Here is a 72089-nt window from a genome sequence, read left to right as displayed (position 1 = left end):
GCTGCTAAAGTTATTGGGTCTGACTTTTACGTCGACGACATGTTAATGGGTGCTGGTTGCGTGGAGGAGCTAAGTCTGAAGTAACTCAGGTTCTTCAAAACGCTGGATTTGAATTGAGTAAGTGCTTTTCAAACACGCCTGAAGTTACTGCATCCGAGAGCACGGTTAAGCCAATAACACTTTCGGACTCAGAGCTGACAAAAACATTAGGAATCGTTTGGGTTCCTAAAGATGACGTGTTTAAGCGGAATATTCTTTCGGTGACATCAAAGCTTTTCGACCCTCTTGGCTTATTAAGCCCGATCCTTATTAAAGGAAAGATCCTGTTACAGGAACTTTGGCTTAATAAGCTAGATTGGGATGAGTCCATTCCACTGCACTTGGAAATCGCATGGAACAAAATTCAGCTTGCCTTGTCACAATTAGAAAATATCTCAATACCGAGATTTGTGATGAGTGAGCCAATGTCACCAATTGAAATTCATGCCTTTTCTGACGCATCGATGAGAGCCTATGGAGCCTGCGTCTATATCCGTTGCAAATCTGCAGAAGGTAGTAAAGTCTCATTGTTGACAGCAAAGTCGAAAGTAGCGCCGCTCAAGACAAAGACGCTCCCCCGTCTTGAGTTATGTGCCGCTCACCTTCTCGCGGACCTCTGTCGCAAAATAAAACCTCTTATCAAAGCACCGATCGAACGAAGTGTATATTGGTCAGATTCGGAAGTTTGTCTTCATTGGATTCGTTCCCATCCATCGTCGTTGTCAACGTTCGTATCAAATAGAGTTGCTGATATTCAAGAGTGGTCAGAGGATAGCACGTGGCGTCATGTACCAACTAAACAGAACCCGGCAGATAATGTGTCAAGAGGTGGAGACGTAAAGGAAACGATAGAATCAATCTGGTTCACAGGTCCATCGTTTTTAAAGGAGCCGGAAGATAAGTGGCCAACGAGCCCCCGGTTTGATCCGTCACCAAAGATTTTGCAGCTGGAAACAACGAAGAATGCGGTCGAACTGACTGCAATGGTCTCTACCTCATATTTGTTGGAAGTGATAGAAGGATTTTCCTCACACTTAAAACTGCTGCGAGTGTTCGTTTACGTGGTCCGCTTTATAAAGAACTGTAAAAAATTAGTAGTTACTTCTGATAATGTACCTTCACCTGTCGAATATCAAGAAGCTTTTAATAAAATTGTCCAGATAGTCCAAGAGCACGAGTATCAAGAGGAAATTAAAAATATTCGAAAAAATCTTTTTGTTAGCCCAAGCCTACAGAAGCTATGTCCGTTTGTCCATGAAACTTCTCAGGCTGGGCTTACCTTTACGTTGTTGCGGGTCGGGGGGCGACTAGCTAATGCTCCTATTTCGTACGATGCCAAGTTCCTAGTATTGTTGACGAAGCGCTCTCAATTTGTTCAGAGCTGCGTCCGATACTTGCACGAGTCGAATTTTCGAATTGTGGGTTCACGAGCACTGGTGAGTCTCTTGCGACAGCGCGTTGGGATAGTAAACGCGCAGGAAGTCTGCAGTCAGATAGTGCGGTCATGCATACGCTGTTTTAAATGCAAGCCTCATCTGATGACTCAAATCATGGGAGATTTACCCTTAGATCGAGTTCGTGCTCGCCGCCCATTCTCCATATGTGGCGTGGATTTCTGTGGCCCTATTGAAACGACGTTGAAAATTCGTGGTAGACCACCCTGCAAGTCTTACATCGCCCTTTTTGTTTTTTTTGCGTCCAAAAGAGTTAATTTAGAAGTAGTATCTGACTTATCAACTGATTCCTTTTTATTGGCATTTCAAAGGTTCGTTGGGCGCCGAGGATGTCCGCAGACCGTGCACTTCGCGGACGAACTGCGACAATACGCATAAAAAAAAAAGGTGGTTATTTGCGTACATACCGCCGCGGGCTCCGCACATGGGCGGACTATGGGAGGCAGGTGTGAAGTCTGCAAAGCGCCTACTCCTACGAGCGGTGGGAGCGCGAAGTTGGCCGCAGAGGAGCTGCAGACCGTCCTCGTTGGAGTCGAGGCCGTCCCGAGCTCGAGGCCCTTGGGCGCCCTCAGTCAGGACCCAAGCGACGGCGAGGCGTTGACTTCCGGGCACCTGTTGACAGCTAGAGATGCACAATCTCGGGCACCAACTAAACTATTGGCCATCCTTTGATTTGTTAGATCTTTTTATACCCAGCTGGATCCATTTAAAACAACTTAAATAATCTTTATAATAAATAATAATCATCTTTAAAATGGTCATAAATCATCTTTACGGTTGGGGAAATTTTCATATAAATAAATGATAAATAAATGTAAATAAATGATAAATAAATACATGATGTATAATACATAATATACAATACATAATACAAATGCTATTTAATAGAGTTTATATGCAAGCAAAATACATAATATTAAATGAGAATGAGAAAAAACGTTCGAATAGTAAAAATGGTCAAATTGGGTGATTATTATTGGGTGATTAAATTGGGTACTCGAAAATTCATAAAATCCACAATTTTCCATAGATTTTCATCATCAATAGCTTATTTTAGCCGTTAAAGTGTAAGCTTTGATTGAAAAAATTCAAACATAACTGTAGAATTAAAGTAGAAGATTAAGTAAGTACGGAAGATGGATCACTTCCTCTAAACAAAACCGAACTAGAGTGGAGGCTTCAGGTTTTAGATGAGGCAATTTCTAAAGCAAATGAGTTGCAAGACCAGATCGAGCAAATAGATGAATTAGATGATTTCGGAGCCGAGTTGGAAGAATTAGGAATAACTACCAAGGCAAGGATTATGTCCTTATGTAATGCCTTTAATTCAGCTGAAGTCTCCCGTCCAGCTACTGCAATTTCTGCAGCCCCAACTCGAGCTCGACTTCCCAGTTTCACATTGCCAAAATTCAGTGAAAATTATTCGGATTTCAAAAATTTCATAAGTCTTTTCGAGACATTATTTGACATTCCAGTTATCGAGAAATTTAATCATTTAATTTCTTGCCTCTCTGGTGAAGCCTTAGGAACTGTCAAGGCATTCCAGGTCACCGAGAGTAATTACGACAAAGCTATCGCTAGTCTAAAGAGAGTTTATGATAACGAATGTCTCATCTTTGCGAACCAAATACGTCAACTGTTCAGCCTTCCGAAAATTTCCCAGCCGTCTGCGTCGTCGTTGAGGGGTCTAATCGACACTGTATCATCCATTTATGGATCACTATTATCCATAGGAGATGATACTAAAATTGCAAACTCAATGATTATTCATTTAGTTTTGAGTAGAGTGGATCCAGTGACCAAGCAAAAATGGGAAGAGTCACGGGATTATGAGGAATTGCCGCTGTGGTCCGATTTCGAAAAAATACTAAATCGTAGATACCAGCATCTGTCCGCTGAAGAGACTGGCAAACCAAAACAAGAAAGAACTGGGTTCGGCAAGCAACTAAATAGAACTTCGTTGGCTTGTTCTTCTACCAACGCCAAACCAGCTTGCAGTTATTGTAACGCGAACAACCATTTTTTGGCCCAGTGTAGTCCGTTCGCTCGCCTTGCTGTAATGCAAAGGTTTGAGTTTGTTAAGTCAGCCTCCCTATGTTTGAATTGTCTGCGAAAAGGTCACACGGTAGCGAATTGTAAATCGACCAGGTGCCAAATCTGTTCAAGATCGCACCATAAACTTCTGCACCGATTTACAGTGACCGAAAATAGCTTAGCATTACCACCACCCACACAAAATCCTCCTCCAGAGTTAACGAATGATGGCCCTTCTACTTCACATGCTTTGCATGCGTCGTCTGTAGAAAGGGTTTTGTTAGCAACGTCGATCGTAAGCGTTCGAACAAAAAATGGTGAGCACATATTGGACCTAGCATTACTTGACTCAGGGTCACAAATGAATTTTATTACAGAAGATCTTGCTCAACGCTGCTCTGTAAGATCCGTAGGGAGGAATCGTTCATCAACTTGCTTGGAATTGGTCAAACTAATTTACAAGTAAAGAAAAAGACACCACGGTGTGTAGGTGAAGTCGAGAGTTAATGGTAGCGAGTTTCCGTTCGACTTTTGGGTTTTGAAAACATTTTCAGGCTATCACCCTGACCAGTCAGTGAACGTGAAAGATTGGACCCTACCAAAGAACTTGCCAGTAGCAGACCCACATTGCTATGCTAATTGGAGCTGAGTCATTTTTTGAACTGTTGTCCGTTGGCCAAATAAAGTAAGGTCCGAACCATCCCATCCTTCAAAAAACTCTCCTTGGGTGGATAGTATCGGGAAAATATCTGGCAAATTCCTCAACTCCTTAACAGCCGGTCTCTAGCCTGAATTGCCAAGAAGAAATATTAGAGTCAATAGACAAAAACTTGAAAAAATTCCGGTCGTTGGAAGAAGTTCCATCTTCTAAAAAGATATTGTCGCCAAAACAAGAGCTATGTGAGGAACATTATCGGAAGACTACTAGAATACTGCCTTCAGGTCGATTTGAAGTTAAACTTCCATTTAAGTCGGATCCAAGCGTTTTGGGCAACTCATTCCAGATAGCCAAACGCCGATTTCTGTCGCTCGAGAGAAGATTATCTCGAGATCTGAACTTAAAGAAAATGTATTTGGATGTCCCCTGCATATGTCCCCTGCAAGCACTGACGTTCTTGCTTCTCCACACTACGTTATACCCCACCAGTGTGTTTTACGGCCTCAAAGTACAACGACCAAACTACGAGTCGTTTTTGATGCGTCCTGCAAGACATCCACACAGAAGTGTTTAAATGAGTTGTTGATGATGGGTCCAACAATTCAGGAAGAGCTTTACTCAACTCTTCTTAGATTTCGGCTAAACAAATTCGCTCTAGTAGCCGACATAAAAAAGATGTATCGTCAAATGATGGTAAATGAAGCAGATCGACGATACCAGTTAATAGTGTGGAGAATAGACCCGTCTGAGTCCTTGAAATTGTGCAAGCTCTACACCGTTACTTATGGCACTGCACCAGCCCCATTCCTGGCCATAAGGTGTTTGAAGAGGTTGAGTGAATCCGCGAAAAAGACATTCCCTCGAGCTGCTAAAGTTATTGGGTCTGACTTTTACGTCGACAACATGTTAATGGGTGCTGGTTGCGTGGAGGAGCTAAGTCTGAAGTAACTCAGGTTCTTCAAAACGCTGGATTTGAATTAAGTAAGTGCTTTTCAAACACGCCTGAAGTTACTGCATCCGAGAGCACGGTTAAGCCAATAACACTTTCGGACTCAGAGCTGACAAAAACATTAGGAATCGTTTGGGTTCCTAAAGATGACGTGTTTAAGCGGAATATTCTTTCGGTGACATCAAAGCTTTTCGATCCTCTTGGCTTATTAAGCCCGATCCTTATTAAAGGAAAGATCCTGTTACAGGAACTTTGGCTTAATAAGCTAGATTGGGATGAGTCCATTCCACTGCACTTGGAAATCGCATGGAACAAAATTCAGCTTGCCTTGTCACAATTAGAAAATATCTCAATACCGAGATTTGTGATGAGTGAGCCAATGTCACCAATTGAAATTCATGCCTTTTCTGACGCATCGATGAGAGCCTATGGAGCCTGCGTCTATATCCGTTGCAAATCTGCAGAAGGTAGTAAAGTCTCATTGTTGACAGCAAAGTCGAAAGTAGCGCCGCTCAAGACAAAGACGCTCCCCCGTCTTGAGTTATGTGCCGCTCACCTTCTCGCGGACCTCTGTCGCAAAATAAAACCTCTTATCAAAGCACCGATCGAACGAAGTGTATATTGGTCAGATTCGGAAGTTTGTCTTCATTGGATTCGTTCCCATCCATCGTCGTTGTCAACGTTCGTATCAAATAGAGTTGCTGATATTCAAGAGTGGTCAGAGGATAGCACGTGGCGTCATGTACCAACTAAACAGAACCCGGCAGATAATGTGTCAAGAGGTGGAGACGTAAAGGAAACGATAGAATCAATCTGGTTCACAGGTCCATCGTTTTTAAAGGAGCCGGAAGATAAGTGGCCAACGAGCCCCCGGTTTGATCCGTCACCAGAGATTTTGCAGCTGGAAACAACGAAGAATGCGGTCGAACTGACTGCAATGGTCTCTACCTCATATTTGTTGGAAGTGATAGAAGGATTTTCCTCACACTTAAAACTGCTGCGAGTGTTCGTTTACGTGGTCCGCTTTATAAAGAACTGTAAAAAATTAGTAGTTACTTCTGATAATGTACCTTCACCTGTCGAATATCAAGAAGCTTTTAATAAAATTGTCCAGATAGTCCAAGAGCACGAGTATCAAGAGGAAATTAAAAATATTCGAAAAAATCTTTTTGTTAGCCCAAGCCTACAGAAGCTATGTCCGTTTGTCCATGAAACTTCTCAGGCTGGGCTTACCTTTACGTTGTTGCGGGTCGGGGGGCGACTAGCTAATGCTCCTATTTCGTACGATGCCAAGTTCCTAGTATTGTTGACGAAGCGCTCTCAATTTGTTCAGAGCTGCGTCCGATACTTGCACGAGTCGAATTTTCGAATTGTGGGTTCACGAGCACTGGTGAGTCTCTTGCGACAGCGCGTTGGGATAGTAAACGCGCAGGAAGTCTGCAGTCAGATAGTGCGGTCATGCATACGCTGTTTTAAATGCAAGCCTCATCTGATGACTCAAATCATGGGAGATTTACCCTTAGATCGAGTTCGTGCTCGCCGCCCATTCTCCATATGTGGCGTGGATTTCTGTGGCCCTATTGAAACGACGTTGAAAATTCGTGGTAGACCACCCTGCAAGTCTTACATCGCCCTTTTTGTTTTTTTTGCGTCCAAAAGAGTTAATTTAGAAGTAGTATCTGACTTATCAACTGATTCCTTTTTATTGGCATTTCAAAGGTTCGTTGGGCGCCGAGGATGTCCGCAGACCGTGCATTGCGACAACGCGACGAGCTTCGTCGGAGCGAGTCGCCACTTCGCGGACGAACTGCGACAATACGCATAAAAAAAAAGGTGGTTATGGAGTGGAGAGCAGTCCACAAGCTGGCGAGGTTTGCCAGTGGTTGAAGCCAGATGAAGGCCTTCAACGGGGCCGGTGTAGAATTAAAGTAGAAGATTAAGTTTTGAATTTTATTGAAGTTTAGTATAAGTTAGCAAAGGGCGGAGCGGGAACGCAAGAAAAGCTCACTTTCGCTCTCCCGTGAATTCGCCTCGCTTCGCAGCAATAGAAAAGCTAGGTTTAAATTCTTTTGGTAAAAATATACCGAATTTTAACGATAAGACGAACGCTTGTGTATTGTTTTTCGTCTTTTTTAAAAATTATAGTGAACAGCCACCTTTAGTTTTTTCGAAAGTGTGAGGTAAACTAATATTTAAAAATATTATTGACAGTTTTTGTCCTGAAGTTTCAGTAACAAACGAAATAATGCCTCCCAAAAAATCGAATTTGGGTCATCGCACTCGCAAGGCAGTAATAATGAGAAAGGAAGTTTCTAAAAGGAATGATCAACAGCAGGAATTGGTGCGTGAAACGGATCGGTTGAGACCAAGGCAGAGGAATATCATGGAACCAGCAGAAAGGCGTACTGAACTATTCAAACTGAAATTTTGACATACTGTAATTTCTCGATCGACACCAGCGGACGAGATAAATGCTTGCCTGAATATGCGTGTCCAGTTTCAGAACGATGAATCAGCCGAGGTATTCTCACGACAGTTACTGGACACTGGGAACGGAAATCTGCCAGTTAATGAGACGCCAAGAAAAATATCACTACCAGAAAATTTTTGTAATTTAGTAACATCGAAAGGAGAACTAATCGAAAATGTATTTCCTTGCATTCGAATCAATTATAGGTATCACGAGCTATCCTAGCCGCTAAGAACAAAATTGTCTATCAACGTAATAATGTTATCCAATCCAGCATAGAAACTGAAAGATGTAGTTTCCGATATAAAGAATCATTTTCAATTTAAAATATTACATTTCTGATTTGGGTTGACATACATTATCCAAATTGACAAAAATTCAGTCAAATTGTAAGACGAAATGAAATTACACGATTTTTCTAAATGTTTCGGCTAAACAAACACCTACGACTAAAACGTTAATTTGGTATTTATATAAGAATATGTACTTATGGAAGGATATGTACTAGAAAGACCTAATTTGCTTAAAATGCATGATAAAAGAAATAGAAAAATTCAACAAAAAAACTGCTTTTATTGCCTATTCATTTTATTCAAGCCATGGCGTAAAATAGAAAATGATTTAATGAATTGGTCAGAGAAATATTTGTTGGAGTCTATGCAAGAACTGAAAATATAATGTTTTATAAGGTTGTAACGAACTGTTTTGCTATGTTTTGCTCGCAACAAACGCCGCGGCTAGCTCACAGAGGTTGAGGGTACGTTCCACCGAATTTATAGATTCGACGTGATTGCCCGAGCCCAGAAATAACACGTTATTGCTTCTTTTCAAATAAATCCCCTTTATTGTTATTAATTTACAAAGGAATAAAGTTTTAAAAAGAATTATTGTTATTAATTACAAAGGAACAATCTCACCGGCAGTCTGGCTCAGCCGACCGACCGCTCGCCCTCCCGTCGATCCCCGATCCCCGCTCCGGGTTGGTGCCAATACGCACGCCCTCCCAAAGCTTGCGCCCGGCAGGTCGTGCGGTCTTGGTGCCTGGCGCCGAAACGGCTCTCGGTTCCCTCCGTTCGGACTCACGGACTCTGGTTGCTGGGCCTGTGTTGCTGCTTGTCGTCTTCTGCTGCCACTGCCTGTCCGTCGCTGCTGCTCCCTCGTCGTCGCTGCTGCTCCCTCGTCGTCGCTGCTGCTCCCTCGTCGTCGCTGCTCTACCGTTGCCGCTGCTCCCTCGTCGTCGCTGCTATACTGCTGCCGCCGCTCCCTCGTCGTTGCTGCTATACTGCTGCCGCCCTCGTCGTCGCGGCTGTCGTCGCAGTTTCTCCGTTTGGGGTGCCGTGGACTCGGAACCTTTGGCTCGCCTGGATTTGCCCTTTCGCCGTGGCCGGCACCTGATCCGTGTTAACAGACCGAGTGGCTCACCTCCCAGGCCTACGCCGGGCAGGATATGCTCCTCGCTGCTTAACGGCCGGATCAGGGCACGAAGGGCCTTCCTACCGTGCAGGACACGCGTTCGCCACTCGCCTCCAAACACCTGCGTGCCTACGCCCCGCAGGATCTATGGTAGGCCAGAGGTTTGGGCGTCGCGTCTCCTTTGACTCCAGGTGATACGCTGTGCATACGCTCCAGCGCCTGGTTCAGGATTCTCTTGACTTCCCGGGGTGTCCCTGCCTGGTTTCACTGTTGGGCTTGAGTTCCCGGGTTGGCTATCCCTCGCGTTACAGGATCACACCTGGATCGAACGGTCAGGAGCAGGGGAATAACTCCACCCGACTCTTTTACCCTTGGGCCTTAGCTTTGCCGCGGATCCTTTTTCCCTTGCTCCTTGCTCGATTCGCGTACCGCCGCCGGACTTACCCACAGGGGGTCCTTAAGCTATTTTTCGTATATCCTTGCTCACTCGCTTTAATAGCCCGCACTTAGGACTGTCGGACTTACCCACGGGGGGTCCTTCAGCCTGTACTCGTAACTCTTCCAAGGAAACTTTCCAACTTGAATGGCAGACTTACCCACGGGGGGTCTTTCACTGGGAGAGTGCCGGCTTCCCTAGAATACTCGGCCTCGATTCGCTCCAGGGGCCCTCGTTATATAGTGCCAGAGGCGCCCGTTAATCCTTGCAAATCTACTTCCTGCCGTTAATCCTCCGCTCATTCACTTTCTCCGTTAGCTTTCTCCAATCTCGCCGTCTTTCTACCGGCGGGCTTTCTTTATTGTCCCTCCCCCGATTGCCCCGGTTGGGCCTCCGATCCGCATTATTTTTGTGCCGGTCATCGGACTTCGTCCCGATACCTCGCGATCCCCCCCTGGACATTCAAAATGCATTTCTGTGTTTTTGTGCATTTTGTGCATAAACACAGCTGCGCAGTCGCCGGCTGCTTCGTTCCCCGCCGTCCCCGCTGTTTCCTATGACCTTCGAGCGCGGCCGCGGAGGCCCGGCCGGGACCGTTACGTTCCACGGTGATTCCTCCTCCTCCCTCTTTCGGGCGCGACGCCGTGCTGGTTCCTCTTGCCCCCGCTGCTGCCCCCGCATGCCGTCTGCCCTTGATACCTTTCTCTTCTTCCGTATTTCTAAACACAGCAGCGCTGGCCCATCCGACGCTGCAGTGCTGACTTGCTTGTTCCCCACCAGAAACTCCCCACGAAAAATTCAAAGTCAATAAAAGAATGTTTTTTCTCACGCATTTTTATAGGGATATTAAATTTAACTAATTTAATAATATTTTACATATTATTTATAACTCAAATGTGCGAAAGTTAAGTTTTCAGCATTTCAGTGGCTGGATTTCTTTTAAATAATTTTCGTAAAGATAGTTAAAATTCATTGATATTCACTATTTTCAATATCGGCTTATAACCAAAGATTACAAAAATAATGTAAAAGAAACGATGCGATTGCTAATTACTGTGAATTCCTTAATAGATTATCAGTTTATTTCATTGTCGCGTGCGACATTGAAAAAGAACATTTGTTATCAGTGCTTCGAAGAAATTTGTCGAATAAACAATATCACTTAAGTCTTAAAAAAAAATTATTGAAAGCACTACTGCACTACTTTTAGCATTTAGTTATAAAATTTTTTAAGTTAGTCGCGTGCGACATGGTAAGATAATTTTTATTTTTTTTTTTATTTACTTTTTATTAATGCAGATGAATGAAGGAAATAATAATAAAGATGGATTACCTTATGCTCACATTTTAATTTGTTTAGTTTATAAAATACGTCCTGAAGACATCGATAGTTTAATTTCTGCAGAGATTCCAGATCCGTCTGTTGATCAATTATTTTTTGATATTATCACTACATGCAAAAATTTGAATCGTTCATCACCTTGCATGGTAGATGGAACATGTACAAAACGTTTTCGTTTTCATATTGACGGATATAAAATATATCGTCGAAGAAGTATCGAAAAAGGCGGACAATCGTTCTTTACAACTATTAAAAACTCAGAGATCGACATTCACAATCGGTGGGTTGTACCATATTCACCTCTACTGAGCAAAAAATTCAACGCTCAGATTAAATTTAGTTCGGTGAAGAGTATCAAATATATTAATATGATATGGCTATGTTTAGAATTGATAATACTAATGTAAATGCTCCTCAGCTGAACCCAAATGATGAAATTACTAATTATCAAATTGGCCGGTATATCAGCTCCAATGAAGCTGTCTGGCGTATTTTCGGTTTTCATTAACGAGATTTCTAGAAAATTTTTCTAGAAAAAATATATATGGCAAAAAAACGTTTGCCGGGTTACCTAGTATAATTATATTATTATTATTATTATTATAAAGAAATTGCCAACAATTATAAAGTGCAGGCAATTTTGCTATGTGTTAAGCAATAGCTACAATGGCCTTCTGCTTAAAATCTATTTTATAATATATAATAGGTGTTATGTAACAATGTACCATAATATGATATTTCTGGCGATAGTGGTTTTTTTTACTTAAATGTATTTACATGTAAGCTATCGAGTTTATATATGTACATATATTATATATGTGTGAATTTATTATAGTTATGTACAGTAAAGTTGCGCCTATATGTAGTTGTAGAGGTTTGTGGATTTTAGGAATTGGATAGTTGTGGTAATATTTGTGGGATCTACTATTTCTTCTAAAGTTTTTTGGAGGAATTTACGTCTGGTTACGTAAGGTTAATGTTACATTGTTGGCATATGGGTGGAGGAGTTTTATCAAAAAGGTGGCTATGTGTCAGTTTCGTGTGTCCTATTCGAAGTCTCATAAATTTAATGGTATCTATTCGAGATATAGTTGGTTTTAAAAGTGTGATATTTTTTTGTTTTTTTGTATTGATGTGTTTTTAGTGTGTAGATGTGTTGTTCCATATAAGGTCATGTTGGGCTTTTATGTGATTGCTGATGTATTTAAGGATATCTGGTAGGTTGTAGTTAATTTCTGATATTAATGGCATTGTGAGTGCTTCTTTGGCATAATGCCGGAGTGGCCTGGGACCCATATTAGGACGAGTTTGTATTTGTATCTATAGATAATTTTTCTAATTTCTAATATATAGTAGGTAGAGTTATTTGGGTTTTCTAGTGCTGTAAGAGCTGAGAGAGAGTCGGTGCATATAGCGAATTTTCCTACTTGTTTTTCGGCATATTTACATGCGTGGAGAATGGCTGCTATTTCAGCAGTGAAAATTGATGAGTAAGGTGGCAGGATTTGCTGTGTTATGATGTGATGTGTAGAGGTTACGCTGTAGGTAACTCCACTGACGGTCTTGGAGCCGTCCGTGTATAAGAATGTGTGCTGTTTGAGGGTATCTTTCATTTCTTGAAACTTTTGCTGGTATACTAATGGTGGTGTGTTTGGTTTTGTTGAAGTATGTAACGATTTGTTTATTTTAGTAACGCTATAGGTCCACGCTGGTGTGGTTTCTTTTCTAATTGTTATAGGGATAGGGTATAGTTGTATTTCGTTGCATTGGTCGATCGTGTCTTTTAGTGTCGATGATAATTTTGGAATTCGTTTTTTTTTTTGAGATTTTTTTAATTATCTGTTCTAGAGGGGTTTTCTTAGAGGTGGAAATCATTTTAAAGTTTTTTAATATGGCATGTTTAGTTCTTTGTTCTATAGTGCTTATGTTAGCTTCGTAAAGCAGGTTGTTTATTGGCGAGGAGCGAAATGCCCCAAGGGCTATTCTAATAGCTGAGTGGTATATGGTTTTTATTTTGTTAAGTTTTGATTTGGGTGCTTTTCCGTATAGAAATAACCCATAATCAATTTTTGACATAATAACAGAGTTGATTACATAGATAATGGTTTTAATGTGGCAGTTGAAACTTGTGCTAGAGAGACATTTTATAATGTTTAGTCTTTTAGATATTTGCATTACTAGCTGATCTATGTGTGCGTCCCATTTATAATTATTGGTTATAGTTAAACCTAGTATTTTTAGTGATTTTTCGTTTTTTAAGTTGATAGTGCTAGTTACTTTGAAGTTGCATTTTTTTTTTGCGACAAATGTGTAGGTATTTAGACTTCGGAATAGAAAGACAGGCTCCAGAGTAATTGCACCATTCTTGAATGTCTGTGAGCAGTGGGTTTATGTTTATTGAGGAATCTCTTCTATTATGAATTTTTATAATTGTATAGTCATCAGCGTATGCTGTAAATTTGAACGATTTGTGGAGACCTATGATTCTATTGATCTTGTTATAGGCAATTGCAAAAATGATTACAGATAATGGTGATCCTTGTGGGATTCCATTTTCCAGTGGTAAGGGTTGGGATTGTATATTTTGAGTTTGAACGCAGATTTTTCGGTTGGTTAGGAAGTTTATTATATATTTGATCATTTTTGGTCCTAATTTCCATTCAACGAGTTCATCTATGATTGTGTGAATTCCTATTTTGTCAAATGCTTTTGAAAAGTCTAGTGAAATTATTGAAAGGTGACTTTTTCTGGATAGGGTGGTGGTAGTCAGATAATCTAGCGTTGCTAGAGAGTCTGATACTGATTTACCCTTTCTGAAACCCATTTGATGACTATCGAGTAGTTGGCTGTTGTTAACTAACCACCATAGTCTTTTAGATATTATTTTATCCATTACTTTGGATAGGCAGCTATTTAGGGATATAGGACGGTATGAAGGTATTTCTGTTTTGTTTGAGTCCGGTTTTAGTATTGGTATAATGTTGCTTGGCTTTTGAGATGTCATATTTGTTTGTATGGGTATCGGTTGTATTATTAGGGTTAATTAGACAATGGATTTGAGTGTTAGTTTTGAGTCCACAGAATCGATTGATTTTTTTCCATATTGTTGGGATTGGAGTTTGTGGATTTATGTCTGAGGTAAATTCGTGCAGGGCTTTGCGTTTTTTTTGTTTTATTTCTCGTTTGAGTATTGCGTTGGCCTTTTTGTAAGCTATTATATTGGCTGTATTAATATTGCGACACATATTTCGCCAGGCTAATTTTTTTTTTGTTTTTAGTGTTTGTAGATCGGTGTCCCACCAGGGGACTTGTTTGGGTGAGTTTGGGTGATATTGTGGTATGGATAAATGAGCACTGTGTCTTATAATGGCACAAAGGTGGGCAGTTTCTTGGTTTATTTGTTGGCTGAGTGGTCTGTCGTCGGAAAATTGTTTACTAAATTTTTGATAGAGGGGCCAGTTGGCTTTTTCAATGTTGAATTTAGGTTTAATGACGGAGGAGTCCGTTGATATATTTTCAAAGAGTTGGATTGTGATTGGGAAGTGGTCACTACCTGAGAGGTGGTTTTCAATTGTCCATTTAGAGTGTAAGTATAGTTCAGGGGAACTCTCTCAGCTAGAGAGAGGTCGATATGTGTAAAGGTGTGGTGTGTGGTGAAGAGGGTGGGGGAGCCATTATTAAGAGTGGTTTTATTACCACTACCACATTTGAATAATACGTTTCCTCGCGGGTTATTATATTGTGATCCCCAACTTTTAAAATTAAAAAAAATTAATACAGGCAAACTAATGGTATGATCCTTTCAAGTTTTTTTCTACATGTATTTATAGTTGCGAACGCTAGCACTCTTTGACAAATCATTTTATTCGACAAAAGTTTTCTACATGATCCTGTCAAGTTTCATTATTAACCGATCTTTTTACATGTCAATATTTACATGTAAATGGCGCTAGTAAATTCACCACAGTTTACATTTGACATGTAGATGGCGCTAGTAAATTCACCACATTTTTACATTTGACACATAGGTGGCGCTAGTAAATCGGCTGCATACGCCGTTTGCCTGTGTTCAAACATTAAGTTGAACATGGGAGCTAATAAAATAACTTAAACAATGTTTAAATATTTAACATTCTAAAATATAATTATATAATTAACGACATATTGTCATCGAACAATTATAATAATAATAGTTTTCTAATATTGAAGAAAACAAATTTAAAAATATCCAAAATGTACACCTTTTTTGTGGCCCTTTGCAGAATGTTCAAGCATTGAACACGATAAAAATTCCAAACATAGAATGTAGGAGATCGGACCCATGTGAATAAGTGATTAACAGCATGGTTTGAAAGACGATCTCCTGCAGTCTATCCAAATATTTATGTGGTGCACTTGAAGCACTTAAGAAAGGGTCACATAGCATGTCAGCGAGCAGTCCGTTGATAAGTAGTTTTAAATAGATTTAAGATTTTCATGTATGTTTCTTGTAAGAGAATTGTAAGAAATAAAAACAGTTTTAAAAAGGAACTCATTGGAGTATCACGAGTATTTACGGGGCTCCTCTTAACATTTGGTCCTTCGAGCCGGATCACTTGATAAGAGGAGCCCCTATACTAATAAGGTTTCATTTGAAAACTCATTGGAGTACACCTTTATATAAGGGGCTCCTCTTATCATGTGGTCCTTCGGGACACCCTGACGTTTTCCCCCCTGTGGTAAGAGACTCAGGTTAGGCTGCGATCTGGGCAAAAAAGAGCCCAGTTTAAAATCGCGTAGTCAAACAAAAAACAAAAAACTGTTGTTTCCCCCCAAGAGGTAAGGAACACAGAAAATTAAATTATAAATAAAAATGCCAATGAGCATTAAATAAGGCTTCGATCTGGCCCAAAAAGAGACCAGTTTAAAATCGTAGTCAGAAAAAAAAAAAAAACTGTTGTTTCCCCCCAAGAGGTAAGGAACACAGAAAATTAAATTATAAAAATGCCAATAGCAGTATCCGAAGGCCGATCGGCGAAAACATGTATGAGGTCGATAATCTGGACGGAAAGACCGGAGTTTTCCACGTAAAGGATCTGAGACAGTGACACGAATAAGAAATGGAGGAGATAACGACCAACGGGAAGGTGACGGGAAGAGAAAGGAAAGCATAAATCAGGCATCTAGTGAATATGGAGGTACTTGCGGATCAGTAAGACGCCGGCAGATAGAAGAAGCCAAGTGCCATGGTGACATCGAGAGTTCGAGGGGTCGTCTCCCACGTTGGGCGCTGAAGATAGGGTCCAGAGCCGCCTCCTGAGCATGGGTCTGATCCAAGAAGTAGAGCTGAATCGTCCATATTTCCATTATCATTTGACGCTAATAAGCGTTAAATGCTAATGTGGCTGTTGTGGCCGATGTAAACAATCGGGGACAGGGCTGCCACCTAGGGGAGGTAAAAGGGCGCAGGGCTGCCATCTAGTGAAGGTAAAGGGGCGCAGGGCTGCCACCTAGTCCCAAGCAGGGAAATTTTGGATAGGAGGGTTGATGACCCGGGACGGATCGGGTCTGGAACAACGGTCCGATCCGAATGACCATGCCAGGCGAAAATTGAAGGGAAGGTTATTTAAAAGACAGTGGTCGAGCAGTGCGAGTGTGAAAAAAAAGAAAAGTAAAGGAATTATTATTGTACACCTCAAGAAATAAGAAGGAATAAAATATCGAAGGAAATCAAAGAATACGGAGGCTGGAAGCAGGATCGGCAGGAATCTAAGGTAAGAGGTCGGTCCAGGAAGGAGAGCCGTAATTAATGGGCTTCTTCATTCCAGGACCGACCAGACTCGCATCTCCGGGAGAAGAAGCCAGGCCATTGAAATTAAGCTAGGCCTGGCGTATTTTTTTTTCTTTTTGGGAATAAAAATCTCTCAAATATTTGATTCGCGCGCCCCCACCAATTTTGGCGCCGCAGTTTTTTTGGCGCCTTACTTGGATTAAAGCCGGACCTGGAATGTCTGTGAAAGCCGGCCAAAAGTGTTGATATGGCCCACCAAAGAAGGAAGACAGGCTAGGAGAGAGGCCTTTTTATTTTATATATCTGTTTGGAATCCACCCGGGAAGAAATAAAGGAAGAAAGCAGATCGCGATTTGAAATCCGATATATATATATATTAAGAGAGAACAGTTTTGTGGGATAGATGTATTGATCATTTATTTCTAGTTTTAATACCTATTTATTTGTGTGTTGGTATATATGTCATAATTAATTAATTATTCTGTGTTTTTTTTTATTCTGTTTATTTTTATTTTATATATATTTATTCTTATTCTTTATTTATACTTCTAAATATGCTGTGAGTTCCGATAGCGGCCTTAGAAGCTAACGGTTTGCTATTTCCCGAAACAATTAAATAACACATGCTGTTTGGTATGTGTTGGATGTTTGTTATTGTTAGCGGTCTGAATGGGAAGGGTCAGGGAAACGACGGCCCTGGATGAGCTAGCCGGAGCCAGACCCATGCCGATTGGCGGACCGTAGGACCAGAAGCTGGTCATAACAAAATAATTCGGCGTTGTACCTGGAATAACATGTAAAATCTGAAAGTGTCTAGGCGTTCTCCCTCATAGGCATCTGACATGACTGTGTTTACAAACGCAAACTTACCCTAACATCAATTCATCTAGCAAGGATTTTAAATAGATCTTTATTATATATATATATATATTTTTTAATTTGTAAAATAGGTACAAGTTTACAAGAAGATGATAAGTTGTTGTTTCATCGCAAATATCAGTAACATGTTTACGTTAAGTTTGATTTTTGCGTTTCAAACGCACTGCCAACGGTTCTGTAGCCAAAAAATAGTACTACTTTATAAAACACAATTCAATCCGTCACGTCCTTTTCGATTTTATTTAAATTTTTAATTTAACAAACGTTGCAGGTTAAATGTATACAGCCATCGCTTTTATTACATTCACGATATAAATTTTACTGTATTATTGAGACCTTCACTTGCCAAAAGTGTTTAAGTGGTACGATTAAATTACATCTGACCTTAAAGTTCCCGTGTCCACTGTTTCACAAAGTTCTCTAACTATGCATTGTTATATTGACAGTCATCATTTTGTGTTTTTGTGTTCCTAGTATGGTCACACTAGAAAAACATTATGGAAGATAAACAGAAAATATATTTTTATAGATAGAACTACCAAAAAACTTTGACTAAGAGGTGGTTAAATTTTTCACAGTTTTAGTATGTAAAAAACGAATTTGAAAAATCTAAAAAGCACTATACTGAAATATATGTGCCCACTCATTAAATTTGTTCGCAAATATGAAATTTTAAACGTAATAAATATTCTATGCATTTTGCCTTACTCAAAAACATTCATACATACATATGTTCACAACTTTTTTTTTTGGATTGATGTTATATTTAACAATTTTTTCAATTATCCAGGTGTAACACTAAGTAACTAAAATTCCATAAAACACGTGCCTGCGTGCATGCGCGCATACGACAAATCTTATGCTTATGATCTGCATAGTACAAAAGTTAATGTCCAAAAACACGGATAATATGGCCTGCGAACGATATGGAATACTTGCTCAAAATGAATACTACGAGGATGATATGAATTTTGAAGACCTAAAAAAAAAAAATTGTTTGGGAATACCAAATGGTGAGTTTAGCATCCGTTTGCTGATTTTATTTGTACTTATGTCAATATGCATATATGAGTATATGATATGAACATACAAAAAACTTAATAGGATATTTTATATTATATTTATTGTATTATAGTCGTAGTATAGTATTATATGTAGTATTATAGAAGTAATATTTATTTTTACTTTCTATGTATATTGAACTACAATAGTACCACAAAACCGACAAGGCATTTGATACCCTCGCAAAAAGTAGTCAAATTTTGGTGAAAAGTTTACAACTCAATAAAGGAGATATCTGTGACTTTAAAAAGTACATATGTATGTACATACATGTACTCTTGATTAGGATTACCTCCTGAGTCTGGAGCAAGTTCGTCTCTCAGGTTCTAAACGAACATTTATCTCAGTTTAAAAGCTCTCGAACTTTGAACACATCCCTCTTTTCTTCTTATGTACATATGTATGTTTATATGAAAGTATATAAATACATATATGTATGTATGTATGTATATTCAAACAGCAGGGATCGGCACCCACAAATAGCATGGTTCTGTAGCGACATTCTGGGTAATTTAATTTTGGAAAACAAAATTCAGCCCAATCACTGAGCCCAATATTCTGATTTATATACTGGCACAGATAGGATAGCCAGTCATCCGAGATATAGCGACGAAGGTTTCCATATCAAATGGACCACCAGACAACCATTTCTTACACAGCGTTTGACGAGCGTTGAATCATCATACGGATGTGTTAAGTATAGCAACAAATTATCTTTATGGACCCCAAAGCTTGAAGGTACCAAAAGAGACACATCTTCAAAGTCTATCTCAATTTATTTCTAAAAATGCTAACAGTTTTACTATCGATAGCTTATAATTTGAGAATTGAGCTTTTATCGACTCAGGATATGAGCCTGATCAAAAACATATGTATATACTTTATAGAGTCTGAGGTCAAACCGGATGGTCAAAGAATAAAATCAATTGGTAGAAGACGGTAAAAGATGGATATCTTCTATTGTCAAGGACTGCCGCTATTCTACAGCTTTATCGGGAACCGGTTCAAAACTAACTTTTAAAAAGTGTTCATAAAAATAGGACAGACTCACAACGTTAAAACGTTTTTTATTTTTTTCTCGATGCGAGGGCTCCGAGCCAAAATACAGCGAAATAAGCAGCGAAAAACAATAAATAGCAAAAGGTATTGAAAATAATTTGCATAACAACCTTGCCTTGGTAGCTGTTCATTACACTCATAGCTTTAGACGAAATTTTACAGGCACTCGGCTCGTGAGATTGTAATATCTTCTGCTCGCTCTGAAGAAGGGGATAAACGACTTACGACACTTTTACACTATCGCGTACACTTATTAACGAATTCCGTAGAAGACTGGCTCCAATCGTGCGCAGACATAACACAGGAAAACACAACTTCGTCTGTTGCCTCGTGAGATCAGTATATTTTTAATAATATTCCGATGGAGACGGGACTCCTGGACTACGAAAATGCACCCAAAAAATATTTTGCTCGAGTATACGATTAGTTTTTATAACCTCCGTTGTTCCGTGTTTTCTTTGAAAGTCGTTTCCAACGCTATTGCTGGGTAGTTATGGTACTATCTTACACCCTAACTTTACTAATTTAATGTTGATGAATAGAATTTCTTACTAAATGGAGTATAATAGTTTATAAATATAGTTTTGAATTTATTTTTTATATGGTATGATCGGAAATGCCATAACTTTGGTGTTTTTTAAGTTAGAGGGTTGGGACTTTCCACACATGTTATATTTGACCAAAATGTCTTATGTACAAAATTTACAATTATGTACAAAAAAAAAAAATAGGGATCAAGAATATATATACTTTATAGGGTCGGAGATGTCTCCTTCACTGCGTTGCACACTTTTGACCAAAATTATAATACCCTCTGCAAGGGTATAAAAACAAGAAAGGAAAGCTAACTTCGGGCGGAGCCAAAGTTGATATCGGTCGGTTAACAACAGCTGCAGCTTAGCATATTATAATTATTTTATATGCATTCTTTGGTGGCTGCTTGGCCCAACACATGTTATTCAATAAACTTTACCAAAACAATACTAACATATATTTATTTTTTTTACGAAAAATTCCCGAACAAAATAAGTAAATGGGACAAATATGACAAAAGTAATTATTTGCAAAACTTAATAACCTATTTTTTTTTTAAATATGAAATCAAATTAAATCGAGCATCCCTTATTATTAAGGACTTTGACTTTATGTATTCGTACCTGGCATTGATAAAATTAAGGAATGAAGGATGGAATCATCCAATTTAGCCCATTCGGAGACAATGGCCCATTTTAATCCTAATAGGATGTTGAACTGTCTTCCATTGGCATAAACCTTTTGGGTAAGGATTCCCCAAACATTCTCAATTGAATTAAAGTCAAGACTGTTAGCAGGCCATTTCAACAATAGTATATTTATACCAGGGATGCCCAGTCCCATTGCTCTCGTTCCTCCTTTGTTGTTGGATTGCTCTGTCATATGGGTAGAGCAAAATCATATACGTGTGCTGCTCCCAGTATAGGCAAGGCAAATTACAATAACAATTTTTCGTAGTTTAATAACACTTAAACAGTTTCAACACTTTTCTGGCATTTTGTTGTTGGATTGCCGAAAACTTTTCACTGCAAGAAATCACTTCTTGTTGAGGTTTTGGACAGAATGGTTGACTGTGGAACGATGCATTTTTTCTTTGTCGAAAATTTTCTTTGCGAGCAGCAATGTATTATATGTAATATAATAATAAGCGGAAACAAAAAAATTAATTTGGAAAGGCATTTTATTAAATGCTATGCTAAAGTATCTGCGTCACAAGCCGATATGGAAGCGCAGTAAAAAAAATTCGAAAAATAATTTAGCATATTGAAAATAATTATAATCCTAAAATTAATTCTCAATTATCCGAAAAAATTTTTTTTTTTTTTTCTGTTGAAAATGTTACAAAAATTTTTTTCAGTGATACGATAGAAAAAAAAAAAAAAACCGACTCAGGAGGTGATCCTGATCAAGAATATATATACTTTATAGGGTCGGAGATGTCTCCTTCACTGCGTTGCACACTTTTGACCAAAATTATAATACCCTATGCAAGGGTATAAAAATAAAATAAAACTTTTTCTTTGTAATGTAATTAAATGTTTTCCAATGATTTGAATCAACATTTTTTTTAAACATGTGGGGTTCTCCATCGAATTGTAAAAATATTTTAATTTGTCTCATTTAATTATTTCGTTCGCAAGTCTCGCCTTAGCATAAAATATAAAAATCTAACGATGCCTTACCAAGACTTTTGTTTTTTTGAGCTAAGATATCATGAACGAAGTAAAGCATAATGAAAAAATGAACAACAAGAAAGGAAAGCTAACTTCGAGCGGAGCCGAAGTTTATATACCCTTGCAGTTGAGTCGCAGTCCGCTAGGTGGCGCCACGCATCTTATATTATTAGATATATAGCGGATCGTATATAGTTGACTGATCCTTATGAAATTTGGCAAATCGAATTATTTTGCCAAAAGAGGATTCCATTGAAACTCCCATCCTTCTAACTTGAAAAAAAACCGAAGTTATAGCATTTCCGATCAATCAGTTATATGACAGCTATAGGATAGACGGCCTTATCCTTATGAAGTTTGGCAGATCATATAAGTTGGCCAAATTTCATAAGGATAAGGCCGTCTATATCCTATAGCTGTCAAATTAAAATGCACAGAAAGTCCCATCCTTCTAACTTGAAAAACAACGAAGTTATAGGATTTCCGATCAATCAGTTATATGGCAGCTATAGGATATAGTCGGCTGATCCTTATGAAATTCGACAAATCAGATTGTTTTTCCCAAAATAGAATCTGTACCAAATCCCATCTTTCTTTCTGCCAATTTCGATCTTTCTATGACAGCTATAGGATATAGTCGGCCGATCCTTATGAAATTTTTTAAATAAGATATTTTGGTCGAATATAACATGTGTGTGTCCCAACCCTCTAACTTAAAAAACATCAAAGTTATGGCATTTCCGATCAATCAGTTATATGGCAGCTATAGGATATAGTCGACCGATCCCGGCCGTTCCGACTTATATACTGCCTGCAAACAAAAGAAGGATGTGTGCATAGTTTTAACTCGATAGCTCTAAAACTGAGAGACTAGTTTGCGTAGAAACAGACAGACGGACATGCTTATATCGACTCAGGAGGTGATCCTGATCAAGAATATATATACTTTATAGGGTCGGAGATGTCTCCTTCACTGCGTTGCATACTTTTGACCAAAATTATAATACCCTCTGCAAGGGTATAAAAACTGTCCGATTTACTTTTTTCGCATACCATATAAAAAATAAATTCAAAACTATATTTATAAACTATTATACTCCATTTAGTAAGAAATTCTATTCATCAACATTAAATTAGTAAAGTTATGGTACTATCTTACACCCTAACTTTACTAATTTAATGTTGATGAATAGAATTTCTTACTAAATGGAGTATAATAGTTTATAAATATAGTTTTGAATTTATTTTTTATATGGTATGCGAAAAAAGTAAATCGGACAGTTTTTATACCCTTGCAGAGGGTATTATAATTTTGGTCAAAAGTATGCAACGCAGTGAAGGAGACATCTCCGACCCTATAAAGTATATATATTCTTGATCAGGATCACCTCCAGAGTCGATATAAGCATGTCCGTCTGTCTGTTTCTACGCAAACTAGTCTCTCAGTTTTAGAGCTATCGAGTTAAAACTATGCACACATCCTTCTTTTGTTTGCAGGCAGTATATAAGTCGGAACGGCCGGGATCGGTCGACTATATCCTATAGCTGCCATATAACTGATTGATCGGAAATGCCATAACTTTGATGTTTTTTAAGTTAGAGGGTTGGGACACACACATGTTATATTCGACCAAAATATCTTATTTAAAAAATTTCATAAGGATCGGCCGACTATATCCTATAGCTGTCATAGAAAGATCGAAATTGGCAGAAAGAAAGATGGGATTTGGTACAGATTCTATTTTGGGAAAAACAATCTGATTTGTCGAATTTCATAAGGATCGGCCGACTATATCCTATAGCTGCCATATAACTGATTGATCGGAAATCCTATAACTTCGTTGTTTTTCAAGTTAGAAGGATGGGACTTTCTGTGCATTTTAATTTGACAGCTATAGGATATAGACGGCCTTATCCTTATGAAATTTGGCCAACTTATATGATCTGCCAAACTTCATAAGGATAAGGCCGTCTATCCTATAGCTGTCATATAACTGATTGATCGGAAATGCTATAACTTCGGTTTTTTTTCAAGTTAGAAGGATGGGAGTTTCAATGGAATCCTCTTTTGGCAAAATAATTCGATTTGCCAAATTTCATAAGGATCAGTCAACTATATACGATCCGCTATATATCTAATAATATAAGATGCGTGGCGCCACCTAGCGGACTGCGACTCAACTGCAAGGGTATATAAACTTCGGCTCCGCTCGAAGTTAGCTTTCCTTTCTTGTTGTTCATTTTTTCATTATGCTTTACTTCGTTCATGATATCTTAGCTCAAAAAAACAAAAGTCTTGGTAAGGCATCGTTAGATTTTTATATTTTATGCTAAGGCGAGACTTGCGAACGAAATAATTAAATGAGACAAATTAAAATATTTTTACAATTCGATGGAGAACCCCACATGTTTAAAAAAAATGTTGATTCAAATCATTGGAAAACATTTAATTACATTACAAAGAAAAAGTTTTATTTTATTTTTATACCCTTGCATAGGGTATTATAATTTTGGTCAAAAGTGTGCAACGCAGTGAAGGAGACATCTCCGACCCTATAAAGTATATATATTCTTGATCAGGATCACCTCCTGAGTCGATATGAGCATGTCCGTCTGTCCGTTTCTACGCAAACTAGTCTCAGTTTTAAAGCTATCGAGTTGAAACTTTGCACACACCCTTCTTTCCTTTGCAGGCAGTATTTAAGTCGGAACGGCCGGGATCGGTCGACTATATCCTATAGCTGCCATATAACTGATTGATCGGAAATGCCATAACTTTGGTGTTTTTTAAGTTAGAAAGATGGGACTTGGTACAGATTACTCTTTGGGCCAAATAATTTAATATGCCAAATTTCATAAGGATCGACTGACTGTATACGATCCGCTATATATCTAATAATATAAGATGCGTGGCGCCACCTAGCGGACTGCAACTGAACTGCAAGGGTATATCAACTTCGGCTCCGCCCGAAGTTAGCTTTCCTTTCTTGTTATTTGTTATTTTGAGTTTACGTGACTTTTAAATTATTTTTGTTTAAAGAAATTGGAAAATACTGAACCTCCGCGAACCGGGCCTGTCGATACGGCAAATTGGAGTGTTTAATTGTAATTGGAGTGTTGATATTTATCAATAGAAACAAAATCAATATTGAATAATTCCTTAAAGACCCCCAAAATTATGGAAAAAATGCCATTCCTGGGCTGCCGTCGCAGAGATTTTGGCATTTAGCAGTCAATGAAAACATCAGTTCATCCCAAATTCAGTATCAATTGAATCTTCCCATATCCACTAGAAGAGTTCAGAAAATTTTAGAATTATCAGAAATACTTCCATATAAAAAAAAACACTTCTGAAACCTGAGTTGCTTCCGAGGCATAAAAAGGCAAGACTTGATTTTGAAGAAAATAATTTTTAGTGATAAGAAAAAATTAAATTTAGATGGTCCGGGTCTACGTCGTCAAACAAAAATTCACCTCTCTCGGAATTTTCGTGGAGGGTCAGTAATGAAAACACTCTTTTGTGTGTTTATAAATCAAACTATGAACTGTGACAAGTAAGTGGAGTTGTTGGAGGAAAATTTAGTAGACTTCGGAGATGAGTTGTACGGAGATTCTGGACATTCCAGAAGAACAATTCACGCAGGAAGAGTCACAAATATTTTTTGATACCAAAGCAAGAAAGGAATGCTAACTTCGGGCGGAGCCGAAGTTAATATACCCTTGCAGTTAAGGTTGTTCCATTTCCGTTCAGTTATATGTCGTCTATAGGATATAGTCGGCCGATCCTTATGATCCTTATTTGGCAGGTCGAATTATATTGCCCAAAATAGAATCCGTAGAAAGTCCCATCATTGTAGCTTAAAAGACACCAAAGTTATGACATTTCCGATCAATCATATAGTCGACTGATCCCGGCCGAAGGAAAAGAAGGATGTGTGCAAAGTTTCAACTCGATAGCTATAAAACTGAGAGACTAGTTTGCGTAGAAACCGACAGACAGACAGACGGACATGCTTATATCGACTCAGGAGATTATCCTGATCAAAAATATATATACTTTATAGGGTCGGAGATGTCTCCTTCACTGCGTTGCAGAAATATTGCCTTTGCAGTTAATATATTATATAATTGACCAATATTATAATACCCTCTGCAAGGGTATAAATATACTATTGTTGAAATGGCCTGCTAACAGTCTTGACTTTAATTCAATTGAGAATGTTTGGGGAATCCTTACCCAAAAGGTTTATGCCAATGGAAGACAGTTCAACATCCTATTAGGATTAAAATGGGCCATTGTCTCCGAATGGGCTAAATTGGATGATTCCATCCTTCATTCCTTAATTTTATCAATGCCAGGTACGAATACATAAAGTCAAAGTCCTTAATAATAAGGGATGCTCGATTTAATTTGATTTCATATTTAAAAAAAAAAATAGGTTATTAAGTTTTGCAAATAATTACTTTTGTCATATTTGTCCCATTTACTTATTTTGTTCGGGAATTTTTCGTAAAAAAAATAAATATATGTTAGTATTGTTTTGGTAAAGTTTATTGAATAACATGTGTTGGGCCAAGCAGCCACCAAAGAATGCATATAAAATAATTATAATATGCTAAGCTGCAGCTGTTGTTAACAGACCGATATCAACTTTGGCTCCGCCCGAAGTTAGCTTTCCTTTCTTGTTTTTATACCCTTGCAGAGGGTATTATAATTTTGGTCAAAAATGTGCAACGCAGTGAAGGAGACATCTCTGACCCTATAAAGTATATATATTCTTGATCAGGATCACCTCCTGAGTTGATATGAGCATGTCCGTCTGTCCGTCTGTCTGTCTGTCGGTTTCTACGCAAACTAGTCTCAGTTTTAAAGCTATCGAGTTGAAACTTTGCACACACCCTTCTTTCCTTTGCAGGCAGTATTTAAGTCGGAACGGCCGGGATCGGTCGACTATATCCTATAGCTGCCATATAACTGATTGATCGGAAATGCCATAACTTTGGTGTTTTTTAAGTTAGAGGGTTGGGACTTTCCACACATGTTATATTTGACCAAAATATCTTATGTACAAAATTTCATAGGGATCGGCCGACTATATCCTATAGCTGTCAAAGAACGATCGGAATTGGCATAACTTTGGTGTTTTTTAAGTTAGAAAGATGGGATTTGGTACAGATTACTCTTTGGGCAAAATAATTCAATATGCCAAATTTCATAAGGATCGGCCGACTATATACGATCCGCTATATATCTAATAATATAAGATGCGTGGCGCCACCTAGCGGACTGCGACTGAACTGCAAGGGTATATCAACTTCGGCTCCGCCCGAAGTTAGCTTTCCTTTCTTGTTTTAAATATAAGTTAGCATAGGGCGGTGCCGGATCACAAGAAAAGCTTATATTGGCTATTGTGCAAATTCAGCCTTCTTCACCGCAGTAGATAAGCTAGATTTAAGGTTTTTCATGCGTATATGTATGTACATATGTAGCTAATTTAAAGTAGAGTCAAACGCACGCATATTGGTATTAGTTAAAAAGTTAGGGTGTATTTAGTAAATAATTTAAAAAATAATATTCTAAATTAACGTAAAGGGGAATGTTATGTTTTCCTACTGTGTTGTTTGAGTTGGAATCTAAACTCTAAAAGCTAAAATAATATTTATTTGGAAAACGGGACTATAATCGTTTTTTCGTTTTGTATGGAAAAGTTCACTCATTTATATATTTTCTTGAGATAGTTCGTATTCCGGATGATAATACCCCAAGCGCTATCGAAAATGCATGCAGAAATAAAAGTTTGGATTTTGGATTTGAATCAGAGGACAATTTTGGTGATAATATAAATTTTAACTCCAATCAACTATTAAAATCATCGGAATTGTTTAAATCAAAATTGTAAGTATATTGGAATCTTTTTTTTTAAATATGTGTTAATACAGCGACATATTTTTTTTTTTTAGAAAAAATAACTTTGGATATCAAATGGATATGAAATATTACAAAAACCACAGTTTCTCGGAAAAACAGAAAAATGTTAAGACTGGGGTAAATTCTTTACCTATTGATAACTCAGCACTTGCCGATGATTCTACTTTATTAGGATCGGAAACATCAATTACAATTCAAAATGGAAAATCAAGACGCTGGGAACAAAAACAGGTTCAAATAAAAACTATGGAAGGAGAGTTTAGTGTAACAATGTGGGCATCTGGAACATCTGATGATGAATATTCTGGGTCTGATCCAAACATTTGCGATTCGGAAGTATTGAAAGAAAATTATGTGTATACAGATGAAATTGTGGTACAAAAACGGAAAGACAGTATTCGCGTAGAATCCTTATTCCATCAAGGTGTATTTTTACCTGAATCCCATAAATTAGAATTACAGACCAAATTGGATTCGCTTCCAATAATAGAACAACAGGAAAGACAACAGAAAGGTGGAGGTCAAACAAATAATATGAACTCAAATATAAATACTAAATCAACAACTATCTGCGAAGATACTGCGGCGATTACGTCAGAAAATCAAAATAATTTAAAAAGTGATACTGGATGTGATGGGCATATGTCAAACAGAACCTTGCCATTTGGACTTGATATACAGGAAAGAATTCAAACAACTAACTTAGCGTCCCCATATAGTGAAAACATAGGTAACTATATTTTCTTAGCGCGATACGTTTAAAAAAATTATCATTGTAGGTTCATCAACGGCGTCAACTGAGCTGAATTACAATATATCACAAGAAATTCCATCCACCCCGAATGACAAGAAAATAGCTTGCCCACATAAAGGTTGTCACAAAAATTTTAGAGATTCTTCTGCAGTGCGAAAACATTTACACACCCATGGCCCTAGAGTTCATGTGTGTGCTGAATGTGGAAAAGCTTTCGTAGAAAGTTCAAAATTAAAAAGACATCAGTTAGTTCACACCGGAGAAAAACCCTTTCAATGTACCTTTGAGGGATGTGGCAAACGGTTTTCACTCGATTTCAATTTGAGGTAAATTACCAATTAGATATTTAATTAATTAATATACGCGCATAAAAATTCATAAGCACTAACTTTTAAATGCGGCTCAAGTGGAAGTGAGGGGGTATTCTATGACCCCCTTGCATCACCGCCCTAACCTAACCTAACCTAACTTTTAAATGACACAACTTTTGTGTTTTTAAATATATAACGTTATACCTTTTTTTACATTTGTATGATAAGAAATTACTTTTATAATAAAATTCTCATAAGGATCAGAAAACCACATCCGACATTTGCGATATATATATTATAATATAAGCTGCCACTGATATATTGTATGTCGCTTGGTTACCTACTGTTAATGGTGGTATGTTCTTTGCGAAACCATTCGAGTCATTCGGCTGTTTTTGGCATGCCGAAAGCACTATAATTCCGTCCCATTCAATCACAATCGGACTCAAAACAATAGAATGGTAATGAATGAGAATGCTCTCTTACTCTCCTATACCCACTCACTCAATTCGTTATGTCTCTTGCACTCATTCATAGTATTCCAGTCGTATGTGCTCTATGGCTGAGGCAATAAGAATGTATCCATCGACCAAGATCCAACAACTTGAACAAGACCACCTGAATCAATATAAGCAAGTCCGTCTGTCTATTTCTACGCGAACTGAGACTACAGTTTAAACCCTGTTTACTAAAATTGAGATTGAGAGATGGAGACATTATACAGATTCCCTTTTTCGCTAAATTAATTCGATTTTTCAAATTTTGTAAGGAAAGCAGACTTATAACTAAATAATTGAAAATGCGCGATTTTATTTTATTCAATATTATTTTATTCTTATGCTAAAATACAGCTTTTTGCACGGTCCAAAGCATGTCGAACGAGTGTTTCACCTCGTTGGCTGGTTTATTTAGGTGCATAAACCTCTCTTTCCTTTCATAGAAAAATGCATTTTTCCGAAAAAGAAAAAGTTGCATGGTGCCATATCAGGAGAATCTAGAAATATTTAAGGGTTAAAATGTAATTTAATGATGCCCTTCAAATGTTGGATTCTGAAAAAATTGTTTCCAAACAATTTGTGCGATACAAACCGTGTAGACCTTTCGTAGGCCAAATGTTTGGTCAATTTGTGACAAATCGTTGTTTTAATGTTCAATTCCATTTCCTTGAATTTCATTGATGATTTCGGATGATGGATCAAACCGAGGGCTCGTTGGCCACTTATCTTCCGGCTCCGTTAAAAACGATGGACCTATGCACCAGATTGATTCTATCGTTTCCTTTACGTCTCCACCTCTTGACACAATATCTGCCGGGTTCTGTTTAGTTGGTACATGCCGCCACGTGCTATCCTCTGACCACTCTTGAATCTCAGCAACTCTATTTGCTACGAACGTTGACCACGACGATGGATGGGAACGAATCTAATGAAGACAAACTTCCGAATCTGACCAATATACACTTCGTTCGATCGGTGCTTTGATAAGAGGTTTTATTTTGCGAAGGCAATATTCTTGTAGTCTTCCGATAATGTTCCTCACATAGCTCTTGTTCTGGCGACATCTTTTTAGAAGATGGAACTTCTTTTTTTTTTTCAAATTTTAGTCTATTGACTCTAATATTTCTTCTTGGCAATTCAGGCTAGAGACCGGCTGTTGAGGAGTTGAGGAATTTTCCAGATATTTTCCCGATACTATCCACCCAAGGAGAGTTTTTTGAAGGATGGGATGGTACGGACCTTGCTTTATTTGGCCAACGGACAACAGTTCGAAAAATGACTCAGCACCAATTAGCATATCTATCCGCTGAGGTTTGTAAAAATATGGGTCTGCTAATGGCAAGTTCTTTGGTAGGGTCCAGTAAAATTCATTTGTGACCCTGAGTCAAGTAATGCTCGGGCCAATATGTGCTCACCATTTTTTGTTCGAACGCTTACGATCGACGTTGCTAACAAAACCCTTTCTACAGACGACGCATGCAAAGCATGTGAAGTAGAAGGACCATCATTCGTTAACACTGGAGGAGGATTTTGTGTGGGTGGTGATAACGCTAAGTTATTTTCAGCCACTGTAAATCGGTGCAGAAGGTTATGGTGCAATCTTGCACAGATTTGACATATGGTCGATTGGCACTGCAAGCTAGTTTGGCGTTGGAAGAAGAACAAGCCAACGAAGTTCTATTCAGTTGCTTGCTGAACCCAGTTTTTTCTTGTTTTGAGTTGCCAGTCTCTTCAGCGGACAGATGCTGGTATCTACGATTTAGTATTTTTTCGAAATCGGACCACAGCGGCAATTCGTCATAAACCAGTGAATCTTCCCATTTTTGCTTGGTCACTGGATTCACTCTAATCAAAACAAAATGGATAATCATTGAGTTTGCAATTTTAGTATCATCTCCTATGGATAATAGTGATCCATAAATTTATGACACAGTGTCGATGAGACCCCTCAACGACGACGCAGACGGCTGGGAAATTTTTGGAAGGCTGAACAGTTGACGTATTTGGTTCGCAAAGATGAGACATTCGTTATCATAAACTCTTTTTAGACTAGCGATAGCTTTGTCGTAATTACTCTCGGTGACTTGGAATGTCTTGATAGTTCCTAAGGCATCACCAGAGAGGCAAGAAATTAAATGATTAAATTTCTCGATAACTGGAATGTTCACATCTTTGTCAACTAATGTCTCGAAGAGATTATGAAATTTTTGAAATCCGAATAATTTCCACTGAATTTTGGCAATGCCAAACTGGGAAGTCGAGCTCGAGTTGGGGCTGCAGAAATTACAGTAGCTGGACGGGAGTCTTCAGCTGAATTAAAGGCATTACATAAGGACATAATCCTTGCCTTGGTAGTTATTCCTAATTCTTCCTCGATCTGGTCTTTCAACTCATTTGCTTTAGAAATTGTCTCATCTAAAACCTGAAGCCTGCATTCTAGCTCCGTCTTTTTTGGAGGAAGTGATCCAGCTTCCAAACGTTCGTCTAACCGGCGAATGCTTTTTACTTTAACATTTAATCTTCTTTTTAAATCATGAAGGGTCGTGGAATTAATTTTGGGCTTATTACTCTCCATTCTACATTATTTATTTTCTAAAAAGAAGCGAATTCGTTGCATTTTAAATATTTAGAAATTATTTAAAATTTAATAAATAAATAAAATTTTAATTTTATTTTTAATTATTAAAATTAAATAAATTTTAATTTTAATTTCGGTACAAACAACGAAAACAATAATAATTAATTAATTTACGAAATAAATTTTAATTTTAATTTCGGTACAAACAACGAAAACAATAATAATTAATTAATTTACGAAATTACTTTTGTTGAGCTATCAGCGTTTTAATAGCGACCGAATTAATAAGACGAGGTGCAATTTACAATTCAATTTATTATGGGTCAATTTAACCCCAAAACAAATGCAGCGGCCGATCCAAACAACGCCGAATATACAAGTGCCTAAAACCTAAGAGCTTGCGCAGAAGCTCCACCAAAGCTCCCAAAGTGCATGCGCTACAAAAGAACAACAAAGCGCATGCGAATCTGGGAGAAACAAAGAATATGGAACAGCTGATAACGGGCAATTGGTGGACCGCTGCGGTTAGTTACACTGAGAGAATTAAATAGAAATAATTATGATATTTGATGCTGGCATAAGTCCCAACAACTTTTATTTTAAAGTAATTCTGTGGATTGTAATTCTTTATTTTTTATAATAAAAAATAAATGATTAATTTTCAACCAACGAAAACAATAATTAATTAATTGATAGTCGAATAAAATATAGTCGAAGCACTGAGTATTTAAATATTTGTTCGCCAGTGATACCGAAAACAATATACCGAACCAAATTGTAGGGTACGCATCACTTGGCGTTCCGTTGAACAAAAGGCGCCAAAATTGCATATACGTGCATACATACAGCAGCGGATAGCGGAGGGAGACGAAAACGATGAGTTCACCGCTGCATCTATTTGTATGTACTAATTATTTATGCACAAATATATAAAATAATTTTTTGGCTGCACTTTATCTTTTTTATTGGCAAATATTTACAATATCGAGAACGAGGGGTAGGGGGCGACAGTGATTTTGGAATAATTTATGCGTCTTAATTTTGTCCACAGGCAATTGTTCATATGTATTGGCAATATTTTAGTGAAATTTATATATAACTTTATTATTCACTTTAGCTCTACTATTTTTACAGTACGTATGCGCCAAGAATTGAAAGGAGGGTGCAATATTCCAGCACAAGACGAATATTATTTTGTCTTTTCTCGACTTTCAATTTTTTTGCACAAATACCTGCAGTTCTGATTTTGGATCCTTTAATCCTGCGGCTACTTCCCTAGGACAGTCGGTGGAGGTGCCGGACATGGGGATGACGAAAAATCTTGTTTCGCGACGCGAAGTTTAAATTGTTTTTTTTTTTGTTTTTAAATGTTCACAACACTACCGTCGCGAGCAACTTTTTTTTTTGTTTTTTAAATGTATTCTTTGTGTCACTCTCACTTGTTGCTTTATTATACCATTGCAGAGGGTATTATAATTTTGGTCAAAAGTGTGCAACGCAGTAAAGGAGACATCTCCGACCCTATAAAGTATATATATTCTTGATCAGGATCACCTCCTGAGTCGATATGAGCATGTCCGTCTGTCTGTCTGTCTGTTTTTACGCAAACTAGTCTCTCAGTTTTAAAGCTATCGAGTTGAAACTTTGCACACACCCTTCTTTCCTTTGCAGGCAGTATATAAGGCCGGGATCGGTCGACTATATCCTATAGCTGCCATATAACTGATTGATCGGAAATGCCATAACTTTGGTGTTTTTTAAGTTGGAGGGTTGAGACTTTCCACACATGTTATATTTGACCAAAATCTTGTGTACAAAATTGCATAAGGATCGGCCGACTATATCCTATAGCTGTCATAGAACGATCGAAATTGGCATAACTTCGTTGTTTTTTAAGTTAGAAAGGTGGGATTTGGTACAGATTCTATTTTGGGAAAAACAATGATTTGTCGAATTTCATAAGGATCGGCCAACTATATCCTATAGCTGTCATATAACTGATTGATCGGAAATGCTATAACTTCGTTGTTTTTCAAGTTAGAAGCATGGGAGTTTCAATGGATTCCTCTTTTGGCAAAATAATTCGATATGCCAAATTTCATAAGGATCGGCCGACTATATACGATCCGCTATATATCTAATAATATAAGATGCGTGGCGCCACCTAGCGGACTGCGACTGAACTGCAAGGGTATATCAACTTCGGCTCCGCCCGAAGTTAGCTTTCCTTTCTTGTTTATAAATTATAGTAAACCAAGTCCACCCGGGGGCGCCAAAATGTTTAATGAGATTAGTTTACCTCATACTTTCGAAAAAACTAAAGGTGGCTGTTTACTATAATTTTAAACGACGACGAAAAATAATTCACAAGCTTTCGACTCAAACGTTACAATTCGCTATATTTTTTACCAAAAGAACTTAAGCCTAGCTTATTTATTGCGGTGGAGCGGGGCGAATTCACGAGAGAGCGCAAGTGAGCTTTTCTTGCGCTCCCGCTCCGCCCTATGCTAACTTATACTAGACTTCAATACAATTCAAAACTTCTACAAAATCTTCTACACTAATTCTACAATAAACAGTGTAAAAAGTAGGGGTCCAAGATGGCTTCCTTGGGGCACCCGACGTAGACACGTTGGGTTCTCCCAGATAAGTAGCTCGAAATTCAGATAAGAAGATCAGTTGGGATTCCCAAAAGACTGAGTTTACTTATAAGAAGCGAATGGTTAACAGAGTCAAATACTTTACTGAAGTCAGTGTAAATGACGTCTGTTTGTAAGCCATTCCGGAAGCTATCCGTGATAAAAGATGTTAGCTCCAATAAGTTGGTAGTGGTGGGAGCGGCGCTTCATGAAGCCATGTTGGCACGGAGTTATTATTGAACTACATAGGTGTTGCAAATGTGGAGTGATAAGTTTTACAAAAAGCTTTGGAATTGCTGACAAATTAAAGATAGCTCTATAATTTGCCGCGTCGGATTTTTTCCCTTATTTATGCAGCGGAATAATGAAAGATTCCCTCCACATTGGGAGAAAGATCGAAGTTTCCAGCGCGGTTCTTCAGAACACAGTCTGGTACTCCATCAGGGCCTGGCGAATACACGAAAAACTGTGTAGAGACCGTAACGTAACGTAAGCAAGTGGGGGAAAAATACATGTTTACGCTTAGTGTTAAAACTGCTTTGGATCCTGAGTAAACTTAATCCGGCATCGGCGAATATAACTCCTATAACATTCTGCGTTATGCACGGTGAAATTGGACCGAGCTACTAAGTATCTATGTTTGTTTAAAAGTCTAATTATACTGTTCCTTAAATTTATAAGGTGCCTTGTATACCAAGGCGGATTCGTTGAAGCGGACGGATATTTCCACGGCACGCAATCGTCGAAAAATATGTTCAAAGTGTAATACAATTTTTGAAGTGCGATGTTTTACTGCATGCCAGTAAATCAGACCAATCAAATTCCGAAATTAACTTATTTAATTCCATAAAGTCAGCATTACGAAAGAAACGAACTGTCTGAGATTTAAGTGTAGGCTTGGTCTAAGGTCGATTAAGCAATTTTTTTCCATTATAACCTCAAGAGTGGGATGATATGGAACCTCAGGGTTAGAAAGGGGCAAAGTTCTGGAAAGAGTAATTCCATCAGGACCAGAAACAAAACATAAGTCCAACAGCCGACCTAAAGAATTTCTAACGTGGTTAATTTGCCCGAGTGACATGTCGAACATGCCTGCAGGGAAGTCCTGGTGGGAGTTAAGCTGTAAATACGGTGAATTGTCAATATTTGACCACATAAGTTCTGGGATATTAAAGTCACCCAGAGCTATCAGCTGGTCACCATCAGACAGACGATCGAAAACCAAACGAATAGCGGACTAATGTTGCCAGTTTGTTGGCGGTTCGGACGAAGGTGGTATGTAAGAACAGGTAACATACAAAGATTGATCGGACAAAGTGATTTTAATGCAAAGAAATTCAATGACCCCAAACTCTTGTGATTTTACCTCTTCAGAAGCGAGTTTGGAGTCTACAGAGATTAACACTCCTCCTCCCCTTTGCAGAGTTCTATCACATCGAAAAGTGGTGTACCTACTAGGAAAAACTTCGGAGATAAAGATCCCCGGCTTTAACCAAGATTCTGTAAATACAATAATGAGAGATGCAAAGAAAGAACTATCAGAATACAGTTCGGGAAGTTTACTACGTAACCCTCTAGTATTCTGATAAGTAAGTGTTAGTGAAGACATTAGTTTTTTGAAACTGAGGAAGATAAGGTGGAAGGTTGGTCAGTGGCCGTAACATGTGGGAGTTTTATACCCACAGGTTTGGTTATTTTTTTCTTCACCGTTCGTGGCTGATGTTCTTGGACGAAAATGTTCTCTGGCCAAAAGGGGCGGAACAAATCGTCTCGAACATCTGCAAGGGCACACGTATTTTGAAAGATGACGTGTGCCTGGTGCATGAATATTTAAATTTTTTAATATCCACCACCTTTATGTAGGCTTTTGTTTTGGTTTTGATGTAATCCGAGATATCAATCTCCGAAGTATCAGGAACAAGCCGGGAAACAAAAATGAGTTTCGAGGGTGGGATCACCTGCAAGGGTTTTGGTGCCGCCGTAATAACTAATACTGCGGCATCAGTACTTACCGGGGGTTCGGACGGTTGATTACCCTGTTGACTGTTACGGTGGTTTGAATTATTGGGTCTGGAATCACTTGAAGCGATACAGCCACAGAGGACATATCGGACAATTGCTCAATAATTCTGAGATATTCGGAAGCCGAATTTTTCTAAGGTCCGGCCCTTGGAGTGGCCTGAGCAGGCTGAAGATTATTCGCCTCAAGCACATCACTAAAAGAGGATTTCTTACGCTTTGGAGACTCATTTAGTAGTTGAAGACTACTAAACTGTGTATCGAGCGCACAGAGTTGGTCATTGATTTTACGAAAACCACTAATCAACTCCTTGAATCCACTTTTAGTCTGCCTCATAAACGATCTCATTTCGTCTTGAACAGCACGACAACCGTCACAGCAAAATTGGAGACCAGACCAACGTGAAATAGCATCCGAAACTGAGGCCGTGCACCCGGCACACTTAGCGTGAAAACGTTTTCACAAAGCCAGCAGTGGATGGGGGGCTGACAAGTTTAAATTCCATAATTATTAAAGATTATTAAAAATTAAATAATTAATTTATTAATATGCTTTTTTTTTTTATTATTGAGGAACATTGTACCACTATACCAGGGAAACGAAAGGGGGAGATTAAAGAGAGCAGTTAGTGCGAGTTAGTGAAATGCAAAGAATAGAGATAAGATTCTCTATTGAGCGAGAATAGAAGCAACAGACTAGAAGGAATACCGTAAGAGATGAAGAAGCAGAGCAGGGCTATGTTTGGAAGGAAAATTAATCAAATTATTATTTTACCTCCAAATATATCACTGCAGACGCGAATCGACACGGATCTAAAATTTGAAATTTGTTAAATTTTTTTTTTATGTGTATGAATAAAAATCGAATGTTTATGGTAAGCTTATTACAAATTTTATAAAAAGGCAGTGCGCACAAAAAAAACACGTCCGTCCGCTTTAAGATAAAGAGAGGAAGTGATATGACCCGAATGGTCTTGCTCCTCACATCTTATGGTGTTTTGGAGACTATGTCAAAAGAATACAACATATAAACTACTCATATTATACAACTACCCAACAATTTCTTGCGGCCTGTCGCATTTTACTCTATTTCATACGCTCATTTCATTGAATGTTTTTTGTTCAGTCACAGAGAAGAGCATTATGCGACTGACCAAAAAACATTCAATGATATTATGAGCGTTGGGTCGTTGTATGAAATGCATTTAAAAAATGTCAAAAATAAGATTAAGAGGTAGAAGTAAAATAATTTGTATACCCTTGCAGAGGGTGTTATAATTTTGGTCAAAAGTGTGCAAAGCAGTGAAGAAGACATTTCCGATACCAAATATTTATACCCCATGTATATTTATTTTTGATCAGGATCACCTCCTTAGTCGATATATGCATGTCCGTCTGTCTGTTTCTACGCAAACTAGTCTCTCAGTTTTAAAGCTATCGACTTGAAACTTCGCACACATCCTTCTTTTGTGTGCAGGCAGTAAATAAGTCGGAACGGCCGGGATCGGTCGACTATATCCTATAGCTGCCATATAACTGATTGATCGGAAATGACATAACATTGTTTTCTTTAAGTTAGAGGGTTGGGACTATTCACACATGTTTTATTTGGCCAAAATATCTTATCTACAAAATTTCATAAGGATCGGCCCACTATAGCTGTCATAGACTTTGGTGTTTTTTAAGCTAGAATGATGGGACTTTCTACGGATTCCATTTTGGGCAATCGAATCAGATATGCCAAATTTCGTAAGGATCGGCTAACTATATCCTATAGTCGCTATATAAATTACCGATCGGTAATGGAACAACCTTAACTGCAAGGGTGTATTAACTTCGGCTCCGCCCGAAGTTAGCTTTCCTTTCTTGTTTTTTTAAGCTAGATGGATATGACTTTTTACAGATTCCATTTTTCCAACTTAATCCGATCTGCCAAATTTCAGAAGAATCGGCCGACTATATCCTATAGCTGCCATGTAACTGAACGATTAAAAATGGCACAATCTTGCTATTTTTAAAGATGCTTGGCTGTTTCCATTCCAATTTTCCAATTTTTATTAGAAAATTGATTCGGTGGTGAAATTCTCATAAGGATCGCCCAACTTTACCATCCGATGTACATATAATAAGAATATATAAGATAGGCTGCCAGCTAACTGAAAGGGGATATCAACTTCGGCTCCGGGTATATCAGGGGGGTATATCAACTTCGGCTCCTTCGGCTTTTTATACCCTTGCAGAGGGTATTATAATTTTGGTCAAAAGTGTGCAACGCAGTGAAGGAGACATCTCCGACCCTATAAAGTATATATATTCTTGATCAGGATCACCTCCTGAGTCGATATGAGCATGTCCGTCTGTCCGTCTGTCCGTCTGTCTGTCTGTCGGTTTCTACGCAAACTAGTCTCTCAGTTTTGGAGCTATCGAGTTGAAACTTTGCACACATCCTTTTTTTCCTTGCAGGTAGTATATAAGTCGGAACGGCAGGGATCGGTCGACTATATCCTATAGCTGCCATATAACTGATTGATCGGAAATGCCATAAATTTGGTGTTTTTTAAGTTAGAGGGTTGGGACTTTCCACACATGTTATATTTGACCAAAATATCTTGTGTACAAAATTTCATAAGGATCGGCCGACTATATCCTATAGCTGTCATAGAACGATCGGAATTGGCATAACTTTGGTGTTTTTTAAGTTAGAAAGATGGGACTTGGTACAGATTCCATTTTGGCCAACATAATCCGATCTGCCAAATTTCATAAGGATCGGGCGACTATATCCCATAGCTGCCCATATAACTGATTGATCGGAAATGCCATAACTTTGGTGTTTTTTAATTTAGAGGGTTGGGACTTTCCACACATGTTATATTTGACCAAAATATCTTGTGTACACAATTTCATAAGGATCGGCCGACTATATCCTATAGCTGTCATAGAACGATCGGAATTGGCATAACTTTGGTGTTTTTTAAGTTAGAAAGATAGGACTTGGTACAGATTCCATTTTGGGCAACATAATCCGATCTGCCAAATTTCATAAGGATCGGGCGACTATATCCCATAGCTGCCCATATAACTGATTGATCGGAAATGCCATAACTTTGCTGTTTTTTAAGTTAGAGGTTTCGGACTTTCCACACATTTTATATTTGGCCAAAATATCTTAACTACAAAATTGCATAAGGATCAGCCTACTATATCCTATATCTGTCATATAAGGATCGCATAAGATATATAAGATATAAGATATATAAGTCATATAAGAATTGGCATAATTTTGGTGTTTGTTTAAGTTAGTTCCATGTGGTAAAGATTTATAAATTTTATTCGAAATTTTATAAATTTTCTATATGTAAAATATACTATAATTTTTTTTTTATAAACTAATTAAAACAAAGGATTGATGCTGGTTTCCGTGATTTTTATTATGAATCCTCACATACTTAGCCCCCTCACCACGACAAGGTCTCAATCCACGAGAGGGAAATAAATAACTTAATCTATATTGCACTTTTTTAAATAAATAAATCTAAATCTACAAGCATATTACTGATTTCTATAAATATTTACAATTTATGTTAATGAATTTAATAAATAAATAAATATGATAAATAAATAAATTAAATTAATTAATAACTAAAGAAAATTCCATCATGATGACTGTAGATTGTTTTGTACGTAATAGCTACAGCATTCCTCAGCTCATTTTCAGCAAATATCCAATCAATTTGCGTTAAATGTTTTGTAGTTGCAATATTATTGATTGGACTAAGGTTATGTTCACTTAAAGCCTCTTCAAGTTGATCAGTGCTTCTGGATCTGCATATATTAAAATCTCCTAATATTACCAATTTGCTATTATTTTCTAATCTGCGTATTCTTTCTACATCCGCCATAACTTCGTTTCGAAATTGTGTTATAGGATACGCAGGATTCCTATAAACAACAATAAAAGATGTATCAAGATATTTAAAAGCAATCGATTGATATATGGTTCTAGGATTTAAAGACTTATTTGTCTCAAACAAATACATTACATTTTCAGAAATGTTTTGCTTGGCATAAATAATTATTCCATTTTTCCCAGAACCATTTAATCGATTGCTATCAATTCTTTTTATAATGTCGAAATCTTGCAAAGAGAAATCTTCGCTGGGAAGAGTCCAAGTTTCGACAAAACAAAGAAAATTTGCAGAACAAATAATAGGGTCGTTAAAAATATCTTCGCGATGGCTTCGAAGAGACTCAACATTATGGTAATATAGGCAGTTTGCTTCGTTTCTGTTAACCACAAGCTCGTAATGCGTAGTCAAGAACTTTTCCTCTCTTAAATTTTGAAGTTCGGCTTGGACATTTGGAGCTCCAAATCTTGTTGGAGGAACAAAGTCGCCTAGAAGGAAAAGTCCCGATGCGCTAGTAGCTCTACTGCATCCAACATATAGCGAAGCTCGTTTAATGCCTCTTTTAAGATGCACCGCGACTTTGCTATATGTTGCTCCTTGGCTTTTATGGATGGTAATAGCCTCAGCAGGAACAATTGGGAATTGTTTTCTGTCAACAGAAGCATGCTCTGATTTTCCACACTGAAAAACTCGAGAGGCTTTTACTATAGGAGTCCATTCGGGATCTGGACTATTTCGAACTTTTGATCTGGCGATTGCACCAACCATGGGCTCGAAAAAATTAATCCAAAGTCGCGTTATTAAATTTGAGCCATTAACTACGCAATGGTCAATTTGCTTTAGCTGACCAGTTGCTCCATTTACAAGTCCGTCATTTGTGTCAATATTAACGGTAACCATATATTTAGCCGTTGTTTTGAGATGAAGAACATATGGTAAACCCTGAGTTTCAGAGGTTTTCATATTTTGAGCATATCTTAACGTATTTTCTCTGTTTCGTGCAGATATGTTCGCAGTTTTCACTGTATCAAATGCAGTGGAAACCAACTCTTCCGTCCCAATTTGTGCTAATTTAATGGAATTGAAATGGTTTACTTCTTCGTTAGAAGAAAATAAATGAATGGCATCATCTGGAACTTCGCTGGGTGAAACAACTCTTTGTTTTAGGAGCTCTATGTCTGCAATTGTCATACAAGCCTCAGATAAATTATTTAAGGCTTGTGCAAATGCATGATCGCCTCTTTGGCGCATTATTTCTGTGAGCTCAAAATACTTAAAGTTGCTCCATGAGCTATTTCCTGCTAAAACGCTATAAGGATTATTCGTCCTCTCCGAAAATATCCAACTGTCTCCAACTGGGGAAAGCTGCTTTAGGTCTCCAAAAACTATAATTGATTTTCCCCCAAAACATAAGTCTGGGCATCGGAAAATTTGACGAAGCCTTTGATCCAAAAATGAAAGCATTTTTGAGCCAACCATGGAAATTTCATCAATTATAATTAATTGGAGATCTATCAATTTGCAATGAATTGTATTTAAACTATCATTGCTTAAAGGTCTTAAAGGACCTGAGGCCTGATTAATTGGAAGAGAAAACACTGAATGAAGAGTTAATCCTCCAATTCCAAAAGCAGCTTTTCCAGTTGGAGCACATAATAAAACCTTTGCCGAATCCGTAGCACCAGGAAGCTTATTGGCTCGCCAAGTCACAGACTGATATATGGTTGAAATCAGTCTGCTTTTCCCTACACCGGCCCCTCCACCAACATATTCGTAAAATATATTTTTACAAACAACATTATGCATTACATGTGCATAATATTGTCTTTGTTTGTAGTTGAGGGTCCGAGTTAGCGAGCAAAGGTCATCATTGGAAACTAACGGGGGGAGTCTAATTAATTGAAGTTCGCCATCTTCTTCAGGATTATTTGTTGCATTGTCATCCTGAAGAATATTTACGTTCCGCTCTATATTAGGCACTGCTAAAGCTCTAAATTCTATGTCTAAAAATTGGGAGGCAGGTTCTTCCAAATTGGGATTATTATCCCCCCTATCCTCTTGCAAATCTTCAAGAACTCTTTCTAACTCCATATCATCAAACACATCATAGTTTCTTTTCATGATCCTAATAGATTCATGATTAGTTCTGAATGTGTTTTCAACGTCGTTGGAAAGAAGTTCAGCTTCTTCATTTCGCCAAGGATAGAAGAGCATTAAATGCTCTCGGAAATAATCCAATGGTGAAGAGTTAATGCTAAAGCGAACCCATCTAAGAATCAGGGGATGCTTACGTTTCTTAACGTAACCAGACCCGTCCATCAGTGGATAGTTTTGCTCAGCAACTTCGTCTTCAACATCAACCTCCAAATCATTTGCTTCATCATAGTCCTCACTATGATTAGCGGCAGATCGTGTATTGCGCTTATGGAATGTATACCAAGCTGCAAAATCTGCTAAACAAATTCCTTCCAGCTGCTCATGCCTTTGCACATATCGGTCAAGAATATTACGCTCAAAAATATCCACCGAGTTGTTTGGTAGTCGCTCTAATTCTTCATTTGAGCGAGCCAATCGAACTCGTTTGTCTGGATGGCAAGTGTTTATAAAAATTATACCTTCACTTGCCTCCGACATATGCAGGCCCAAAATATTGTATGATGCTTCTTGGGCTGATATTTCTGTAGCGTTAATAAACTTGTTCCCTATGTGCTGCAATTTCCTTTTAATAGATAAATTCCCATGGCTTATTTCTGCCATGGCTTCACGGAGCAACTGCGATACGCCTCTGTTTGATTTGTTAATGTAGTTAATAATATAACTACAACAGGCGTAGGCATCTAGGATAAATTGAATATCCATATTAGCTCTGTGTAAGCCTAGAATATCTCTATTATAAGCATTGAGCAGTCGGTCGGAAAATTGTCTGCGAAGAAAAATTTGTGGCTTTTTCAAGCTTGAACGTAAGGCTAATTTGTAGGCTTCAAAATTAGTATCAAGGTGGGACAAAAAATATTCAAAATTATTAAATAAAGCTGCGTCTTCATTAGGAATGGTCCTTAAAGTTTCCTTAATTTTTTTATACAAAGTTTTATGTTCTTCAACATTTACTTCGTTTTCTTCTATCGGATGCAAAACAACCGTTTCGGGCATAGGAGGGTATGGCATATTAAAACGGCAAAACTCCTGTCCGCGTAACTCTCTTAGGCAAGATGAACTGTGCTTGTGACGTTGATACTGAATTACTTCTTGTAGTTCAGGATCGTCTCCATTTGTGGTAATAAACCTATCGATAAAGTTTATTACTTGCTCGGTATTTTCGGTGTCGTCGAGCTTAGGAGCACCAGCAAGCCAGTACATGCCATGAGAATGCGGAGATCCTCTGTGCTGAAATTCGATTCTCCAATAAAAATGGGAAAGATTGAATTCCCCAAATATTTCGGCTTTGAACAATTTCATTAATTGTCGCAACCTGTAATCGAAGTACCGAGAGCACGTCACTGGGTCGGATCGGATTAACCGAGCCTTTTCGGAGCTGGAAAGAGCTGCCGCTTCTTCCTCGCTTATAACCCTATTGTCCAATAGAAGAGAAAGGATAACTAAAAGTTCATTCCACTTAGTTTCAGCAGCGGAAAGTGTTATAAAAAACGTTGGCAACCCGAATTGTCGAATCATGGCGATCACTTTCTTTTTCTCAGCCTCCCAATGAGCTGGTGCAGACCGTAAGCCTTTAAGGATGTGGTAGCCATCATCATGTTGCACAAGTCTATGTACAAAAGACTCATCTCGCAGATTACCAGCGGTAACTGCTCCGGATTTTTTGCGTAAAGCAATTGAAATTGAATTTTGTATACGCTGCATTTCGTAAAATTTATACATATATAAAACTTTAGGAACCACAGCGCAACGACGGTCGTAAAAACGGATTTGGGATCTGGCTTTTTTTGCATAGGTTGTATTTCCTTTAAATATTTCTCCGCAAGAAATAGTTGGAAATGAAAGTTCCTCTGCATCTTCGTCAAGCGTTAAGCTTGTTGGACGGCGGCCTTCTCCCGGTGCCAATGCAATGCGTTGAATTGCAGTATCATTATTTTCCAATAATGTTTCATGGCCTCCGGGATTTAAATTTTCCTCGAGCTCTACAGCATTTTGGGATTGGTGCTGCTGCTGAAGAAGTTGCTCTACCGCTTCGCGATCAGATTCATCCGCAATAAAAGGAATTTCATTACTTCCTTGAACTTGAGCTAGCCATGACTCGTTAAGTGAAATGTTGTGCTTTCTGTAGAGCTCGGTATTCACTAAGTACCGTACAGCGGGTCGAATAGTTTCAGTCATGAAATTGTGAGCGTACTCTAGCCTCCTTTTTAAATGGACTTGGATGACATGAGTAGAGTCGAAAGAGCGCGGAAGCGCAGTCACAATGTCAGGAACTGAAATTGGAACGTTCACCACAGCGCCTCGGATACCGCATTGCCTTTCATAGCCGAGAGAAATAATCCTCATGAAAGGGATTCTCGGTGAAATCAGGCGCTCTTCGAGGCAGGTGAGTCCATTTAAGCACTCGGGGATTTCAGGAAAGTCGAAACCATTCGAAAGGCAGAGAGATGGGAGTTTGCCTAAAGAGACGGCACGACGGCAGGTGTTGCAAAAATTATATTTGCCGGACGGACTTGGACATTTTCTCGACAAATAGAAAGCGTTGCCAACGTTTAGAAGGGGAAATTTAGAGGAGATAGCAAGGATGTATAATCCACTTACCTGCGAACGGAACCACGTTCCTCCACAGCAGACACAAATTTCCGTTGGTCCTTCCTTTATGTTCCTGTGATAAAGATCCCTCGCCGATGATCGAATCCTATGACGCTGTAGTTCCCGTTCCTGTTCCATCTCATCCTCAGAAAGGGCTGCTCTTGCGTCCATGTTCCTTTGTGACTGCCTTTGGGAGGCATCCAGTCGGTTTTGTGGGTCCATCCTAAAGTTGATTAGCCGATCCTCTGCCATTTGTCGAATTTGTTCCTCCCGAATCCTCCGTTGTTGTCGTGTTTCCCGTCGTTGAGATGTGTTCATCCGTTGCTCCTGCGATCTTGCGATGGGATTTCTCCTGGTTGCTCTCCTGTTATTGGCGTCCATTTCCCGTTCTCGCTGCCTCTCTTCCGGATTCCTTCGTCGTTGTCGGTGCTCCTCAGTGTGTCTCTCCTGTTCCCTTGCATGTTCCTCCGAGTCCTGCCGATGATAAGCGCGCGCTGCGGCATCCCGAATCCGTTCAGGAATTCGGTACTCCGGGTCGGTCCTCCGAGCGGCATGGTCAGCAGTGTTTTGCACCTGCTCTCGTCGTCGCTCCTCGGGGTCCTCTCGGCGTGTCGCGCGTGCCTCCATATCCCGAATACGTTCCGGAATTCGATGGTCCGGAATGGTTCTCCGAGCGGCATGGTCAGCAGTGTTTTGCACCTGCTCTCGTCGTCGCTCCTCGCGGTCCTCTCGGCGGGTCGCGCGCGCCTCCATATCCCGAATCCGTTCGGGAATTCGATGGTCCGGAATGGTCCTCCGAGCGGCATGGTCAGCAGTGTTTTGCACCTGCTCTCGTCGTCGCTCCTCGCGGTCCTCTCGGCGGGTCGCGCGCGCCTCCATATCCCGAATCCGTTCGGGAATTCGATGGTCCGGAATGGTCCTCCGAGCGGCATGGTCAGCAGTGTTTTGCACCTGCTCTCGTCGTCGCTCCTCGCGGTCCTCTCGGCGGGTCGCGCGCGCCTTCATATCCCGAATCCGTTCGGGAATTCGATGGTCCGGAATGGTCCTCCGAGCGGCATGGTCAGCAGTGTTTTGCACCTGCTCTCGTCGTCGCTCCTCGGGGTCCTCTCGGCGGGTCGCGCGCGCCTCCATATCCCGAATCCGTTCGGGAATTCGGTACTCCGGATCGGTCCTCCGTGTGGCATGATGAGCAGTATCTTGCACCTGCTCTCGTCGTCGCTCCTCGGGGTCCTGTCGGCGATGAGCATGTCCTTCAGCATCCCGAATTCGCTCAATGTTACGGATTCTTTCACTTCGCCTCCAAGTGGCGCGCGCTGTGGCTTCCCGTGCCCGACTTTCCTCCCGCAGGTCCGGGTTATTGGCGCGAACATTGGCGATGTGTTCAGAATTCCGAACCCTTATTTGGGATACATTTTGTTCGTAGCGAGCCCTGCTTCTATTTAAAGCAGCTTGTCGGCGTTGCTCCTGTGACAATTGTGATATACGTGGCATCTTTTTTTGGTGCTAGTTGAAAAATTATAATACCCTCTGCAAGGGTATAATTATGAAAATGGAAAATTATAGAAGTTAATTATTTGGAAACGTAAATAAGAAATAATAGCAAATAAGAATTGTTAAGATGAAAGTTGGGTGATTGACTTACCAAATTTTTTGTTTCAAATGTAATTTGAAAACTATTTTTAAATACACTATGCACTATATTTTTTTTCTTTTATAGAGATACTTTTCTCACACTTATTTTTGCACTTAAAAAAATACTTTTTTCACACTCACTTTTTAAAAAAATACTTCTCACTGCTTTCGGGCAGAGTAACGTCGTCACTCAATAAATTTTTGTCATTGGCTGATCTGCGGATTAGTGGATGTGCCAATATATAGCCAAGTTAGGTAATATCCAAAATAATAAAAAATTGACCTTAACCCTTGAGGGTTACGCAATTTCATCCGTTTTTAAAAAGGTAATAAAAACCATGTTTTATATCTACCTGATCTACCTGTTCTGTAATTTTGGGGTTATAAATATTTGCCGTCACAATTTTTAGGATCATTTCATTTCCGACTCGACCAATCAGAAATAGGGTATTACCTGTTATTATAGGTGCCAAAGTTCGTACCTGAGATACCTGTTGTGCAATTTATCCCTTGCACGTGTCCTTGTAATGACCCTTGCAGGTGTTCATTAAAGCAAGGGATAAACCCCATGGACAAATAAAAACCCCTATACCTAAAAGGGCTCTTAAGGGCTGTAGACCCAAAATGAAATTCATTTAAATTTTATGATTGTTAGTCCCACAAAATCACATTATTCGATATCAATATTTTGAATTTGTCACGTGAAACCCTAATCTTTGAGTGTTTGGCTGAATGGGATAAATATGTTTTTTTTTTTTTAAATGGATGATTATATGAAAAAATTTACCATATGAATATTTAAATTTATAGAAAATTCTGCAAGGGTATATCAACTTCGGCTCCGCCCGAAGTTAGCTTTCCTTTCTTGTTTTTATTTTAAAACTTTCGAACGATTAGAAAAGCAATATCGTATACTATCTTTAATATGACATATAATCTATGACATATCGTCCCTAAACTAAAATATTTCACGACTCAATAAGTCATCAGGAGTAGCGAAAGGGTAATGCAGTGGACTAGCGCCCACGATGGACCCATGCTCAAAGTGTTTTTCGCCTAACGTGCATTTTTTTAAAATTTTTATACTCTTGCAGAGGGTATTATAACCTCCTGAGAATCAGGAGGAATAAGGAAGAACCAGAGAATTTAAGAATGAGCGTCTGTTTCTACGCGAACTAGTTTTTCATTTTTAATGCTATCGACTTCAAATTTTCCACACATTTTTCTTCTTCCTTCTTTTCATAAAAAATTTCAAACAAAAAAAAAAAGCGTTGGAAAAAGTTCCAATCTGTTATCTTTTGGCCACTATTGACCAAAACAAAGAGACGAAATTGTAAAATTTTATTTCCAAAATAATTCATCTGTTACGCTTGCTCACCGCGCGTAACGAGCAAAGTATCGTAGCAAAAAAGTGCTTCCAGCAAAGACAATTCGTAAGTTAGTGACCCCAATCTGACAAATTTCTGACCAATCTGACGAAGAATTCATTGAAACGTCAATCCGTCGCACAACTTATGACCAACATTCGTAACAAAATCGCTGGTATTAACCCGGAAACCCTCAAAAAACTAATTGAAAACGGGGTTATTTGAGCATTATATGCAGGGGCGTACAAAAAAAGTGATGTGTGCACAAAGAGAAATGAAAAATTTACCGTCTGTTTCGTGGCGGCTACAGGGTCTCAAAGCTTTTTAGTCAAAAAAAAAAAAAATAAAAGCAACAAGAACAATAATAACTCGGTGCGACACCGTCGCACGGTGAAAAAACACTTGGGAAACGAGATAGTGTAGGTTGTTAATCTGGTCGAAGAGAACTCAAAAATTTTTTTTTTATATTTTTGGAACCCTCCAATTTTTATTTATTTAAAAAAAACCGTTTTTCGGGACTTTTTTGCGCTTAAAAATTCCTGAACGCGTTTTTTTTCAAGCGATTTCAAAATTTTCGCTATTTTTCAATAGTTAAATGTTGTAGCTCTTGAAAACAAAATATATCTTCGATTTTGTTGAACAAAAAGGACAAAATTTTTACACCTGAAACTGAAGTTTTCGACTTTTATTCGTGTTTTTCGGATTTTGATGCCAGTTTTTCGGTACAACTTACAAAAATTCGGCCATTTTTGATACATATCAATGTTGTCTCATTCATTCTGAATAAAACGAGACAAATTTCATCAAAAAATTATGAAAATTGGTGAAGTTATAACGCTTTTCCCAAAAAAAGTCAACTCAACCTAGCGAGCGCTTCGGAGAAACAATGTGTATAAAAATAAGAGTATATTGCTTTCTTCTGACAAAAATTCTGTCATTTATGCCACATATTAATATTGTCTCATTAATACTGAATAAAACGAGACAAATTTCATTAAAAGATAATAAAAATTGTTGAAGTTATTACGCTTTTCCCAAAAAAAAGTCAATAAAACCATGGGAGCACTATAAGAAGAAGAGCATATTCCTGTCTTATACACACAGGTACTCCGGAGCGCACGCTAGGTTGAATTAACTCTTTTTAGGAAAAGCGTTATAACTTCACCAATTTTCATTATTTTTTGATGAAATTTGTCTCGTTTTATTCATAATGAATGAGACAACATTGATATGTATCAAAAATGACCGAATTTTTGTAAGTTGTACCGAAAAACTGGCATAAAAATCCGAAAAACACGAATAAAAGTCGAAAACTTCAGTTTCAGGTGTAAAAATTTTGTCATTTTTGTTCAACAAAATCGAAGATATATTTTTTTTTCAAAAGCTACAACATTTAACTATTGAAAAATAGCGAAAATTTTGAAATCGCTTGAAAAAAACGCGTTCAGGAATTTTTAAGCGCAAAAAAGTCCCGAAAAACGGTTTTTTTTTAAATAAATAAAAATTGGAGAGTTCCAAAAATATAAAAAAAATATTTTTGAGTTCTCTTCGACCAGATTAACAACCTACACTATCTCGTTTCCCAAGTGTATTTGGTTTTTTTTTTTTTTGTCGCACAGTGTAATGTGAATCTTGGTCGAAGTTAAGAAAATAACGGTGACAAGTTCGCATGTGCAGTATTTGCAGCAGTGAATACAAGTAAACAGAACCAAGACAAACATATATTTTATAAAATCGAAAAATCAAGCATTTGAAAAATTTCAAATTTATAAAAATTTGGTGGAACGTCAAACGCGTAAGAAAATAAAAGCCATTCGAAGTGAAAAACGGTAGTGAATATAGACGATATTTCACGATTATTTGCAAAAAAAATGGTATTAAGAGACAACTAACTGTACCTTATACTCACCAGAAAACTCCATGTAGAAGTGGCCCAAGGCATGATGGTACATTTCAACAGCTGCGTATTTACGCAATAGATTACCAAAACAAGCGTTAAATAATATCACCCTTCTTGAAGTATGGAGTGGAAAATTTATATGAAAATATGGAAATTTTAGAAGAAGCATAAAAATCAGTTGCAGATACAGACCATCAAGACTTACGTTTCCCCAGTTATTCGACATGAAAATATTCGATTACACAGTGTTACAAAAAAAACGAAAGTGAATGAATTTTTTAAGTGACATAGTAGGTATTATTTATTGGGTCGAGTATATCACAAAACCATGTTTGAAATATTTGTAACACCCTCAAAATCTTGGGACTTCTTTGCGCTTAAAAATTCCTGGACGCGTTTTTTTCAACCGATTTCAAAATCCGGAGCGCTCGCTAGGTTGAATTGACTTTTTTTGGGAAAAGCGCTATAACTTCACCAATTTTAATTATGTTTTGATGAAATTTGTCTCGATTTATTCAGAATTAATGAGACAACATTGATATGTGGCAAAAATGACAAAATTTTTGTAAATTGTACCGAAAAACTGGCGTCAAAATCTGAAAAACACGAATAAAAGTCGAAAACTTCAGTTTCAGGTGTAACAAGAAAGGAAAGCTAACTTCGGGCGGAGCCGAAGTTGATATACCCTTGCAGTTGAGTCGCAGTCCGCTAGGTGGCGCCACGCATCTTATATTATTAGATATAAAGCGGATCGTATATAGTCGGCCGATCCTTATGAAATTTGGCATATCGAATTATTTTGCCAAAAGAGGAATCCATTGAAACTCCCATGCTTCTAACTTGAAAAACAACGAAGTTATAGCATTTCCGATCAATCAGTTATATGACAGCTATAGGATATAGTTGGCCGATCCTTATGAAATTCGACAAATCAGATTTCAGAATCAGATGTTTCCCAAAATTGAATCTGTACCAAATCCCATCTTTCTAACTTAAAAAACAACAAAGTTATGCCAATTTCGATCGTTCTATGACAGCTAAAGGATATAGTCGGCCGATCCTTATGAAATTTTGTACACAAGATATTTTGGTCAAATATAACATGTGTGGAAAGTCTCAACCCTCCAACTTAAAAAACACCAAAGTTATGGCATTTCCGATCAATCAGTTATATGGCAGCTATAGGATATAGTCGACCGATCCCGGCCGTTCCGACTTATATACTGCCTGCAACAGAAAGAAGGGTGTGTGCAAAGTTTCAACTCGATAGCTCTAAAACTGAGAGACTAGTTTGCGTAGAAACAGACAGACGGACAGACGGACAGACGGACATGCTCATATCGACTCAGGAGGTGATCCTGATCAAGAATATATATACTTTATAGGGTCGGAGATGTCTCCTTCACTGCGTTGCACACTTTTGACCAAAATTATAATACCCTCTGCAAGGGTATAAAAATGTAGTCCTTTTTGTTTAACAAAATCAAAGGTATATTTTTTTTTTTTAAAAGCTACATTTAACTATTGAAAAACACCGAAAATTTTGAAATCGGTTGAAAAAAACGCGTCCAGGAATTTTTAAGCGCAAAGAAGTCCCGAAAAACGGTTTTTTAACCATAAATCAAGATTTTGAGGGTGTTAAAAATATTTCAAACATGGTTTTGTGATATACTCGACCCAATAAACAATTCCTACTTTGTCACTTCAAAAGTTCAAAATCATTGTTACAGTGTGTTATTGCTTGGCATTGCTGCTGAAAAAGAACTACTCACATTGAGACATCGATTGGATGTCTTAAATGCATATTTAAACACGAATTTAAAATAACAGTACTTTATGGAGCAACCGGAGAAATCACAAAAAATCCTAACAAAGTATTGAGACTCAAAAAGGCTATATATGGGCTGGAACAATCAGGTAAAGCTTGAAATAGCACTCTCGCATTAAAAATTTTTGGATTTATAGCTACAAAAGGTGAGCCCTGCCTATACAAGAGGATCGATCAAGGATCGTATAACCTAATAGCCATTTACGTGGATAATATCCTCATAGCTTGTTCGAGACAAGAAGACTTAGATGACATCAAAAGTAATTAAGAGCAAAACACCTATTACGTTAAATCATATACAGGATATGAATTCTTCTATGCTGGTGCCGTCTCCGCCTGGGAATCCAAAAAACAAGGACTAGTCGCATTAAGTAGCACCGTGACAGAGTATATCGCGATGTCTACTGCTTCCATGGAGGCAACATATCTCCACCGCCTAATGAATGAAGTCAAATACCGCATTTTACCGATTTTTTTTTTTTTTTTCATTTCTGAGTGAATATAGTTATTCAATTTTTTTACACGATACATGGCTATATTTGGAGAGTATCTAGGAATTTTTTTGTTAAGATATAATTATTATTTATCCCGTGACGGGCAGTCAGACGGAGTCGCTTCAAAAAATTATTATCTTGCGGTGCGTAAAGTCTGGCCTTACAGTGTTATCGAAAATAAAAAAATTGAATTGATTTACTAAAAATATTTGTTTCTTGTGCGGATGAACGAAACCATTTTGAAAAATATGCGATTTTGAATTTTTGGCGCGGTTGTAAAGTCGGAGGTACCATTTTTACATAAAAATTAGCCCATTATTGCCCGTAAAAATGGTAAAAAAATTTTTTTTTTAAAAAGCGTTCGTTCATCCGTAAGTATTTATTGTATTAAAGATGTGTGAAAAATTTTAATTAGATCCGAACATTACTTTTTGATTTACGTTACGCACCGTCTTGAAAAAGTTGTTTTGAGAAAAACGCGTCTAATGTTTTGAAAGTATATGGATAGAAAGAAACTAAAAAATCGGTATCTCAGCAAGTTTTACTCCGATCGACATGAAACTTTCACAGGATATTCCTGAGATAATGTTCTATTACATAAAAAATTTCGGAAAAAAAAATTTTTTTGATGTCTCAAACCATCCTGCCCCCTTAAATATTTTTCCACATTGAAGATTTGATTACTAAAAATTTGCAAAAAGAAAAACACCTTCAATTTATAAAGATGCTAGGACTAGCTAAAGAAGGACTAGAGACTAAAGGACAAGGACTAAAGAATTAAAAAAAAATATTAACGAAGCAATTTAACTTAAGTAGTGTTGAAAATAGAGGAGGAGAACTATCGATGGCACTATCGCCACTAACGAATGTTTGACACTATCGAGCCACCATCGATGGCAGCAGACACCTTCGATAGTGACCCATCCACTATCGATAGTGCGCTTCTTACATCTCTAAAAAATTTAATTAAAATTAAATTAAATTACAATTCGCCAAATATCTTTGCATTTCGGCTACGTCTGTGGAGTCTGCAAGAACATTCAGCAAGGCGGGCCAAATAATATCGGAGAGGCAAACCCGGCTCAGACAAAAAAATGTTAACATTTTTTTGTTTTTAAATCTAAATCTCAACTCTTGGCTGGAATAAAGCATATTTTACTGTATTCGTTTCATTCTTTTATTTTTATACCCTTGCAGAGGGTATTATAATTTTGGTCAAAAGTGTGCAACGCAGTGAAAGAGATATCTCCGACCCTATAAAGTATATATATTCTTGATCAGGATCACCTCCTGCGTCGCAAACTAGTCTCTCAATTTTGGAGCTATCGAGTTGAAACTTTGCACACATCCTTTCTTTCCTTGCAGGTAGTATATAAGTCGGAACGGCCGGGATCGGTCGACTATATCCTATAGCTGCCGTATAACTGATTGATCGGAAATGCCATAACTTTGGTGTTTTTTAAGTTAGAGGGTTGGGACTTTTCACACATGTTATATTTGACCAAAATGTACAAAATTTCATAAGGATCGGCCGACTATATCATATAGCTGTCATAGAACGATCGGAATTGGCATAACTTTGATGTTTTTTAAAAGATGGGACTTGGTACAGATTACTCGTTGGGCAAAATAATTCAATATGCCAAATTTCATAAGGATCGGCCGACTATATACGATCCGCTATATATCTAATAATATAAGATGCGTGGCGCCACCTAGCGGACTGCGACTCAACTGCAAGGGTTTATCAACTTGGGCTCCGCCCAAGTTCCTTTCCTTTCTTGTTAAATTGGTACTTAGTTCAAATGAAGCATAATTTTATTATATTTGCTTAAAAAAAAATTTTTTTTTGTTGGACTATACTATCAAGCCACTATCGATGACTATCGATGGTTTAAAATAAACTATCGTATAATTAACGCATCTTTAAAGCGCATCACTAGAGTTATGTTATCGATTAAGGGGTTAGGTGAGTTTGCTTTGCCAAAAAGAGGCTCTTTTCAATAACTTTTTTTTAATAAAGAATGAACAATTTTATGACAACATTTGAAGAACAATTTCTGAAGTTTTCAGAAAGAAATATTAAACAGTCAGCCATTGAGACGACATTTTTGGTGACCCCTCGGAAAAAAGGTGCATTGACAGCACATTGACAGCACAATTCCTGACAATCATCCGAAATGAAAAACGAAATATTTTATTTTAGTTCAGACCTAAAACTAGAATCTGAACGAAGGAAAAAAAAGAAGTGAAAATTGGATTTTTTGACACCTTTTTGGAAAAAAATTCAACTTTTGGTGAAATTTTTTTAAACGCGTAGTTTAATACTTTACGTAGTTTAATACTATACATCGTTTAAAGGCTGTATCTCCGAAACTTTTATTCGAATCGAATTGAAAATTTTGGAGAATGTTCTCTAGATTCTGTAGAAGTTTATAAAAAAAACTAGAAAACCCGGCAAATGTTATTTTGCCATATATATATTTTCTAGACAATTTTTGTAGTTCAATAAGAATAAGATTATTCTCTCAGCGCAATGGAGTGCACAATATTCTTGGTTAGTCCGTAGTTAGCCAGCACAAATAAACTGCATGGTTTTCCCATGCGAGAACATGCCACATATAGTTGTCCGTGGGAAAAGCATGGTGTTTCCAAATCTAAGCCACATACAGATAATGTTTGGCTTTGTGACTTATTGATCGTCACAGCGAATGCCAATCGAATTGGAAATTGAGTCCGTTTGAATTCAATTGGCACATCTGTAGGAATCTTAGGGATTCGGGGCAATAACACATTTTCGCCTCGAAACTTCCCATTCAAAATGCTGGCTTCAATGATATTTTTCATTAATTTCTTAGTTACTAATCGTGTACCATTACACAGCTGTGGTGGGTTCAAGCTACGAAGTAGAATGATCCGAGCTCCAACCTTCAATTGTAAATGGTTGTGGAGTCCTCGCCACCCCTAAAGTAGATTTGTAAAAATTTATGAGATTCGTTCGGCATTGGCAGCAATGAGCCCACTACACTTGGACTTTGATTTTGAACGTGGAATTGAAATTTTGACCGTTTCCAGCAATATTGTTAACGTTTTCTGTTGCTCCAAACGATGTCATTTGGAAGCATGAATTGAATGTACGAATTAGCAGCAGGAGCAGGGTAGAATCTGGATCTGAAGCGAGAAGTAAACCGCGCAATGGTTCAGGTGGTGTTTTGAATTTCGGGTAGTTGTACTTTTCCTGATGAGCAACACATCCCAAGTGACTCATTTTTAAATTTAAGTGCATGTCAATACAGGCATTCCTTATCAAAAGTACCAATAATCACTTTGGAATGAGCAGAATATTCAACATAAGGTAAGGTGCGATTCTGATTGACGCAACTACGCCATGCTCACACGCGCTCACAATTTGACCGTTCGACGACTCAAATTGGCCCCTTTGCCTTTTCTTGGCATTGCGACAGTAATAAGTATAACCGTCACTGCTACGATTGTACACAATACAAATGGCCAAATGGGACCGGGGTGACATCTGGAGCGGGGTTAACGGATGGATTAATACTCGTAGTTGAGCGGATTTGTATAAAAAAAAATTAGGGGTGAACCACCCTTAACATTTCGGGGGATGAAAAATAGATCTTGACCGATCCTCAGCCTTAACGAATATGCCCACAAAATTTCACGAAAATCGCTTAAGCCATTTCGGAGGAGTAGAGCTATTAACACCGGGACATGAGAATTTTATATACAGCTGTGAAAAAAAAAATAGCACCACCACCAGACAAAATTTTTCAATTGCCATCATAATCATATTTTTAACTTTAGGAAATCGATTTATACTTTTTTCAAAATCGAAGACCCTCAAGATAATAGAAATTAACGAAAAAACATAAGTTTTTTAGATGTTCTTAAGTTATTTAACAAAATTTATTAAAGTCTATAAAATTAAACGAAAAAAATAATAGCACCACTTTTCAAAAATGGATTTTAAATGCTAATAATGACTAATTCGTTAGAGATTCATTAGTAAACAATATTGATATATTAAAAATATATCTATATGCGTTGATTAGTATTTGGTAGCGCATCCTTTGTTGGCTAAAACAGCTGCACAACGTCTTGGCATTGAATCTACTAAGTCCTGGCAGCGTTTTTTGGGTATATTAGTCCAGGACTCCTTAATAACACCCCAAAGGCAATCGATAGTCGTTGGTTTGCTATCAGCAACTGCCTTCTTAACGTCGGACCACAGATTTTCAATTGGATTTAGATCCGGCGACTGCGCAGGCCACTCCAAAACTTGTACAGCATTGTTGAGGAACCACTCCTTTGCCTTTTTGCTTGTGTGTTTTGGGTCATTATCCTGCTGGAAGACCCAAATAAGAGGCATATCATCTTCTGCGAAGGGTAACATTACAGATTGCAAAATATCCACATAGACGTGTTGATCCATTATAGATTTTATCCAGTGTATAGGACCTACTCCATTATATGAAAAGCACGCCCATACCATGACGCAGCATCCTCCATGCTTTATAGTCTTTGTGGTGTACTGGGGCTTGTATTCTGAATTCTTCGGACGTCTGACATACGATCGGGATCCTTTACCACCATACATGACCACCTTGCTCTCATCGGACCATAAAATATTCCTCCATTGCTGGGGGGTCCAATTTTTATGCTCCTTAGCAAACTTAATACGGTTAGCAATATGCCTGGCATTTAAAAGTGGGACTTTTCTTGGGCTGCAGGCTTTCAGATTATGTTGCCTGAGATATGTGCGCACTGTTTGATCCGTTGCAGCAATATTCAGGTCCTTTTTTAGATCTGTAGCAGGCTTGAAAGGTTCCCTTTTGCTATGGCGAACCAACCTTTTGACCTCTAGAGGGGTCATAGAAGGCTTCCTACCGCGTGTTTCCTGGTTTTTCTTATAGGTTATGGCGTTCCTTATCATTTTATTTGAACATCCAACAAGTCGACCCACTTCTCGAAAGGATTTTCCATCCTTGATCAACTTTTTGATCAGGTCACGCTTTTCATCCGTGCAGTGTTTTCCACGACCCATTTGAATTTTTTTTTTTAATTGAAATAATTAAATTGAAGACAAATTTGTAAAACACGTGCTTTAAGTCGCTGAAATGTTACCATTTCTTTGTGAATTCTTTAGAGATGGAAAGTGGTGCTATTTTTATTTTCGTTTCTTTTGCGATCTTTTTTAGTAAAATATTAAAAAAAAATATTAAAACAAGAATTTGAGTAACTATAACTCTTTTTTTGTTTAGTAAGAATATCATTCTACATAAAAAAATTTTATTTGAATAAATTGGTAACATTATTACTATTTTTTTTAAAGCCCAATCGAAGTGTGATGTAGTGGTGCTATTTTTTTTTTCGCAACTGTATTAGATAAAAAAAAATCTATTTTTTTTAAGCTGACAAACCCATCTAACCCCCTAAAACAGTCTCCTATGCAAATATGCATATGCGTATGCATAAGGGTAATTCTCTAATGTCGAACGCGACATTCGTACGTATTCCAACTGGAAAAAAACAATGTGCGAAGCTTGTTTTTTATTTTGACAAAAGTGAATCTAATAGGTCTTGATAAGTTGTATAATTGGTGCAAATATTAATTTTTGGAAGACTTTTTGTTTTTAGAATATTCAAAAAAAAACTAGGGCTGTCGCACGCGACAAAAAACAGAAGATACTTTTTCAAAAACCATTTCAAACGCTGATTTTAGCGAAACCTGATGGAAAATTTGTCTGCAATCAATTTCAAAACATGATTTATTATTTGATCTTAGTAATTCTTTTTGTTTCACTTAAAATTATTTGGTAGTTTTTTTTTAAATTCAATTTTATTCACTGTCGCACGCGACAGTTTCTTCCCTCATATTTTTTTAGTTGTTTTTGTACTTTTAAAATAATAAAACGTAAGTTTTGAGACAAATTTCTTCGACGCACTGATAACAAATGTTCTTTTTCAATGTCGCACGCGACAATGAAATAAACTGATAATCTGATAAGAAATTCGTAGTAATTAGCAATCGCATCGTTTCTTTTACATTATTGTTGTTATCTTTGGTTATTAGCCGATATTACAAATAGTGAATATCAATGCAGTTTAACTCTCTTTACGAAAATTATGTAAAACAAATTGTGCCGCTGAAATGCTAAAAAACTAAACTTTCGCACATTTGAGACTTTGGATTGAAATATTTCGAAATGTGTTATAAGTAAATGTTAAATATTATTAAATTAGTTAAATTTAAAATGTTCCCTATAAAAATGTGTGAAAAAAACATTCTTTTATTGACTTTGAATTTTTTTGTCGCGGTTGACCTTTTGGGAGAATTACCCATATATAATTTTCGTTGCTCAATTTTCGTTGAGATAAGACCTTTCTCGTGTTCTAACTAGCGGTCTGCATGGATACATTCTTATTGCCTCAGCCATAGAATACATTCGAATGGAATAGAATATGAATGCAAGACACAAGAGAGTGTAAGAGAGCATTCTCACTCCTTGTCATTCTCCTGCTTTGAGTGCGACTGAATTAGAATCGGAAGCAAATAAAGTTCTTTCGGAATGCCGAACCGTGATGCCAATATTTTTTCCAAAAAAACAGATTGTTTCTAAGGAAACTAGCCTTTCAGCTATCGAGTTAAAACTATCGAGTTAAAACTTTGCACTCATCCTTCATTTCGTTGCAGATAGTATATAAGTCGTACTATCTAGTATACTAGTATAGCTGCCATATAACTGATTGATCGGAATTGCCATAACTTTGGTGTTTTTGAATGTAGAAGGTTGAGACTTTCCACACTGTATTTTAAGGTAGAAAGATGGGACTTGGCGCAGAATCCATTTTGGGGAAAATAATCTGATTTGCCAAATTTCATAAGGTCGGAACGGCCAGGATCGGTCGACTATATCCTATAGCAGCCATGTAACTGAACGATCGGAAATGGCACAACCATGCTATTTTTAAAGATGCTTGGGTCTGTTTCCAACGTTTTCATTAGAAAATTGATTCGATAATAAAATTCTCATAAGGGTCGGTCCGATACATATATAAATATAAGCCGATACCTAACTGCAAGGGTATTCAACTTCGGCTCCGCCCGAAGTTAGTTTTCCTTTTTTGTTTATTCTAATTTAAATTAAGTAGAAAAATTATCTGAAAAAATCAAATGAGTTATACGAAAAAAAGGAATATTACCGAAACAAATAACATTGACATGCCTCAACTTTACTACTATTTATTGTATTTATTGTAGTGTCTAAAAATACACATAAACATGCATTATTGTATCGTACATTCATTAATGCATTCAAATTAACTCGAATGTAACCCTTAACTCTCACTCATTCAACTTATTTTTTATCCCCCGAATTTTGTGTGAGAGAGATCTACTCAAAGAACTCTTTGATTATTTTTTGAAAAAAACCATAGAAAGTTCTTCAAGACATTTTGAATAAGAAATCGTTGGCGATTTTTAAAAACCCGCCGCACCAATGTTTTAATGTATTAATTCATTTTCCCATATTGTCAACTAAGTTAAAATGTTAAGAAACATTTTACAAATATCATAAACAAAGTACATTGTACCACTAACCATACAAAATATAGACCATACAACCACACAAAATATAGACCATACAACCATACAAAATATAGACCATACAACCATACAAAATATAGACCATACAACCATACAAAATATTGACCATACAACCATACAAAATATTGACCATACAACCATACAACATATTCTCATACAAAGAAAATGGACGCAACAATTGTTTGCGACAGGCCCCCGGAGGCCTCAGAGAATCTTACTCTAATTCTTACGCTCATAATCTCATTGAACTTTTTTGGATGTTCAGTCGCAGAGAAGCGCATCATCAAGAAAGTTCTTCCGCGGTTAAACTGATCTTTATATGTATGCGTGCTCAAACATTCACATACACGGTTTCATGTGGGTGCGTTCGACTTCGTTTTGAAGTCAGCTAAAATTTTAGATTTTTTGTAACTTTACGCATGCTACCCTAAGAAAATTATACATTATAAATTATTACTCTAATGATGAAAAAAATATGTTTTGTGATTTAATTTTTAAGCATATATTTTATAATTGTTATGGAATACGATTAAGTGGTAGCTGTAAAATGTTTTTCATATATACATATACATGTGTCAATGAATGCATTAAAATCTATATATTAAGGTAGAAATAGGGTATATTTCAGTCGATTGCTTTTAAGTTGTTGTAATTCTTTAAGCGGATGGTTTTCCATACCCTTCTGAACAGCTGATTTTCTGTTTCTGTGGGCATCAGTAGGGTAAGCAAGCACCAACCGTTTGAAAAATAACAAAAACAGTAAAATCTAGGTTTTACGTGAAACCGACTAAAAGATACTCTGTTCCTATCTTAGTACAATGATTTTTATTTATTCGTAAATATATAAATTAGTAATTTCGTAAATATGTATGTTAAGCATTTTACTGCTGCCACCTTATCGTATTCCTAAATATGTATAAAAAGTTTGCTGAAATATTAATAAATATAATATAACATTAATACAATTTTTTCGTAGTTAAATAATAATGAATACTCCCATTCAGGGTAGCATGTCTGAAAAGTTACAAACATCAAAAATTTTAGCTAGCTTCAAAACAAAGTCGAACTGCCGCAAGAAATTTTTGCGTCCATTATCGTTGTATGAAATGAGAAGTCTATATGTTGTGTGGTTAGTGATTGTACTAAGTTTACTAACTCTCGACTGGACTGGGATTCGAGCCTCCGTGTTTTTGTTTAATGGACCAACACAAAGCCTTTAAGCTATCAAGGAATCGCGTGTAGATTGCGACTGACAATAATATGACTCTATAAAGTTGCATGTATAAATCAATCTCAAATATTATCACATCCCCCCATCCCCATAGACGGCCTTATCCTTATGAAATTTGGCAGATCATATAAGTTGGCCCAAATTAAAATGCACAGAAAGTCCCATCCTTCTAACTTGAAAAACAACGAAGTTATAGGATTTCCGATCAATCAGTTATATGGCAGCTATAGGATATAGTCGGCCGATCCTTTTGAAATTCGACAAATCAGATTGTTTTTCCCAAAATAGAATCTGTACCCATCTTTCTAACTTAAAAAACAGCAAAGTTATAACAATTTCGATCGTTTTATGACAGCTATAGGATTATGAAATTTTTTGTACATAAGATATTTTGGTCAAATATAACATGTGTGTGTCTCAACCCTCTAACTTAAAAAACATCAAAGTTATGGCATTTCCGATCAATCAGTTATATGGCAGCTATAGGATATAGTCGACCGATCCCGGCCGTTCCGACTTATATACTGCCTGCAAACAAAAGAAGGATGTGTGCAAAGTTTCAACTCGATAGCTTTAAAACTGAGAGACTAGTTTGCGTAGAAACAGACAGACGGACAGACGGACATGCTCATATCGACTCAGGAGGTGATCCTGATCAAGAATATATATACTTTATAGGGTCGGAGATGTCTCCTTCACTGCGTTGCACACTTTTGACAAAAATTATAATACCCTCTGCAAGGGTATAATGATGCACTTTCACATAATAAAGCGATATTTAAAAAAAACTCAATCGTTTACAAGAAAAAAATTCGGGAAAAATGTCTATTTTTTGGCGCTCCAACTGCGCATGCCCCCTTAAATAGCACAGGCCAGCAGGAAAAAATCTCCACGCATAGTTTCACCTGCTCCACATCCTTTAGGGTCCCCTGCAACAAAGTCCAGAAACAAACATGGGTTCCATCACCCACAGTTTTCGCGGTACACCTATGAGAAGAAATTAATAAAATTGTACCATTAATTGAATTATGTAGGCCGTGTAATTGCGTTGACCATTACTTTTAAAGAGTCATGGGTATCTAAAAAATCGGTAAAGCTTTACTAAACCAGCTGAACCAGCAAAACTCCTATTTAATTGAAGAAGATATTTGTTTAACTACTATTTCGAGTTTTCCCGTAAAACCAAAATTTAAACAATGTATAATCTACTGATTTCAATAAAAACAAGAAAGGAAAGCTAACTTCGGGCGGAGCCGAAGTTGATATACCCTTGCAGTTCAGTCGCAGTCCGCTAGGTGGCGCCACCCATCTTATTTTATTAGATATGTAGCGGATCGTATATAGTCGGCCGATTCTTATGAAATTTGGCATATTGAATTATTTTTCCCAAAATAGAATGTGTACCAAATCCCATCTTTCTAACTTAAAAAACACCAAAGTTATGCCAATTTCGATCGTTCTATGACAGCTATAGGATATAGTCGGCCGATCCTTATGAAATTTTTTACACAAGATATTTTTGTTAAATATAACATGTATGGAAAGTCCCAACTCTCTAACTTAAAAAACACCAAAGTTATGGCATTTCCGATCAATCAGTTATATGGCAGCTATAGGATATAGTCGACCGATCCCGGCCGTTCCGACTTATATACTACCTGCAAAGGAAAGAAGGGTGTGTGCAAAGTTTCAACTCGATAGCTCCAAAACTGAGAGACTAGTTTGCGTAGAAACCGACAGACAGACAGACGGACAGACGGACAGACGGACATGCTCATATCGACTCAGGAGGTGATCCTGATCAAGAATATATATACTTTATAGGGTCGGAGATGTCTCCTTCACTGCGTTGCACACTTTTGACCAAAATTATAATACCCTCTGCAAGGGTATAAAAATTCCATTGGGAAAATGTTTGAGAAAAAGTCATAGAGACACAAAAATAAATGTAAACAAGAAAGGAAAGCTTACTTTAGGCGGAGCCGAATTGATATACCCTTGCAGTTAAGAAGTAGATTATATTATTATATATATATCGGATCGTATATTGATGTCCGATCCTTATGAGAATTTCACCAAATATGAAATTTGGCAGATCGGATAAGATTGTCCAAAATGGAATCCGTAGAAAGTCCCATCATCCATCAATTAAGTTGAAATGAAATTTTTTTTTTGCAGTTGAAATTTTTTGTGGAGGAAAAAAAATTGGAAATTGTCGGCCTCTGTAGAAAATTTATAATTTTTATTTTGTGCTATTTTTATACCCTTGCAGAGGGTATTATAATTTTGGTCAAAAGTGTGCAACGCAGTGAAGGAGACCTCTCCGACCCTATAAAGTATATATATTCTTGATCAGGATCACCTCCTGAGTCGATATGAGCATGTCCGTCTGTCCGTCGGTCCGTCTGTCCGTCTGTCTGTTTCTACGCAAACTAGTCTCTCAGTTTTAAAGCTATCGAGTTGAAACTTTGCACACACCCTTCTTTCCTTTGCAGGCAGTATATAAGTCGGAACGGCCGGGATCGGTCGACTATATCCTATAGCTGCCATATAACTGATTGATCGGAAATGCCATAACTTTGGTGTTTTTTAAGTTAGAGGGTTGGAAGTTTCTTTACATGTTATATTTGACCAAAATATCTTATGTACAAAATTTCGTAAGGATCGGCCGACTATATCCTATAGCTGTCATAGAACGATCGAAATTGGCATAACTTTGGTGTTTTTTAAGTTAGAAAGATGGGATTTGGTAGAGATTCTATTTTGGGAAAAACAATCTGATTTGTTGAAATGTCATCAGGATCGGCCGTCTATATCCTATAGCTGTCATATAACTGATTGATCGGAAATGCTATAACTTCGTTGTTTTTCAAGTTAGAAGGATGGGAGTTTCAATGGATTCCTCTTTTGGCAAAAAAATTCGATTTGACAAGTTTCATAAGGATCGGCCAACTATATACGATCCGCTATATATCTAATAATATAAGATGCGTGGCGCCACCTAGCGGACTGCGACTCAACTGCAAGGGTATATAAACTTCGGCTCCGCCCGAAGTTAGCTTTCCTTTCTTGTTTTTATTATTATTTTAATTTACCACCTAAAAAATTGTCATGTATTTATTTGGTCATGAATATTGCAGTCTTACATCGATAAAGACATTCTCAGTGTAAGGCAATACATGATTCATATATCCTCTTATTATAAAAGTTTATAACGTATATTCGCTAGTTACGTTTTACTTTATATTTATTTCAGAACGCATGTACGAATTCACACTGGAGACAGGCCTTTTGTTTGTCCTTTTGATGCCTGCAACAAAAAATTTGCTCAATCCACAAATTTAAAATCGCACATTTTAACTCATGCAAAAGCAAAGTAAGTTTAATGTATACTTACATACACCTTTTATACTCTTGCATAGGTTTTTAGATACAAAATTTGCAACGCTGTAATGAAGTTTTCCGTAAAATTGTAAAAAATATATAATCTTTATCGGGTTCAACTCTTATTATATAAAAATTTCCGTCGGTGTTGTTGTCTGTTCTGCACAAACCACTATCTCAGTTTTAAAGCTATTGACTCCATACGTTTGGCTTAGTTTTAAAATTTATTAAAATTTTTATTATTTTTATACCCTTGCAGAGGGTATAATAATTTTGGTCAAAAGTGTGCAACGCAGTGAAGGAGATATCTCCGACCCTATAAAGTATATATGTATATAGGATCACCTCCTGAGTCGATATGAGCATGTCCGTCTGTCCGTCTGTCTGTCTGTCTGTCGGTTTCTACGCAAACTAGTCTCTCAGTTTTGGAGCTATCGAGTTGAAACTTTGCACACATCCATCCTTTTTTCCCTTGCAGGTAGTATATAAGTCGGAACGGCCGGGATCGGTGGACTATATCCTTTAGCTGCCATATAACTGATTGATCGGAAATGCCATAACATTGGTGTTTTTTTAAGTTGGAGGTTTGAGACTTTCCACACATGTTATATTTGGCCAAAATATCTTGTCTACAAAATTTCATAAGGATCGGCCGACTATATCCTATAGCTGTCAAAGATCGATCGGAATCGGCACAACTTTCATGTTTTTTAAGTTAGAAAGATGGGATTTGGTACAGATTCTATTTTGGGAAAAACAATCTGATCTGCCAATTTTCATAAGGATCGGCCGACTATATACGATCCGCTATATATCTAATAATATAAGATGCGTGGCGCCACCTAGCGGACTGCGACTGAACTGCAAGGGTATATCAACTTCGGTTCCGCCCGAAGTTAGCTTTCCTTTCTTGTTATATTATTTTATTATCCACTTTTGCACGTTTGTGCTTTTTTGTGGTTTTTCCCTTTAGTAACAGTTTTAATGCGCCTAGGCATACTTTCAACCAAATTCTTAAACATTTCCTTTGAAATATTTTTTCATTCTGTTTTTATCCTGACCCACAGTTCCCCAGAGCCTCACTGAATAAGCTGAATCATCGATGTCTTATCCAATTTTCTTCGATTTTAGTCGTGTGCTTGGAGGGGTTTATATACCCTTGCAGTTGAGTTGCAGTCCGCTAGGTGGCGCCACGCTTCTTATATTATTAGATATATAACGGATCGTTTATAGTCGGCCGATCCTTATGAAATTTGGCATATTGAATTATTTTGCCGAAAGAGTAATCTGTACCAAGTCCCATCTTTCTAACTTAAAAAACACCAAAGTTATGCCAATTCCGATCGTTCTATGACAGCTATAGGATATAGTCGGCTGATCCTTATGAAATTTTGTAGATAAGATATTTTAAGATATTTATAAGATATTTCAAATATAACATGTGTGGAAAGTCCCAACTCTCTAACTTAAAAAACACCAAAGTTATGGCATTTCCGATCAATCAGTTATATGGCAGCGATAGGATATAGTCTACCGATCCCGGCCGTTCCGACTTGTATACTACCTGCAAGGAAAAAAAGGATGTGTGCAAAGTTTCAACTCGATAGCTCCAAATCTGAGAGACTAGTTTGCGTAGAAACCGACAGACAGACAGACAGACAGACAGACAGACGGACGGACAGAAGGACATGCTCATATTGACTCAGGAGGTGATCCTGCTCAAAAAATATATATACTTTATAGGGTCGGAGATGTCTCCTTCACTGCTTTGCATACTTTTGACCAAAATTATAATACCCTCTGCAAGGGTATAATAATATTAAATATAAACAACTTACTATTTGAATTTTGTTTTTTTTATGTATAGTAGAAATAAATAGAGATTATTGGTGAAAAGAAATTTTGGCGATTACCAAAATTTTACCAATTTTATATCACTTTGAACTTAGAAGTGACAAACATGTATCCACACCCTCAGAAGTGACTGTTTATACAAATTGATCGATTGATCAAGAAAAGTCGATCTTGATCCCTGAGTCGATCCTCATCCTTCATCCCCGATCCCTGAGTCCTTTTTGTTTCTATGCGAACTAGTCCCGCACTTTTGAAGCTATCATTCCTTTGATCTTTTTTATCGGCCGACTTTTTTCTATAGCCGCCACATAACTGAATGATCGGAAATGACACAATTTTGGTGGCTTTCAAGATAAAATCTTAATAAAACTTTTTTTTTAAATGCCTGTTATAAAAAACCACGTTATTCCACATTTGCGATATACCATAAATATTCCCTTTTTACACGACCTTTTATTAATTTAAAAAAATACCATTTTAACACTATTGAATGATATTGTGCGAAGTTGCGCACAAGACAAGCTGGATCAAAATTAAGTTTTAGTCAACTGATACGTAGTAAATGTCTTAGGATATATTATGCATTAACTGCAAGGGTATATAAACATCGGATTCGCTCGATGTTACATTTCGTCCCTTTTTTTATAATACTTTTTATTTTAGAAGGAATACGACATCAAATGGAAGTACACGTCAAGATTTAGCTTCTTTTATGGACTCAAGTGAAGAAAATACTACAAATTTTATTAAAATAGAGTTACATAACAATATCATGGATAATCATGTCCCTTATGTTGTATATGCTGACTAAATGGAATCTATCTATTGGAAATCCCCAGTTGACAAATTCTATCCATAAAAAAATATATACTTTTATCAAAAATTTTATACAAATGTAAAAACTTATTTTAATCAATGATTTTGAAGCGCAATTAGATGTAAATTAAAAACATAGAAATATATATTTATAACTAAGTTATTTTATGAAGTCCAAATAAATGAAAACCGAAATTTAAATCTTAACTAAAGTAAATCGTAAACATAACTTGTCTTTATGGGACTCTAAAAGTAACATTAGCCTAGAAGAGTCCCAGCAGTTCATAAAACTTTTCGGCAAAGAATTTAGAATTCGTCGCTGGCAGTCGAATAAATATCTGCTTGAATGCACCTAATAGGCTGGTCACGTGTTACTGTACGGTGTAATAATTTATAGGAGTTATATTGATGATTTGACTGCAACTGTTTTTTTTTATTGTAAATTTTAAAGAGTTTACTACAGTCTACGTGGATAGTAAGTAGACTACCAAACAAAATTTTTGATGAAAAATATTTGCTTGTTAATTGAAAAATCATGCTTGTTCAGCGCTGTTCCCAATGAAGCCTGAGGGGCCGAGTGTGCTAAGGTATTGACCATGCGTTTCTTAGTGCGCCACACATGGGATCTGGGTTCAAAACCCAACCGTGGAAAAATTATCTCTTCTTATTTCGGAGATGAAGTATTGGCGCATCTCGATAGGCAGGAGCCTTTAAGGTGTCACCATGGGTGGTGCTGGTAGATACTAGTCCTGGTGAAATGGGCACTCAGTTTGCGAAATGAGGCCGTGTGAGGCTTCGTATGCATTGCTACATCTAGTCTCTTTTTTCTTTCTTCTGATCTTAGGCGTGGCGTGTGGTGACCACGTTTGGGATTCGGCCCTAACCAAAATTTCGAAGACAAGGGATGCCTTCGCATTGTTAGAGCAACAAACCCGGAATTTTCCGGTCGTGGATGCCACGCAGTGTTAGGCAACGGTCGACATCATTTTATGAGCAAAACCATTGAGTGATAGCGCTATTATTATATTAGCGTTGTTGGGTAAAGCTTTGAAACGTGTACCGGAACCAAGGTTATTACAAATATGCTACCCAGGAATAACTTGGCAAAAGTTCCGGCAATTGTTTGAGCATGGAAACGAAGCACCGGTGACGCAAACGTCTTCATATTAAATTTTCTTAAGGGGGCAGGATGGTTTGAGACTTCAAAAAAGAAACGTTAAATAAACGTGTTAGTAAATGTTTCAAGTCGATAGCTGTAAAACTGAGGGACTTCTTTGCGTAGAAACTGACGGGCGGACAGACAGAAATGCTAATATGGACTCAGGAACTCAAGCCCAAGGAAACCCAAGATCAGGAAGTTTATTTATATAGATTCTATGTGATCTCGGTCTACTCCGTATTGAGGACTCCAAATATATTTAAATATCGGACGGACCAAAGATATGTATAAGTTTTTGTTATGTAGGGGTAAATCCATTTCTTTATGGTGAATAACCATGGTGGATATATGGTCGGTAAATTTAAGCTTCAAATCGCGAGTGAACATCTTTAAGAAAGGAACTTTAGGTTCTTCCTAACGTTAGCTTAAAATCCAGATAAGAAGTTGGGATTCCCAGCATTCGCCAAAAAGTGAGCACGAGGGGTCAGCCTAATAATTTATTAAAATGCTTAAGACTAAATACTCGCAGCTTTATTAACGGTCGACATCATTTTATGAGCAAAACCATTGAGTGATAGCGCTATTATTATATTAGCGTTGTTGGGTAAAGCTTTGAAACGTGTACCGGAACCAAGGTTATTACAAATATGCTACCCAGGAATAACTTGGCAAAAGTTCCGGCAATTGTTTGAGCATGGAAACGAAGCACCGGTGACGCAAACGTCTTCATATTAAATTTTCTTAAGGGGGCAGGATGGTTTGAGACTTCAAAAAAATTTTTTTTTCAGAAATTTTTTATATAATAGAACATTATCTTAGGAATATCCTGTGAAAGTTTCATGTCGATCGGACTAAAACTTGCTGAGATACCGATTTTCTAGTTTCTTTCTCTCCATATACTTTCCATTGCTTTTAAAACTTTAGACGCGTTTTTCTCAAAACAACTTTTTCAAGTCGGTGCGTAACGTAACTCAAAAAGTAATGCTCGGATCTAAATAAAATTTTGCACACATCTTTAATACAATAAATACTTGCGGATGAACGAATGCTTTTTTTTTTTTAATTTTTTTTCCCCATTTTTACGGGCAATAATGGGCGGATTTTTATGTAAAAATGGTTCCTCCGACTTCACAACCGCGCCAAAAATTCAAAATCGCATATTATTCAAAATGGTTTCGTTCATCCGCACAAGAAACTAATATTTTAAGTAAATCAATTCAATTTTTGTATTTCCGATAACACTGTAAGGCCAGACTTTACGCACCGCAAGAGACCAATTTTTGGAAGCGACTCCGGTCGACTGCCCGTTACGGGATAAATTAGAATTATTTCTTAAAAATAAAAATTCCTAGATACTCTCCAAATATAGCCATTAATTGTGTAAAAAAATTGAATTGATATATTTACTCATTGACATAACAAAAAAAAATCGCAAAAAACTGCTATTTTTCAGCCTCTGAAACCATCCTGCCCCCTTAATAGTCGCCAAAGCAACGGTGGTAGCTTACCTATTTTTGCGAGTGGCAGTGTGACGTCATTGTGCACAAACTTGAGTGGAAAAGAGTGGAGTTGTGCTCTATTGTGGAGCTTCAACAGAGTATGCTGATCAAGATGAGGGATTTCTAAAAAAATGTGCTTCGGGAGCTGAGTACTCATTACTTAAAGAAAGCGTTTCTAATAAGTAAGCTGATAAGAGGATTTATAACGTTATTTACTTTAAGGGCATATGTAATGCCAATACTTACTGTACCACACAATCAAACATCATGATTGACGGTAATTCTTTGGTTTTTATGTTTCATATATGAAATATTGGCACAAGTTTTTTCTTGAATACTTCTTACCATATTTTTAACATTGTTCAAACTAAAGTTGTGAATGTTTCTGAAACCGTTCAACCTAGTAATTTTTATAACATTGAAATTGAATATAATATTACTAAAGCAACACCCAAAACACTCTCAACACTTACCAGCCCTGCATTATTATTAAAGAAGAAAAACCCGCCCAATCGACCGAGGGGCACTGTCGCAAAACGTACGGGGGGATAGATCCCAGATAGAATAAGAGTTAAGTAGGATAGAGTGAGATTTTACGAGGAAGAATGTTGCACAGATAAGGCGTTTAAATTAAAAGATTAAAGGTTATAGGTAGAGCAAAAAGATAAGATCTGGTAGAGACCATTGTAGTCTGAAAATAATACCTTAGAGTTGGGCATATATCGAACTACAATGTGTAAGGACGGGACGAGGAGTAGAGGACGAAAGATTATAGTCCTACAAGAAACGTTAAATAAACGTGTTAGTAAATGTTTCAAGTCGATAGCTGTAAAACTGAGGGACTTCTTTGCGTAGAAACTGACGGACGGACAGACAGAAATGCTAATATGGACTCAGGAACTCAAGCCCAAGGAAACCCAAGATCAGGAAGTTTATTTATATAGATTCTATGTGATCTCGGTCTACTCCGTATTGAGGACTCCAAATATATTTAAATATCGGACGGACCAAAGATATGTATAAGTTTTTGTTATGTAGGGGTAAATCCATTTCTTTATGGTGAATAACCATGGTGGATATATGGTCGGTAAATTTAAGCTTCAAATCGCGAGTGAACATCTTTAAGAAAGGAACTTTAGGTTCTTCCTAACGTTAGCTTAAAATCCAGATAAGAAGTTGGGATTCCCAGCATTCGCCAAAAAGTGAGCACGAGGGGTCAGCCTAATAATTTATTAAAATGCTTAAGACTAAATACTCGCAGCTTTATTAACAGTCTCGTTTTACTATTCGATAAATTATATAACAGCTTCTGTTATCCTACATTTGACTGTTGCGCAGCTGTTTACATTCGGCCTTTCCTGATAAATTCTCAGCGTCCTCGCGAGATTCGTAGATGGGGTCGTCCTTCGAGCCATCGCCGTCATCTTGGTCATCTTCTGGAAGTTCACACCAGCGCTTCATCTTGTCGGATGCATAAACCGACTTATAATGTCTCTGCTTTCGTTGGGCCTGGGGAATATCTTCCACTAGATATCGGTCGTTTGGCAACACCTTGTTGACAATAAAAGGTCATTTAAAGCGATGCTCTAATTTTCTGGAAGTACCCGTGCTGCTCGGCTCGTTCTCCATCAGCACAATATCTCCTAGCTTATATGGTGTTGGCTTAGCGTGTCTTGCGTCTTGGCTGCAACTTTTTGATCGTTGACACTAGTTGCAGCGTCTGCTCGTAGCTTATCCAAATCGACATCTGTCATCAGCCTCTGCTCTTGATTCTGGATCACGCTGGTCAGGGTGTTCTTTAAAATATCTCTTGCCTCGTATCCATAAAGAAGCTGAAATGGGGAACATTTAGTTGTGCTATTTACCATGGTATTAAAGCTCCTCTGGATAGATCGTAGCATTTCGTCCCATCGCTTATCGTTCTCGTTCGAAGGCAGTAGCATGGACAAAAACATTCTGTTCGTTCTCTCTGCATGACCGTTGGCTCTCGGTGTCCTTACAGCGTTAAGGATGTGCTTTATGTTGTTCGACTTGCAATATTTTTCAAAATCTTTCGACGTGAAGGCGGTACCTCGATCGGTGATGATTCGTCCTGGCATTCCCAAGTAGCTCGTAACCTCTTGCAGGATATCCAAGACATGTTTA

The 72089-nt window shown here is 37.6% G+C and overlaps 1 protein-coding gene across 6 annotated transcripts; it reads left to right on the top strand.

Annotated features, from left to right (window-relative positions):
• The first annotated feature begins 17843 nt into the window (after positions 1 to 17843).
• LOC26515324 (polycomb protein PHO) lies at positions 17844 to 67498 on the top strand. 6 transcript variants are annotated; one of them, XM_032452742.2, is made up of 7 exons: positions 17844 to 18003; positions 18235 to 18457; positions 27512 to 27668; positions 27734 to 28431; positions 28481 to 28781; positions 64489 to 64608; positions 67137 to 67498. In XM_032452742.2, exons 2-7 carry the CDS (start codon positions 18304 to 18306, stop codon positions 67279 to 67281), a joined length of 1575 nt encoding a protein of 524 aa, XP_032308633.1. In that variant the 5' UTR covers positions 17844 to 18003; positions 18235 to 18303; the 3' UTR covers positions 67282 to 67498. The 6 variants fall into 6 exon arrangements, with proteins under 6 accessions (XP_032308633.1, XP_044573738.1, XP_032308630.1 ...); XM_032452739.2 differs by having other exon boundaries at positions 17845 to 18003; positions 67134 to 67498; XM_032452740.2 differs by having other exon boundaries at positions 17899 to 18027; positions 67134 to 67498.
• Positions 67499 to 72089: the final 4591 nt, after the last annotated feature.

The sequence above is a fragment of the Drosophila ananassae genome (assembly GCF_017639315.1).
Source record: "Drosophila ananassae strain 14024-0371.13 chromosome 4 unlocalized genomic scaffold, ASM1763931v2 tig00000071, whole genome shotgun sequence".
NCBI classification, from domain to species: Eukaryota; Metazoa; Arthropoda; class Insecta; order Diptera; family Drosophilidae; genus Drosophila; species Drosophila ananassae.
This window is presented reverse-complemented; position numbering and strand designations above follow the sequence as displayed.

Bases quoted from the DNA above. Each gene is read 5' to 3' on its own strand.
- LOC26515324 (XM_032452739.2), top strand. From the start codon at position 18,304: ATGCTTATGATCTGCATAGTACAAAAGTTAATGTCCAAAAACACGGAT. The intron at 18,458-27,511 runs GTGAGTTTAGCA...TTCTTGAGATAG, and splicing joins TTGTTTGGGAATACCAAATG to TTCGTATTCCGGATGATAAT. The intron at 64,609-67,133 runs GTAAGTTTAATG...TTTTTATTTTAG, and splicing joins TTAACTCATGCAAAAGCAAA to AAGGAATACGACATCAAATG.